This window comes from Labrus mixtus, unplaced genomic scaffold, assembly GCF_963584025.1.
Source record: "Labrus mixtus unplaced genomic scaffold, fLabMix1.1 SCAFFOLD_26, whole genome shotgun sequence".
Lineage (NCBI taxonomy): Eukaryota > Metazoa > Chordata > Actinopteri > Labriformes > Labridae > Labrus > Labrus mixtus.
Window position 1 is genome coordinate 1096 of NW_026870242.1, and position 70444 is coordinate 71539.

Genomic DNA, 70444 nt, shown 5'->3' on the forward strand with positions numbered 1-70444 from the left:
CGATAGCGGCACCGCGGAGCGCGCCGCGCCTCGCCGCTGCTGTGTCTGACCTGGAGCATGGGGTGGTGAGTATGAATGATGTGCACGGTGTGGGTGAAAATAATCAGGGAAGTGAAGGAGAGGTTTTGGGTGATGTGGTGGAAAGTGAGGTGGGTGAAGAAAAGGGGGAAGAAACAGCTGGAGAAAGTGTGAGTGAAGTGCAGATAAATAAAGCAAGTGGCGTCAGTGAAACGCAGGAGGGTATGTCAGAGGAGGAAGATGAAACACAGGCAGAGGACACAGGTGGGGGGAACAGTAAACTTACATGGGGGGAAACAGGTGGAAGAGGCTGAGATGGAGGAAGAGGAAGCAGTGAAGGTTGCTTCTTCTAAACGCAGAAGAAAAACTAGGGGCACAAAGTATGAGGCAAAGAATAGCAAAGTGGAGGAGGAGGAGGACAGACAGACAGTAAGGGGACAGGGGCAGACAGAGGAAAGTGAAAGTGATGACTGTGTCTCTGACAGCAGTGATATATCTGGATTCAAAATAAGTAACAGTCAACAGAAAAAACTTTACTCTGTAGAAATGATTCAGTCGTTTTTAGCAAAAACCAAAAATGCTAAAGGTGTTAAAATTGAAGAGCATTTCCCAGTTTTAAGTTTGTTTTATACCTCGGCCAGACTCCACATGCACCAAAAGGAGGAGTCTGGCCTCACTAACAAGGAGGTTTTTAGATTAAAAAAACTTGTGGGTAAAGCAAAAAAACAACTGAACAATGATGATGGGAAGAGCTCCAATGTGTGTTTTAATTAATTTATTGATTTTTATTTTTGTTCTTAATTTCTCACTTATGGATAATTTTAGAGTGGGAAGTTTGAATATAAATGGAGCCAGAGAGTCAAAAAAAAGAGCAGCTATATATGAAACGGCCAAAATGAAACATATCGACGTTTTTTATTTACAGGAGACACATAGTGATAGCACCAATGAGGCAGACTGGAGGAGAGAGTGGGAGGGGGAAGTCATTTTAAGTCACAACACTTCTCTTAGTGGAGGAGTTGGCTTTCTCCTCTCCAAGTCTTTCACTCCGGTTTCACTGGAGGTCGAGCATTTTATCGAGGGGAGGTTGCTTTTAATTAAAGCACGGTTCAACCTTTTTACTGCTGTTTTTATCAATGTGTATGCTCCAACAATCGGTGCAGAGAGGAAGCTGTTTTTACAAAAAGTTAACGATGTTTTAAATGGCTGCGCCTCGGAGGATTTTTTATTCTTGGGTGGGGATTTTAACTGTACAGAAAATGCATCTTTAGATCGCAACCATGCAGAGCCGCATCCAGTTTCCCAACATGTTCTGAGGCAGCTGGTCTATTCTCATGGCCTGGTGGACGTGTGGAGAAGGATGCATGCAGACTGCCGACAGTACACATGGTCCCACCTCAGAGAGAGTAGGATCTCCTCAGCTAGACTAGACCGTATTTATTGTTTTAAGCATCATTTTAATATTTTTAAAATGTGCAGTATTGTTCCTGCTGGTTTTACTGACCATTCGTTACTTTTGTGTAACGTTTTTATTCAAAATATTTTACCTAAAAGTGCTTATTGGCATTTTAATTCAGTCTTAACATTTGATAAACATTTTAAAGAGGTTCTTATTTATTTCTGGGATGTTTTTAGACAGAGGAAGGGTGCTTTTAACAGTCTTAGGCAGTGGTGGGACCATGGTAAGACTGAGATTAAACTGCTATGTCAACAGCACACCCTCAATGTCACCAGAGACATCACCAGATCTATGAAAGACCTGGAGACTGATATAGTGGAACTAGAAAGATTGAGCGAGTCCACAGCAAATCGAGGATATATTGAAATCCTCAAAGTCAAAAAGCTAGCTTTAGCCGACCTGTTGGATGTTAAAGTACAGGGTGCACTGGTCAGGTCCCGGTTTCAAGCCATCGCGGAGATGGATGCTCCCTCTAGTTTCTTCTTCGGCCTGGAGAAGAGGAGTGGGCAGAGGAGGGTAATCCACTCACTTTTAGCAGACACAGGGCAAACATTGACTGAACCAAGCCAGATAAGAAGGCGAGCTGTGAGTTTCTACTCAGCACTCTACTCAAGTGAGTATGAGGAGGAGGAAGCTCTGATGGAGGGGTTCTGTAATGGACTGCCTCAGGTCTCTGAGGAGACCAACACACAGCTCAACGGGCCGTTACAGATGCAGGAACTGAAGGCCGCTCTGCAGGGCATGCAAGGGCGGCGGGCTCCCGGCATAGACGGCCTGAGTGGAATTTTACAAAGCCTTCTGGGACATCTTTGCAAAGGATCTTTTAGATGTTTTTAATGAAAGTCTGGCCTCTGGTTCAATGCCCATGTCCTGCAGGAGAGCCGTAATCACGTTGCTCCCAAAGAAAGGCAACCTGCAGGACATTAAAAACTGGCGCCCTGTGTCTTTGCTGTGTGTGGATTACAAGCTTCTGTCCAAACTCTTTGCCTCCAGGCTGGGGAAGGCTATGGAGCAGGTCATCCACCGGGACCAGACCTACTGTGTGCCCGGCAGGTCCATGGTGGACAATGTCCACCTCATTCGTGATGTTTTGGACGTCTCCAGCTCATCGGGTTGTAACACTGGTCTGATTTCTCTAGACCAGGAAAAGGCTTTTGACCGCGTTGAACACAACTTCCTCTGGAAAGTTATGGAGAAGTTTGGGTTCAGCGCTGGTTTCATAGCCAAGATCAAAGTGTTGTACAGTGGGGTTGAGAGTGTGCTGAAGTTTAACGGCGGTCTGTGTGCTCCTTTCAGGGTGTGTAGAGGCGTCAGGCAGGGCTGTGCTCTGTCCGGCATGCTTTACACACTCTCCCTGGAACCCCTCCTTCACAACATACGCTACAACTTACAGGGCTTGGTTTTACCTGGTTTTAATACAAACATTGTTTTAAGTGCTTATGCCGATGACATTGTTGTTTTTATTAAAAACCAGAGGGATGCAGATATTTTAACCAACATTATAAAACTTTTTAGCGTAACATCGGCAGCGAGGGTGAATTGGAAAAAAAGCGAAGCCCTCGCTGTCGGTGAGTGGCGTGACGGTCTCCCAGTTCTTCCCCAGAACTTGGCCTGGAAAACGGATGGTTTTAGGTACCTGGGGGTGTTCCTTGGGAAGGAACACATAGTCCAGAAGAACTGGGAGGGCGTCACAGAGAAAGTTGAGGGGAAACTTTCCAAGTGGAAATGGCTGCTCCCTCAAATGTCTTTTAAAGGTAGAGTATTGGTTTTAAACAACCTTGTAGCATCCCAACTGTGGCACCGTTTAACCTGTGTAGACCCCCCTTCAGGCTTGCTAGCCCAGTTACAAAGAAAAATGGTAGATTTTTATTGGGATGGTCTACACTGGGTGCCACAAGGGGTGCTGTTTTTAACCAGAGAGGAGGGGGGACAGGGCCTCGTCCACCTGGCCAGCCGGACAGCCACCTTCCGATTACAATTTTTACAAAAATATCTGACAGGTCCGGCTGATCTAGTGTGGAGAGATGTGGCCAGCTGCATTCTAAGACGTGCAGATTTCCTGGGGCTGGATGCTGCTCTGTTTTTAATTGATTCTAAACTTTTAAAATTAAGTGGGCTGCCTCCGTTTTATCAGGGTGTTTTTAAGTCTTGGGCCCTTTTTAACTGTAAAAGGTGCCCACAGTCTGACTCTCTGTACTGGTTGTTGAGAGAGCCATTGATTCACAGGGCCAAGCTGGATATCAGCAGCAGCGTCACCCCCGGCCTGACGGTGGCGCTGCTCAAAACAAAGACCCTGTGCCTGCAGCAGCTGGTGGATGCAGTGGGGCCGGCGCTGGGTGATGCCCGGGCCCTGGGCTCTCTTCTGGGCCTGCACTCTGTCCGGGTGGCGGGGAGGCTCCTGGAGCTGTGGCGCCAGAAGCTTTCTGGGAAAGAGAGGAGCCTCCTCATGGATTATAGGAAAAGAAAGGCCAGACCGGACCCTGCAGACCCCTTCCCTGACGTCTTCCTGAGCCCAGGCCTGGGGGAACTCACCGGCCCCCTGCTGTCTATAACACACCCAGAAAAGCTGACAATACACAAAGCTAACAAAATAACTTGGTACATGAACTGTGTGAAGACGATCCACAAGGCCAGACTGTGCAACCGCCCCCCCACTGTGTGGTCAAACAGGCTGGGAGCGAATGGAGCCGGCCCACAGTGGAGGATTTTATATAAACCTCCCCTCAAAAAACAGACTGCCGACCTCCAGTGGAGGATTTTACATGGTGCTATTGCCTCCAATGATTTTATTTCTGTTCTTAATCCCGCTGTTCTTAACACCTGTCCTTTTTGTTGCCTCCGAGAGACTGTTTACCATGTTTTTACAGAGTGTAAGAGGCTCACAAGCTTCTTCTCTCTTTTAACATTGGTTTTTAGTTTTTTTGAGGTGGTTTTTACTGAGAGGGTTTTTATCATGGGAGCTGCCTACAAAAAGGAACAAAAAGATAAGTGGCAGCTCCTTAACTACCTTTCAGGTGAGGCAAAAATGGCCATTTACATTAGCAGGAAAAACAGAATAGAGAACAGAGAAGGGCAGGAGGCCAAGGCAGTGTGGCTGGTAAACATTAGAGCCAGACTCCGGCTAGATTTTAGATTTTATAAACACATTGGAGACTTGGACGCTTTTAAACAGCGCTGGTGTTTTAATGACATAGTTTGTTCAGTTGTTGATGAAGAGTTGTTTTTTTCACAAGTTTTTATTAGATAAACTATTTTTTTTAAACATACTGGGATTTTAATGCATTTGCACTTTATTGAATAGTTGAATTGTAAAAACTATATTTCTGTAAATAAAGTGTTTTGCAAAAATCAAAAAAGAAATCTCTCTCTGTCTCCCTTTCTCCCTCTCTCTCTGTCTCTCTGTTTTTCAGCCGACCAGTGAAGAAGACCTCTGCCCAAACTGTAGAAACTATCCTGATGTGCAGGGCTACTCAGTTTTGGTTTACACATTTTTCTTGACCCTGAACTGTCTTCCTTTATCCAAACCATGTCTTCACTGCAAAATGTCTGTAAAGAACTCTTAGCACCAATTCCTGGAAAGTGATGACAGTGCAGGAAAAGGTCCACATTTTTATTTTACATTCACTGAATGGAACTGCACCAGAAACCTTAAAATGTAGAGCATTTAAATGAGAGAGATTTTGTGTTCAACATCTCTGTTGACCTGATTATGTTTTGTTTTTTTTAAATGATGGTTTCTGAATCATGGTGATGCATTAAATTGAAGATTCTGTGCCAAGACCCTCCGCAATTTATGACGAGAAACGACACTGGATTAGATTTGGTTTGCTTGAAAATATGTTGAAAGTAAAATTGCAAAAATAAGCGATAACTGACTGAAATAAAAGAACCGAGCTGAAACATGGCTGGAATGATTCTTACATTAACCAGAATGCTTTCTGAAGTCTTAGGCCTCGTGTCTACTTGGGTTTTTTCCGGGCAGAAAAGCGCTGGCTGTGCATGAAACGTTTTTGCACTGAGAAGAAATGCACTGCACGTCCGTCCTGTCTCTATGACAACAGTCTGTTGACAACGGCCGCTTTATGACTGACACGGCTCCGTTTCTTTTAACAGCATGTTTTAAATTTGAGATCGGACACGGAGCAAAGAGGATGTGGGTACAAGACACGATCTGTAGGCGGCAAAACTACAGGGAATATCATACATTTGGAAAAGAGCGCCGGAGGTGTCAACAGCGCCTGCTGCGTCGAACTCACTGAAAACAATTGAAAATAAACTGCTGCAGCTCAGAAAAAAACCACTAGGTGGACACGGGGCCTTACAAAGCGACTGTGTTCAAGTTTAAACATCACCTTTTCTTGAAGGGTAATTTCCCCCTTTGATTAGAGGCATGCAATAACTGCAAGTCATCACAGGATTAGTGGCATTAACACTTAGCTTTAAGGATTCCAAACACACCTTGACTGAACAGATTCAGTGTTGACCAAGTCCCTCTATAATATAAATGTACATCATTAACATGCTTCATCATCGTCTGATAATTAAACAATCATTTTAAGAGTCGAACTGCACATGAATGAGGAAAACCATGCAGAGAGAATTAATTAGAGCCAAAAAATTAAATTACCACAAATTCTGAATATGTGTTGGCAACAGAGGTTATGCTGAAGTTAGGCTGTGGACTAGCGGAGTTCAGCAACACACCACTCAGAGGGGTCCCCTTCCACCGGACCTCGTTCTCCTTGTTACAGCCCTGCAGTCGTGGGATGGGGGGGTCTACTGCTACCGGTCGTCCGCACCGCTGGAACCTGGAGGGCGCACAGAAGGAGAGAATAACATCAGACAAGTGGAGCAAACAATCACTTCTCTAACATCAGAAAACAGCAGTCAGTCAATGATTTAGAAAATGAATGGAGGAGATCACGAGTCAACTTTCATTTTGTCCATCAAATACATCTGCACTATTGGTTGTTGTTTAGTTTTTGCTGTACCAGTGTTACATGATGTAATGCTGTGTGAGTTTTGTTTCTCTCTCTCTCTCTCTCTCTCTCTCTCTCCTGTGGCGCTGCAGGTTGGTACCGTCTTGAGTCCCTACTGCAGCTGGTGATTGAGCTCAGCTGATACCAACTATTAATCAAAACGTCCTCAGCATAAAAAGCAGGAGAGGTGAGAGCAGTCACTAGTGGGTCGTGCAGTGATTGTGTGGAAGTTACTTGTCTGATGTCGTCATAGTTCCTCCTGTTAATCTGAGTTTTGTGTTGGTGTTTAAATTGAGTCAATGTTTGGCTTCTCTTGAGTTGTGTTTGATAGATTTAAAAAGTTTGGCATCTTTTTTCTTCATTCATGATTTTCAATCGTGATTGTCACTCCTCTCATCCCCTAGACATCTCAGGGAACGTAAAGTAACAATCAGTGTTCACAGATCAACGCAGGAGCAACAACACGGCAGATACAAACTTCACAGAGCCCCCTTTACTGACCCTTCAGTGTTTTTTTTAAGGTTTTCACCAGGAGTCCATACCTCTAAAACAAACAGAAGAACTTAGAACTTAAACATTGCATCAGAAACCGTGTGAGATCGGTCTCCCTGGTGTGATTTCAGGCAGGAGCTTCACACTCGCACACACACTGCTGATCCACAGACGGCTCTGATGTTACACATTACCACCGTCTCCCCCTCTGATGATGCTCTGTCACTACTTCAGACGGAGGATCAGGGACAGAGCCACTTTACCCCACCATGCCTCCTCTGTGTTATACATTGCAAAACGAGGTGCAACGGGTGTTAATACCACGCATACAAATGGTTATATTCCAGCGCCAAATTAGAAGGAAAAACCCTGTTAAATAAATACTTCTCCATTATGTTTGTAGTTCTTTGACCAACCTTGTTTGCCGAGAGCCGTGGGCGGGGCACAGGCGAGCGACAGACAGTTCCACCAAAAGCAGAGCGCATGGTGCTGTTAGAGGTGGCGCTAGAGATGCTGGCAGTTGCATTAAACTGATAAAAGAGGCAGAGGGAGGGAGGGAGGGGGTTAGTGCCCACAGAGCCAGGCGACCTAACAGAATTCAATTAGTCTTAAAGAATTGATAGTACCAGTAGTATAAACGTGAGCCACAAACTTGGTTTACCTTGCGTATTTTGTTTGGAGTGGTGGTGCCGAGGAATCTGCGTTTGGTGGGGGTGCGTACAGCTGTTCCATAGAGCATGTCCAGCTTAGTCTGTTTGCTCTACTTCAGATGCTGTCAGGAGTTTGTCAAAGAGACGTGTCAACACATTTTCCACTAAACATACAGGCCCACTACGCAATAAGGGGGATTTGTTTACCCTTTCTTGTTTGTCCTTCTCTTTCTCGATTCGGTGCAGCTCCCACTGCTCCTCCACGTACTGCAGGAACTTCTGCCCGCTGACCAGGAACTCCTGACCCTGTTCACTTTCCCACGCGTCGATCTCGGCTTTTAGTTTTTTCCTCAAGCTTAAAACAACAACAACAACAACAAAGACACACAGTAATGAGTTACTGTGACGTAAAAGATATTTCATGCTTAGGCAAAAAAATAATCTACGTCCACATTTTTACCTTGGGCAGACTTTTGTGCAGCTCAGACCTCTGCTTCTCCTCTTTGAGAAGATTCCCTCCTCTGTTTGCGAATCTTGTCGGATCTGTGGCTTTTTTCTGAGAATGAGAAAAACACAAAAAAATAAAGATTACATTCCCTTTTTGTATGAAAGTTCTGAGAGCTTCCAGAACCCCTAAATTACATGTGGTCCCCAATGGGCCTCCTGCGACTTACTGGAGTCTTCTTTAGGTTCAGACTTTACTCATTTATATCACCCACAATTCATTACATTCAAGACAGAACACCTTGGCTGATCAGAGGTTCATATCTGTTGCGGCTGTATGTTTCCCTGTGCTGTTTGCCCAGGTGAAGCCACTAATGCACACCTGGCCTCAGAGCTTAAAATCGCAGTTCCGGCTTCAGGAAGAGAGACTTTTGGAGTTGGGACTGCTGTGCCTCTCAGTCAGGGATTGTCTGTTGGGTTTGTCATGTTAGTAATAAATCCCTTGATTTTGACTTGGTTAAGGTGTTTTAAGTATTTTACTGGGTCTATTTGTGTATTGTTGTTAGCCCCATAGGGGCGTAACAATGTCCATGCAGAGTCCTTCATAAATCAAGTCCAAAGTCGGTGTGCTCACCTCCAGCTCCAGGAAGAGTCTCCAGCTGTCCTCCCATTGGTGAACCCCCTCAAAAAGCTCTCTGTGGTCCTCGTAATGCTTCTTCAAGCGCTGGATCTCAGCATCGTGCACGCTCAGCAGCTCTTCAGTGAAGTCCTCTGAAACAGTCAGAGTCTTAGCACTTTGATAAAGTCCAATATTCTTTTGAATGAAACCGTTTAAATGTAAAGCAAGAGAACCCACCGCTAAAATATGGTGCAAAATCCTGCCGCTGGTCGATACTGAGGAAGCACCTGTCCCAGAACACAGCGATCTCAGAGCGAATGGCTTCTGTGACATTTCGGATGTTTAGGAGCTCCTCTAGACGCTGGACCTCTGCTCGCAACTGAGGAGGAAGAGTAAAGTGTAAACTGAAGAACCAGAAGCCACAGAATGGACTGTCATAAAAATAAATGTAGCGTCGAGTCGGTGGCTCAGGACACTTGTAACTTCTCACCGCTTCCAAGTTGCTGTTCCTGGATGTGACCATGTGTTCGTTGAAGGCCTCCATCTCCTCCTGCGGCACCTGCAGTCTGTCCCACAGCTGCTGGATCTTCTCCCTGTGACTCTCACACATCGCCTCGTTCTCTGCTTTACGCTCCTCCAGCTGCGAGAGGGACAGAGACACATCAGTCACCAACAACTCCTGCATTAACTGTGACCATGCAACTGTTAGTTAGACTGTAATTAAAGAGGTACCAGTGAGGGATCCCTCAGTTCACATATTTCACTCGACTTTATTAAAGAGGTTAAACATCAGCCAGTCAACATGAAAGCCTGATTATAAATCCAGCACTGTTTTAAAACTCTCACCTGGCAGAGAAGCAGTTTGAGGGATGTGATATTGTCTCTGGAGAGGCAAAAAGAGTCCTCGTCCTCACAGACCACGTCCTTCTCAAAGCTGGTCTCAGGGATGTGGTCCAGCTGCTCCATGTGCAGGATGATCTGCCTTTTGATGTCTGTGAACTCAGCATACCGCCTCGCCTGAAACACACACAAGTATGGATTAGAGGTTTACGAGAGAGAAGAAAAGTTATGTGATGCTGCTATTCATAGTTAAATGCCAGATAAACATATTTTCTTGTGTTTTACTTTTGGTAAAATATCTGAAAAACAAAGAGATGTCAAAACAAATTTTCAGTTCATGATTTGGGGGTAGTCTTGCCAATACTTTTATCCAGTGACCTTCAGGCTTTTCCTTTACACTTTCTCAATTTCTTGAAGTGATATGATACATCCCAAGTGTCCCTAATATTATGATTTAGGAGAGGAGAGTATGTTAACAGCTCAGGGACATGTGGCAAACACTTTGCTTTTAATATCTATTCTCAAATGTCATGTTTCAAGTAGAAGCATGTCAACCAGCAAGAGAAACTATGATCTTAAGAGCCATTTAACGAGACTTCTGATATAAAATACCCTGTGTGCATTTTGATCTTTTCTAAGCAGCTTTAAAAGGGGTCCAAAGATGAAACCGCATCAACCAAACAAAGCAGATGACCCCTCTCACCTTCTCTTCGTTCTGGTTGGCGATGTGCTGCCGGAAGCTCTCCAGCTGTTCCGGGGAGGGGACGGAGTCGGGAGCGATGCCACATGGAGCACAGGATGTCGCACAGGTCCTGGTCCTGCTCCAGAAGAAGCTTCAGCTGCTCCATCCGCTGAGTCTTGTCCTTCGTCAGAGCATCCACCTGTGTGCGGATGTTTTTCTCCTGCTGGAGCATGCTGATACCACTCTCCTCCTGAACATACAGAGGAGATAACAACAAGATGTTTATTTTCTCTTCTGTGCGTCCAATATTATTCATGATCAACCAAACAATGACTACTTTATTATTGGATTAGAATAGAAATGTTTTTAGACAAAAATGAAAACATAGTAAGCATGTATATTAAGTGTGAACTTACAAAACGTTTGTATGCAATCAATCGCTGGCAAGCAAATCAAACAGCTGTGTATTTGTAACAGGTAGATGTAAAAGGTTTTGTTACCTCAAACAATGGCAGCTTAAGTTCCAGACAAAGCTTCTCCATTTCTGCCCTGCATGTTTCAATGCTGCTCATCAGCCTGTTTTTCAGAGACTCCTCTTCTTTGACCATCATTTCCAACAAGTTCTAGTGAATAAACAGAAGAAGAAAAAAATAAACATTCTGCAGATGGTTGTGTGTTGATTTAAGAATCAATATCCAGTGTCTCAATCTGCTGACAGTCCCTTCTTCACATATGAAAACATGGAGAAACAGATTTCTTATAAGATAAAAGATAAGATAAGATATACTTTATTCATCCCAGCAGGGAAATTTAGGTGTTCCAGCAGCCAGCATACATACAAACACACAACACAACACATACATACATACATATCCTACCCATACAAAAAAACATGAGCCCACAATTTACAGTTTGATTTATGATATATGCAACTCAGGCTAAAGTTTAAAAGTTTAAATGTCTTCTGTCCTTACTTAAAGGGGAGTCGTTATAAAGTGCAATTGCAGTAGGTAAAAAAGTATTTTTAAATCTGTCCTTTTTGCAGCTTAGCTGCCGTAGCCTCCCACTAAAAACACAACAACCAACAACCTAGCACCTGTCCTAGGTTTTTAATGCACACTACAGCTGTTTGCTAACCCTTCAGAAAGATCATAAGACCATAAAGGGCCTTGTTGCATAACATTTTTGTTTTTGAGTTTTTCTTCCACTTGTTTGCATAGGAAGCTTTCTTGTCAAATATAAACCAATATATTGTTGTTGTTTTTGTCTTGAGGGAAAACACTTTTGTAAATAGCAACGGTATGACTTTTTCTGTCTTTATCCTTCATTCCCTTAAGACCCAGACATCAAGGTTTAAACACAGTTTTTACCCTAGAGCCATCACTGACAAGAAACCTAACCTCGTCTTAACTATCACACACCAGCAATGAAATGGTTGATGTCTCACCTTAATGTGGGTCTTGACTACATTAATCCTCTGCAGTCTCTGGTCTTCTGGGATACCGATCTCCTCCCAAATATCCTTCAGGTGGATCAGCGCTTTCTTTATGCAGGACAACGACTCTGCTGCGAGCACCTCGCTAGAGAAACACAGAGACACCCCCCCATATAAAACCAATAAACTAATTCAACTGTACCGTGTACAACTTAAACAGTAAACCAAATTCACGATTATGTTCGAGCTAACCGCTACTGCGAGGATAAGCTTGCGTTAAGTAAGTACATTTAAAGTATTTTCTGGGGGCAGAAAATACGTTTTAATCTTACCTCCGCCTCATTGTATAGTCCAGACGTGTTTGCAGACTTCGTGAACAGTTTAAAACAACTTAAACTTGTCAAATAAAAAGACAAGCGCCGCGTTGCCCCCTCGCTCTTGAGTCCAGTCCGTTGCTACCAGACAGTTCAAAATACGCGTGCAGCTGCGTTCCGCTCTCTGATTGATTGATTGATCGCCCACCCGAAGCTTTAACAGCCAATCACAAGAGCAGCCCCGCCCCTCGAAAAACAGACGCCAGTTTCATGCAGGGCGTGGTGACGCAACGACAATGACACTTTTGTTAATCGTGATTTTTTTGTGTAAGAATATTTAGATTAAAGGTAAATTCTTTATACACAAATTTAGATTTATTTTAAATTTTGTAGTACTTAAAAATCTTTAGTATTTGAAAAATGTGGAAAAAATAAGTGCCTTGGGACTCTCTGAAAAACTTGAGTTTTACACACGTTTTATTTAAAAATTATGATAATACCACATTTTATTTATAAAGCACTTTACATCAGACAAAACAAGTTGAAGTAAACAAAAATTACACATCATTTTTTTCAAGTTATCATATATTTTTGAATCAGTTTGGTTGTTAGTTTGGTTATTTTTATTATATCATATAAATAAGCAGCTTGAAGTAATTTGTGAAATGTCCGACAGTTTAAATGTTTGATGCTGAATAAAGAACAGAAATAAAATCATTATAGACTGAACACTGAATCACAGGTGACTAAGATAAAGAGAAGGAGAATCAGCCAGAGTCGAGTTAAAAACATTTATTCACTTTATACATCTTAAGAGTTCTTTTAATATCAGACACAGGGCGTTAGTGAATACTGTATAAACAGCTGTAATGTCAGCACTGCAGGGAATGCATGACAAGTGTCTGCAGGAATGTCTCAGTATCTGTCCATCTTTAATGGCCGACACGCTTCATACATGGTTGTCCAGCAGAGACTCGATGAGTCTTGAACTGTTTGTGATCGCTGTTGTTACCACGATGAATTTATAACCTGGAAAAAAGGAGCAATAATGTTTATTAAAGTAGTGATGTAATGTTAAAATAGAAAGCATTGGTCAATTTATCTTAAAGTTCAACTAAACGGGTCGATAGTTTTTTTTTTTTTCTGGTGATGTCATGGGAAATAATTTAAAAAATAAAAATAAAACAATAAACATTCTTTACAACACATCGAGTGTAGACGTAAGCAGGGTTATCTTTATCTCCATACCATAAAAAAGGGACACATCTTAATTTCATATGAATGTTTTTTTTTTTGTTGACATTATTTTGGGGAAAACATTTTCCTTCTGTGATCTAAATGGACCATCCTCATGTACTGGAAGCGCAGGAATACAAGGTCATACTCTCCAATCCAATATCTACTACTACACCTGGTAACAAGTCAGGACAGAAGACAGTTCAGACCATGTTGTACCTTTCTCTCTGCCGAGGAAGCGTAGGGCTGAAATCTCTGAGAAGGTGCAGCCGCCGAGGAACATGACGAGGATGATGCGCTGAGCGTCGCTCTTTGCTCTTGAATCGGCTCCGTTGCTGCCTGATGAGAGATAAAAGCTTCAGCATTCAGCAGACGTCTTTTGAAACAGTCAAGAAACAAAAAAGAAAACACAGTGGAACCACTCGAACGACCTGATTTCTGTAAATAAAATAATAAAAATTTGAGTTAACGTAGTTCATTTTGTGATTGTTTCAGAATTAAGCCAGATGGTGAGCTCTCGTAGGTTCCTCTGGATCGTTGGTGGAGGACACCCTGCTGCTATGGATCCCCCCTGTTTGTCCCTATCAAAGCACTGGGTTCAGTCCAAATGAGTTGTCAGATAATTTTAAGAGCAGTGATCCACCCAAAAACCTTATTGATTATGTTAATGGTTTCAGGCACAGGTTGTACATTTCTGGCTCAGCCTTACTTTGGGCACTGTTGTGTGACAGATGATCTGTCCTGATAAACTGATGCGATGCTTTGAGAGGAACTGAATCTTTGGTTAAATATAAAAAAAATGCAGCAGTTTTCAAGAAATGTCCCTGTGTTTTGTGTGGATTCATGCATGTGATGAAGCTGTATTTATGTTGGTACAATAAATATCCTTCATTTAGTTAATTTCATGGTGTCCCTCGGACCCACGTTTTTAAGGGGGGGGGGGGGGGGGGGATTGTGACTACCCTGCTGGTTCCTGGTTCCTTGTGTCGTCTTATACAAATAAAGATTGATGAAATTCATCATTTGAGTAGGAAGATGAATCCCTGGTGTTGGGATCTTTTCTTTCACCCTGCCTGTCTGCTATCACAGCGCTCTCCTGTCTGAAGCCTTTGTTATGTAATTCACACAAGTAAAAAGCCAAAAAGAAAGCCATTAACACATACACATGGCAGAGACACTGCCTTTCTCCACGGCTATTTAAAGCCTGAAGGCTACTAGTTCTTTGCCGTATGCTGGGTGTGTCAGGGCCTTAAGGTTACAGATGTGTTTTTCCCTTTGAGTGTAAGATATTTGTTTTCTACAGAAATAATTCACCCTGATATTCCTAAGCATGTAAACATTCAGTGAAACTCGAGAGCTTCAAATCATGTCTTTACCTGTAACGGCAAATTCATGCCCGTTTAGCAGCCGGGTTACTTCTTCAAGCCCCGTCCAACCGTCTCGCTCCAGCACCTGCCGTTGACCGGAGCAGGACAAATAACTGTATCATGTGGTGTCTTATTTATTCATGATAAAGACAACCAGTCAGATGCTGTGAAATGAACAAAAACAGCTGGTTTTAATCACCTGCTCGATGAGTTTGCAGCTCAGGGGGACGTAGGCACCGCTGAAAATGTAAGCCATGTCTCTGGGGACGCACGCGCAGGTCGTATTCTTCATCAGTCTTTGGCACCTTTACACAATAAATTGTGATATTCTCATTAAAATACTGAACTTTCAGCAAGGCAAGAACACAAAAAAAACACACTGACATGAGGACAAATGCCTTTTGAAGGAAGAACACGAAAGAAGCTAATTTACCAAATTTAGCCTTCGGCTCAGAGCTCTGAAATTGCTCTTCTTAGCGAGAGAAGAGAAGGCGTCAGTCAACTTTCCTGGAAGAATAAATCAAGCAGAAAAGACAAAAGTATTCCGTCTGTAGAATTCCCAAAACAATACATCAGGACATGCAAACAGAAGTGATTCTGATATAGAAAAGGTTTTTTTTTTTTTAACCTGCAGTCTTGTCGTTAACGAGTTCCCCACTTTGCTCTCCATCACGGTCAGCGTCTCTCCCGGCTGCTGCTCCACCAGCAGCCTGAGCTGCCTCAGGTTGGTGAATGTGAGCAGGTGGTCTACTCCATAGCTCTGATGAGGTTAATCCGATCATTCTCATTGAGCAGACGCATTTATTCAAAGCAACACACACACAAATATAAGAAAATTTAACGTGTGACACTAACAATAAACTCGCTAAAATAATTTCCACTGTTATGTTTCCATAAAATGCTAAAAGTTTAAGGTCGGATTCGAAGTGCAGATCCTGACACAAAAAGCTTTTTTCAGTCTCTATGTGGCTTCCATAAATCAATTTGTTTGGGAACTGCACACACCTGTAGATATTGTGCTTTTAATGACCGGTAATCTTTTGGCAGTAGACCTGTGAGAGAGAGGAAACAAACACATCTCACAGTTATTACTTCAGCAGGAGAATCTTCTGCATTTCTGTCTATTGAAAAAGACGACTCACTGTTTTCTGTGATGGACAAAAGACAAAGCAGCCTCAGACTCTCTATCATGGAGACCTTTAAAAAAATTGAAATGAGGGCTGTCAGCATGAACTAGTTAATCACGATTAATTAAAGGCATGGTTGGTCATTTTTGATTTATAATTTCATGATATGTTCCTGCAACCGTGCACACCTGAGAGCGTATACAGATGGTGCACGGGGTACCCTGTTGGCCTTTGTAATATAATGGAATTTATTTCAAACATGCGATTCACAAATGTGTGATTATCTTCTGCAATTTAGCGATTAAGAAATGTAATCGTTCGACAGCCCTGATTGAAATGTTTCCGTCACTGACCTGTCTGTTGATGTGCTCCTCTATGAAAGAAATACATTCACGGATTTCAAATCCTTCAAGTAAAGCTGAAACAGAAAACAACACATCAAGCGTTGGTATAAAAAATATACGATATAAAAACTCACAAACATCTGAATCAGAGGATGAAATAAACGATTCTCACAGTGTTCAGTCTTCAGAAACTCCTGAAAATCCTGCTTGGTTTTCTTCTTCATGATCGACTCACTGGCACTGATGTCTGAAAGAGAACGTGCTCGTCAAAAACGCAGCTTTAACCGGAGATATGTGACGATCACTGTGATTTACAGAATAAAGTCCTGATCTAAAAACTCACGCAGGCTAAGTAATCGATGTTCCTGTTTTAACCCTTTCAGTTCCTCGGACACAAACGTCTTCATCTGCTTTATGTCCATGCCCCGACGCTTCTGCAGGATTAATAATAAAGGAGAAAAGTGTAAACATTTTAGGTAACCATGGTAACAGTGATCGATGAGGGTGAGTAACGTTCACTCACGTCATATGCAGTCTGGAGGTTTTTGGCTTTCTGACTCAGAAAACCAAAGACGTTGGAGAAATGCTCGTTCCTGATTTCGTTGAAGACCTAGGAGACAGCAGAGAGTTTAAACGGGATCGTCCCCGAGAGTCCAGCAGCAGAGGACTTCCCTCTCTAACGTCAGCCACACTCACCCTGTCCTGAGAGTTCAACATGACTTTGATGCTTTTGTCCGAGGACGTGACATCGGGGCCAAACTCCACACATCCTGCATGACAGATGCCGTGATTAGACGACACGTCGACACAAGAATGTGCACAAAGAAATCTACAATCAGAGGAAGTTTAGTTCTACAATAAAACAACCCAGTCTAAGCTGGAGCTGGGAGTATTACCCCAAATGGCTTTAGCAGTGATTCTATGATACATCTGTGATGATGGAAGATGTTGAAATATAAGACTCATGAGTGGACAAGTGATGTCTTCAAATGTTTAAATTAGTCTGAAATAAGCCAAAATTAGACCGACTAACAGAACAATCCAGCATCAAAGTATCTCTAAAATGAGCTAAATATTTTTTCTATATATATGTATATTAAATAAGAATTTGTCTGATGTTATCGATGATAAAACAACGATTTGATTTTGAGGTGCAGGAACAAGGCCTCGTAGTCTATGAGCATGCCTGTAAGAGATTTTTCCATTTCTCTGTTTTTCAGTTCTGTGTCAGTAAGCCCGGTTTAGATATGTACGTCCCTGTGGCATTCAGACTGAGGCACAAATATTGTGAGGGAGCGCAGCACTGACTCTGTGTGTAAGTGTATGTGGAGCTCCCACGAGGCCGTCAATGTGAATACACAGACTGGGACACCAATATATTTTGTTGAATCTATATGAATGTACAAAGACGGTCGAGACTCCTTTGAAAAAAAATAGATCTGATATCTGAACGAGAATCTTTTCCTGGTTAAATGAAATAAAAATGAATGTATTCGGGGTTTGTAAAAGCAGAATATTACACAAGACACAGTTAACCTTCCTCTGCTATGCTTTGACACTCACCACATTTGATTCTAAATATATCGTCCACGAGTCCTTCGTAGACGACTTGCGAGCACAGAGGCGTGACATAGTCCACATCTGCAGAGACCACGACAAAGTTAAAGAGTAAACACGGCACAGTTCAGCATGACGGCCCACGTAAGAGGGGGTCCTGGTCTGCTTCTCACCTCTGTCAATGAGGAAAACTTTTCCTATTTCAGCCTGACGAGCCGTCTGCTCCCCCTCCTCGACCTGCTCCCTCCACGACTCGTACGCCATCTAATGTTTGCACAGTTGCACAAATTTTCATCAAACACAACACGGTGGATCTGAAGGTTAAACTGCGTGTTAGTCTCGGGTCATGCTGCACCTTGGAACATCGGCCGATCCCGTAGACTTTAGAGAAGGGGCCGTACAGAGAGTGAAGGAGGTGCAGGGCACTGCCAGCTGTCCTCACCCACCGCTGGTCCCCTGCCTGAGTGATGAGTGTACAAAATGATTCATCCATCCAACCATTATCCATATGCCTCTCCTGTTAGGAGTGGCTGGGGGGGTGGAGCTAATCCCAGCTGTCATTGAACAAGAGGCGGGGCACACCATGGACTGGTCTCCAGTCAACCACGGGGTTGACATACAGTCACAAACTACCAGACTAATGCTTCAGTGTGTTCAAGTGATTTCAGCTTGGAAAGTCAGAATATTGTAACAACGTATGTAACTGTTATAAGTTATATTTGAGCAAAATGTTGATGTGCAATACGTGAATTAATAAAAAAAATTGTTAACATTAACAAAACATATTTTGCCCCCTATGTGATGATGAAGTCGGGCACCTAATTGAGAAACTGAGTTTCTCAGTTGTTGTTCCGTCTTGAGCAGGTGTTCATGTGCATTTTACAACTCGGAAACTCGTCTTTTTCCGATTTGTACGACACCACATGAATGCAGCAAAACTCACGCTGTGTTTATTACTTACCAGGAAGTTGTCCCTGAAGAACTCCGGCAGCTCCAGACTGATGATGTCATCATCCAGAGGAAGCAGGTAGAAGGACCATTCATCAGTGGTCACATCTGTTGGCATATAAAAACAAGTACAGTACAAAAAAAAAAAAAAAAAACTTTCTTCCAACAAACACTAACCACTCCTGAAGAAAAGTAAAAGACGCTCACCACCAAAGATGCCCTGCTCCTCCAGCACCGCCTCACACGCATAAAACTGGAAGACAAACAAATGAAGGAAGGTCATTGATGACATAAAGAAAACAAAGCAAAGAGCGTGAACACAACAGCAGAGTGAGACGAAACCTTCTGAGGGGTAAAGATCATCTTGTATCTTCTAAGTCTTCCTGCTGCCTTGTCTGCATTGGCCACATCTGAAACAACAAAGAATATAGCATTAGATATAAAGTAGGCTTCTTAAAGAACGCAGGAAATAAAGGATGTATATGACAACAAAGGTCAAACATGAAATCATTCTGGGTTACGAGCAGCTGTAGGGACTTTGGTTGGGAACTGGATGGCTGCCGGTTTAAGTCCCGGTGTGGACCAAGTCTGGAAATTGGTCTAATAGCTGAAGAGGTGCTGATGTGCCCTTATGCAAGGCACTGTTGTTGTTTTATTTTTGGGCTTTTTGGGCCTTTATTAAGAGACAGGACAGTGGAGAGAGAGAGAGCGGGATGTGTCATGTGGGAAAGGATCCACAGGTCAGATGTGAAGCCAGGCTGCCTGCTTAGAGGATTAAAGCCTCCATACATGGAGGGCGAGCACCAAACACTTGGTTCTCTATCGTGAGACGGATATCTTTGTCCTTCTTTCAGTTTAATGACATCCTGCATAGTGGGGATGTAAAGCGCTGTGTGTTGGATTCTTGTTGATTTAAATTTGCTTTCCAAATTACGTCTAATTGATTGAGTGAATATTTGACTGTTAAAACTTTTGTTGAGCCTTTGGGGCGCTGGTGGCGCAGTGGTTAGTGCGTGCGCCCCATGTATGGAGGCTGTCGTCTCAAGTGGGCGGCCCGGGTTCACATCCCACCTGTGGCCTCTCTCCCGCATGTCATTCCCCACTCTCTCTCTCTCTCCCTGATTTCCGACTCTATCCACTGTCCTATGTCTCGATTAAAGGCACAAAAAGCCCAAAATAAATCTTAAAAAAAAAAAAACTTTTATTGAGCCTTCATGAAACAAAAAAATCTGTTCTCACCACATATCCATTTCACAGTTTGTATCCTCTGCCGGATCAGAAAGCACAGCCTGAAAGAGAGCAATGACACATCGTCATACAGTGTCACCAGGTGTGTGTGTGTGTGGGGCTCACTGGTCTGAGGTGCTGACAATAGGTTTGTATTCCACTTTGTAGAGTTTGTCGACTTCATGTTGCTGTAAAGAAAGAAAACAAAGAATTAGTGTAGTTTAATATTTACAGTCTGTTGTAGTTTCTCAGTTTGAGGAGTCAGAAGAGAGAGTGCGGATGAGGTTCACCTTTAGCGTCGACACATTGGCAATATGATCCAGCGGGCTCATCAAGTCGGCCTCGATGAAGAGGTCCTTCTTCCCCGGCAGCTGTGAGACAAGACGAGGAAGACGGAGGAGTGAAGACAAACCCCGTCAAACAGAAAACACACATTATATGTTTCTTTAGTGATCACACCACAAAACAAGATTCTAATTTTTTTAACTTTTGCAAAGTAAAGACGTTTATTCAAAGAGTGAAGCATGGCACATGTTGAATCGAAAAGAGAGAAATACTCTGTTACGCAGGTAGGGATTGGATGATATTTGAGTTTTTTTCACAGTTTTCTCTAAATAATTGTGTTGAATGTCCATCACCTAGGTCAGTGGTTCCCAAAGTGGGGGTCGGGGAACACTGAGAGGAGGGTTGTGACATTTCTTCCAAAAACAAATACAAATTTTAAATGTCTTAAAATTACATATTTTACCCATCAGATACAAAAAGTTGTTCAATTTAACAGTAAAACCATAGTCCTTAAGTGAGATTTGTGCTGAAATACTGAAGTACTGAAACAATGTAAGTATCTGTTGTGCTTTTAGTAAATGAAAATGCAAACACACACACTGAAATAATTATTTTATTAAAAAAAAAAATTCGGCTTCAAAAAAGTTGAAAATTTTCATGAAGTATTTGGGCTTCAAAAAAGTTGAAAATATTCATGAAGTATTTGGGCTTCAAAAAAGTTGAATATATTCATGAAGTATTTGGGCTTCAAAAAAATTGAATATTTTCATGAAGGATTTGGGCATCAAAAAAGTTGAAAATATTCATGAAGAAATTTGGCTTCAAAAAAGTTGAACATTTTCATGAAGGATTTGGGCTTCAAAAAAGTGGAAAATATTCATGAAGAAATTCGGCTTCAAAAAAGTTGAACATTTTCATGAAGGATTTGGGCTTCAAAAAAGTGGAAAATATTCATGAAGAAATTTGGCTTCAAAAAAGTTTTCGCAAGGGGGGGGTGTTTCGTCTTTTTTCAAAATTTTCGTGAGGGGGGTGTTTTCTTTTTCAAAATTTTCGTAAGGGGGGGGTGTTTTGTCTTTTTTCAACTTTTTCGTAAGGGGGGGGTGTTTCGTCTTTTTTCAACTTTTTCGTAAGCGGGGGTGGGTCAATTGAAAATATTCATGAAGAAATTTGGCTTCAAAAAAGTTGAAAATTTTCAGGAAATATTTGGGCTTCAAAAAATTTTTAAATTTACATGAAGAAATTCGGCTTCAAAAAAGTTTAAAATTTTCATGAAGAAATTCGGCTTCAAAAGAGTTTTCGCAAGGGGAAGGTGTTTCGTCTTTTTTCAACTTTTTCGTAAGAGGGGGGTGTTTCGTCTTTTTTCAACTTTTTCGTGAGGGGGGGTGGGTCAATTGAAAATATTCATGAAGAAATTCGGCTTCAAAAAAGTTGAAAATTTTCATCAAGTATTTGGGCTTCAAAAAAGTTTAAAATTTTCATGAAGAAATTCAGCTTCAAAAAAGTTGAAAATTTTCATGAAGTATTTGGCCTTCAAATAAGTTGAACATTTTCATGAAGTATTTGGGCTTGAAAAAAGTTGAAAATTTTCATGAAGAATTTCGGCTTCAACAAAGTTTTCGCAAGGGGGGGGTGTTTCGTCTTTTTTCAAATTTTTCGTGAGGGGGGGTGGGTCAATTGAAAATATTCATGAAGAAATTCGGCTTCAAAAAAGTTGAAAATTTTCATCAAGTATTTGGGCTTCAAAAAAGTTGAAAATTTTCATGTAGAAATTCGGATTAAAAAAAGTTGAAAATTTTCATGAAGTATTTGGGATTCAAAAAAGTTGAAAATTTTCATGAAGAAATTCGGCTTCAAAAAAGTTGAAAATTTTCATGAAGAAATTCAGCTTCAAAAAAGTTGAAAATTTTCATGAAGTATTTGGGCTTCAAAAAAGTTGAACATTTTCATGAAGTATTTGGGCTTGAAAAAAGTTGAAAATTTTCATGAAGAAATTCGGCTTCAAAAAAGATTAAAATTTTCATGAAGTATTTGGGCTTCAAAAAAGTTGAAAATTTTCATGAAGAAATTCGGATTCAAAAAAGTTAAAAATTTTCATGAAGAAATTCGGCTTCAAAAAAGTTAAACATTTTCATGATGTATTTGGGCTTAAAAAAGTTAAAAATTTTCATGAAGAAATTCGGCTTCAAAAATTTTTTCGCAAGGGGGGGTGTTTCGTCTTTTTTCAACTTTTTCGTAAGGGGGGGGGTGTTTCGTCTTTTTTCAACTTTTTCGTAAGAGGGGGGTGTTTCGTCTTTTTTCAACTTTTTCGTGAGGGGGTGGGTCAATTGAAAATATTCATGAAGAAATTCGGCTTCAAAAGTTTAAAATTTTCATGAAGTATTTGGGCTTCAAAAAAGTTGAAAATTTTCATGAAGAAATTCGGCTTCAAAAAAGTTTAAAATTTTCATGAAGAAATTCAGCTTCAAAAAAGTTGAAAATTTTCATGAAGTATTTGGGCTTCAAAAAAGTTGAACATTTTCATGAAGAAATTCGGATTCAAAAAAGTTAAAAATTTTCAGGAAGAAATTCGGCTTCGAAAAAGTTAAAAATTTTCATGAAGAAATTCGGCTTCAAAAAAGTTTAAAATTTTCATGAAGTATTTGGGCTTCAAAAAAGTTGAAAATTTTCATGAAGTATTTGGTCTTCAAAAAAGTTGAAAATTTTCATGAAGAAATTCGGCTTCAAAAAAGTTGAAAATTTTCATGGAGAAATTCGGCTTCAAAAAAGTTGAATATTTTCATGAAGTATTTGGGCTTCAAAAAAGCTGAAAATATTCATGAAGAAATTCGGCTTCAAAAAAGTTGAAAATTATAATGAAGAAATTCTGCTTTAAAAAAGTTGAAAATATTCATGAAGAAATTCGGCTTCAAAAAAGTTAAACATTTTCATGATGTATTTGGGATTAAAAAAGTTAAAAATTTTCATGAAGAAATTCGGCTTCAAAAATTTTTTCGCAAGGGGGGGTGTTTCGTCTTTTTTCAACTTTTTCGTAAGGGGGGGGGTGTTTCGTCTTTTTTCAACTTTTTCGTAAGAGGGGGGTGTTTCGTCTTTTTTCAACTTTTTCGTGAGGGGGTGGGTCAATTGAAAATATTCATGAAGAAATTCGGCTTCAAAAGTTTAAAATTTTCATGAAGTATTTGGGCTTCAAAAAAGTTGAAAATTTTCATGAAGAAATTCGGCTTCAAAAAAGTTTAAAATTTTCATGAAGAAATTCAGCTTCAAAAAAGTTGAAAATTTTCATGAAGTATTTGGGCTTCAAAAAAGTTGAACATTTTCATGAAGAAATTCGGATTCAAAAAAGTTAAAAATTTTCAGGAAGAAATTCGGCTTCGAAAAAGTTAAAAATTTTCATGAAGAAATTCGGCTTCAAAAAAGTTTAAAATTTTCATGAAGTATTTGGGCTTCAAAAAAGTTGAAAATTTTCATGAAGTATTTGGTCTTCAAAAAAGTTGAAAATTTTCATGAAGAAATTCGGCTTCAAAAAAGTTGAAAATTTTCATGGAGAAATTCGGCTTCAAAAAAGTTGAATATTTTCATGAAGTATTTGGGCTTCAAAAAAGCTGAAAATATTCATGAAGAAATTCGGCTTCAAAAAAGTTGAAAATTATAATGAAGAAATTCTGCTTTAAAAAAGTTGAAAATATTCATGAAGAAATTCGGCTTCAAAAAAGTTTTCGCAAGGGGGGGGTGTTTCGTCTTTTTTCAACTTTTTCGTAAGAGGGGGGTGTTTCGTCTTTTTTCAACTTTTTCGTGAGGGGGGTGGGTCAATTGAAAATATTCATGAAGAAATTTGTCTTCAAAAAAGTTGAAAATTTTCATGAAGTATTTGGGCTTCAAAAAAGTTTAAAATTTTCATGAAGAAATTCGGCTTCAAAAAAGTTGAAAATTTTCATGAAGTATTTGGGCTTCAAAAAAGTTGAAAATATTCATGAAGAAATTCGGCTTCAAAAAAGTTTAAAATTATAATGAAGAAATTCTGCTTTAAAAAAGTTGAAAATATTCATGAAGAAATTCTGCTTCAAAAAAGTTGAAAATTTTCATGAAGTATTTGGGCTTCAAAAAAGTTGAAAATATTCATGAAGAAATTCGGCTTCAAAAAAGTTTAAAATTTTCATGAAGAAATTCGGCTTCAAAAAAGTTGAAAATTTTCATGAAGTATTTGGGCTTCAAAAAAGTTGAAAATATTCATGAAGAAATTCGGCTTCAAAAAAGTTTAAAATTATAATGAAGAAATTCTGCTTTAAAAAAGTTGAAAATATTCATGAAGAAATTCTGCTTCAAAAAAGTTGAAAATTTTCATGAAGTATTTGGGCTTCAAAAAAGGTGAAAATATTCATGAAGAAATTCGGCTTCAAAAAAGTTTAAAATTTTCATGAAGAAATTCGGCTTCAAAAAAGTTGAAAATTTTCATGAAGTATTTCGGCTTCAAAAAAGTTTAAAATTTTCATGAAGAAATTCGGCTTCAAAAAAGTTGAAAATTATAATGAAGTATTTGGGCTTCAAAAAAGTTGAAAATTTTCATGAAGTATTTGGGCTTGAAAATTTTTTTAAATTTTCATGAAGAAATTCGGCTTCAAAAAAGTTTAAAATTTTCATGAAGAAATTCGGCTTCAAAAAAGTTGAAAATTTTCATGAAGTATTTGGGCTTCAAAAAAGTTGAAAATATTCATGAAGAAATTCGGCTTCAAAAAAGTTGAAAATTTTCATGAAGAAATTCGGCTTCAAAAAAGTTGAAAATTTTCATGAAGTATTTGGGCTTCAAAAAAGTTGAAAATATTCATGAAGAAATTCGGCTTCAAAAAAGTTTAAAATTATAATGAAGAAATTCTGCTTTAAAAAAGTTGAAAATATTCATGAAGAAATTCTGCTTCAAAAAAGTTGAAAATTTTCATGAAGTATTTGGGCTTCAAAAAAGTTGAAAATATTCATGAAGAAATTCGGCTTCAAAAAAGTTGAAAATTTTCATGAAGTATTTGGGCTTCAAAAAAGTTGAAAATTTTCATGAAGTATTTGGGCTTCAAAAAAGTTGAAAATATTCATGAAGAAATTCGGCTTCAAAAAAGTTTAAAATTTTCATGAAGAAATTCGGCTTCAAAAAAGTTGAAAATATTCATGAAGAAATTCGGCTTCAAAAAAGTTTAAAATTTTCATGGAGAAATTCGGCTTCAAAAAAGTTGAAAATTTTCATGAAGTATTTCGGCTTCAAAAAAGTTGAAAATTTTCATGAAGAAATTCGGCTTCAAAAAAGTTGAAAATTTTCTTGAAGTATTTGGGCTTCAAAAAAGTTGAAAATTTTCATGGAGGATTTGGGCTTCAAAAAAGTTGAAAATTTTCATGAAGTATTTGGGCTTCAAAAAAGTTGAAAATATTCATGAAGAAATTCGGCTTCAAAAAAGTTGAAAATTTTCATGAAGTATTTGGGCTTCAAAAAAGTTGAAAATTTTCATGAAGTATTTGGGCTTCAAAAAAGTTGAAAATATTCATGAAGAAATTCGGCTTCAAAAAAGTTTAAAATTTTCATGAAGAAATTCGGCTTCAAAAAAGTTGAAAATATTCATGACGAAATTCGGCTTCAAAAAAGTTTAAAATTTTCATGAAGAAATTCGGCTTCAAAAAAGTTGAAAATTTTCATGAAGTATTTCGGCTTCAAAAAAGTTGAAAATTTTCATGAAGAAATTCGGCTTCAAAAAAGTTGAAAATTTTCTTGAAGTATTTGGGCTTCAAAAAAGTTGAAAATTTTCATGGAGGATTTGGGCTTCAAAAAAGTTGAAAATTTTCATGAAGTATTTGGTCTTCAAAAAAGTTGAAAATTTTCATGAAGAAATTCGGCTTCAAAAAAGTTGAAAATTTTCATGGAGAAATTCGGCTTCAAAAAAGTTGAATATTTTCATGAAGTATTTGGGCTTCAAAAAAGCTGAAAATATTCATGAAGAAATTCGGCTTCAAAAAAGTTGAAAATTATAATGAAGAAATTCTGCTTTAAAAAAGTTGAAAATATTCATGAAGAAATTCGGCTTCAAAAAAGTTTTCGCAAGGGGGGGGTGTTTCGTCTTTTTTCAACTTTTTCGTAAGAGGGGGGTGTTTCGTCTTTTTTCAACTTTTTCGTGAGGGGGGTGGGTCAATTGAAAATATTCATGAAGAAATTTGTCTTCAAAAAAGTTGAAAATTTTCATGAAGTATTTGGGCTTCAAAAAAGTTTAAAATTTTCATGAAGAAATTCGGCTTCAAAAAAGTTGAAAATTTTCATGAAGTATTTGGGCTTCAAAAAAGTTGAAAATATTCATGAAGAAATTCGGCTTCAAAAAAGTTTAAAATTATAATGAAGAAATTCTGCTTTAAAAAAGTTGAAAATATTCATGAAGAAATTCTGCTTCAAAAGAGTTGAAAATTTTCATGAAGTATTTGGGCTTCAAAAAAGTTGAAAATATTCATGAAGAAATTCGGCTTCAAAAAAGTTTAAAATTTTCATGAAGAAATTCGGCTTCAAAAAAGTTGAAAATTTTCATGAAGTATTTGGGCTTCAAAAAAGTTGAAAATATTCATGAAGAAATTCGGCTTCAAAAAAGTTTAAAATTATAATGAAGAAATTCTGCTTTAAAAAAGTTGAAAATATTCATGAAGAAATTCTGCTTCAAAAAAGTTGAAAATTTTCATGAAGTATTTGGGCTTCAAAAAAGTTGAAAATATTCATGAAGAAATTCGGCTTCAAAAAAGTTGAAAATTTTCATGAAGTATTTGGGCTTCAAAAAAGTTGAAAATTTTCATGAAGTATTTGGGCTTCAAAAAAGTTGAAAATATTCATGAAGAAATTCGGCTTCAAAAAAGTTTAAAATTTTCATGAAGAAATTCGGCTTCAAAAAAGTTGAAAATATTCATGAAGAAATTCGGCTTCAAAAAAGTTTAAAATTTTCATGAAGAAATTCGGCTTCAAAAAAGTTGAAAATTTTCATGAAGTATTTCGGCTTCAAAAAAGTTGAAAATTTTCATGAAGAAATTCGGCTTCAAAAAAGTTGAAAATTTTCATGAAGAAATTCGGCTTCAAAAAAGTTGAAAATTTTCATGAAGTATTTGGGATTCAAAAAAGTTGAAAATTTTCATGAAGAAATTCGGCTTCAAAAAAGTTTTTGCAAGGGGGGGGTGTTTCATCATTTTTCAACCTTTTCGTAAGAGAGGGGTGTTTCGTCTTTTTTCAACTTTTTCGTGAGGGGGGGTGGGTCAATTGAAAATTTTCATGAAGAAATTCGGTTTCAAAAAAGTTGAAAATTTTCATCAAGTATTTGGGCTTCAAAAAAGTTGAAAATATTCATGAAGAAATTCAGCTTCAAAAAAGTTGAAAATTTTCATGAAGAAATTCGGCTTCAAAAAAGTTGAAAATTTTCATGAAGAAATTCGGCTTCAAAAAAGTTGAAAATTTTCATGAAGTATTGCGGCTTCAAAAAAGTTGAATATTTTCATGAAGTATTTGGGCTTCAAAAAAGTTGAAAATATTCATGAAGAAATTCGGCTTCAAAAAAGTTGAAAATTTTCATGAAGAAATTCGGCTTCAAAAAAGTTGAAAATATTCATGAAGAAATTCGGCTTCAAAAAAGTTGAAAATTATAATGAAGAAATTCTGCTTCAAAAAAGTTGAAAATATTCATGAAGAAATTCGGCTTCAAAAAAGTTGAAAATTTTCATGAAGGATTTGGGCTTCAAAAAAGTTGAAAATATTCATGAAAAAATTCGGCTTCAAAAAAGTTGAAAATTTTCATGAAGAAATTCGGCTTCAAAAAAGTTGAAAATTTTCATGAAGTATTTGGGATTAAAAAAGTTGAAAATTTTTATGAAGGATTTTGGCTTCAAAAAAGTTGAAAATATTCATGAAGTATTTGGACTTCAAAAAAGTTGAAAATTTTCACGACAGGATTTCGTCTTTAAAAAAGTCAAACATTTTCATGAAGTATTTGGGCTTCAAAAAAGTTGAAAATTTTCATGAAGTATTTGGGCTTCAAAAAAGTTGAAAATATTCATGAAGAAATTCGGCTTCAAAAAAGTTTAAAATTTTCATGAAGAAATTCGGATTCAAAAAAGTTGAAAATTTTCATGAAGGATTTGGGCTTCAAAAAAGTTGAAAATTTTCATGAAGTATTTGGGCTTCAAAATTTTTTTAAATTTTCATGAAGAAATTCGGCTTCAAAAAAGTTTAAAATTTTCATGAAGAAATTCGGCTTCAAAAAAGTTGAAAATTTTCATGAAGTATTTGGGCTTCAAAAAAGTTTAAAATTTTCATGAAGTATTTGGGCTTCAAAAAAGTTGAAAATATTCATGAAGAAATTCGGCTTCAAAAAAGTTTAAAATTTTCATGAAGAAATTCGGCTTCAAAAAAGTTGAAAATATTCATGAAGAAATTCGGCTTCAAAAAAGTTGAAAATTATAATGAAGAAATTCTGCTTCAAAAAAGTTGAAAATATTCATGAAGAAATTTGGCTTCAAAAAAGTTGAAAATTTTCATGAAGTATTTGGGCTTCAAAAAAGTTGAAAATTTTCATGAAGAAATTCGGCTTCAAAAAAGTTGAAAATTTTCATGAAGAAATTCGGCTTCAAAAAAGTTGAAAATATTCATGAAAAAATTCGGCTTCAAAAAAGTTGAAAATTTTCATGAAGAAATTCGGCTTCAAAAAAGTTGAAAATTTTCATGAAGTATTTGGGATTAAAAAAGTTGAAAATTTTTATGAAGGATTTTGGCTTCAAAAAAGTTGAAAATATTCATGAAGTATTTGGACTTCAAAAAAGTTGAAAATTTTCACGACAGGATTTCGTCTTTAAAAAAGTCAAACATTTTCATGAAGTATTTGGGCTTCAAAAAAGTTGAAAATTTTCATGAAGTATTTGGGCTTCAAAAAAGTTGAAAATATTCATGAAGAAATTCGGCTTCAAAAAAGTTTAAAATTTTCATGAAGAAATTCGGATTCAAAAAAGTTGAAAATTTTCATGAAGGATTTGGGCTTCAAAAAAGTTGAAAATTTTCATGAAGTATTTGGGCTTCAAAATTTTTTTAAATTTTCATGAAGAAATTCGGCTTCAAAAAAGTTTAAAATTTTCATGAAGAAATTCGGCTTCAAAAAAGTTGAAAATTTTCATGAAGTATTTGGGCTTCAAAAAAGTTTAAAATTTTCATGAAGTATTTGGGCTTCAAAAAAGTTGAAAATATTCATGAAGAAATTCGGCTTCAAAAAAGTTTAAAATTTTCATGAAGAAATTCGGCTTCAAAAAAGTTGAAAATATTCATGAAGAAATTCGGCTTCAAAAAAGTTGAAAATTATAATGAAGAAATTCTGCTTCAAAAAAGTTGAAAATATTCATGAAGAAATTTGGCTTCAAAAAAGTTGAAAATTTTCATGAAGTATTTGGGCTTCAAAAAAGTTGAAAATTTTCATGAAGAAATTCGGCTTCAAAAAAGTTGAAAATTTTCATGAAGAAATTCGGCTTCAAAAAAGTTGAAAATTTTCATGAAGAAATTCGGCTTCAAAAAAGTTGAAAATTTTCATGAAGTATTGCGGCTTCAAAAAAGTTGAATATTTTCCTGAAGTATTTGGGCTTCAAAAAAGTTGAAAATATTCATGAAGAAATTCGGCTTCAAAAAAGATGAAAATTTTCATGAAGAAATTCGGCTTCAAAAAAGTTGAAAATTTTCATGAAGAAATTCGGCTTCAAAAAAGTTGAAAATATTCATGAAGAAATTCGGCTTCAAAAAAGTTGAAAATTATAATGAAGAAATTCTGCTTCAAAAAAGTTGAAAATATTCATGAAGAAATTCGGCTTCAAAAAAGTTGAAAATTTTCATGGAGGATTTGGGCTTCAAAAAAGTTGAAAATTTTCATGGAGGATTTGGGCTTCAAAAAAGTTGAAAATTTTCATGTAGAAATTCGGCTTCAAAAAAGTTTAAAATTTTCATGAAGAAATTCAGCTTCAAAAAAGTTGAACATTTTCATGAAGTATTTGGGATTGAAAAAAGTTTAAAATTTTCATGAAGAAATTCGGCTTCAAAAAAGTTTAAAATTTTCATGAAGAAATTCAGCTTCAAAAAAGTTGAAAATTTTCATGAAGTATTGCGGCTTCAAAAAAGTTGAAAATTTTCATGAAGGATTTTGGCTTCAAAAAAGTTGAAAATATTCATGAAGTATTTGGACTTCAAAAAAGTTGAAAATTTTCACGACAGGATTTCGTCTTTAAAAAAGTCGAACATTTTCATGAAGTATTTGGGCTTCAAAAAAGTTGAAAATTTTCATGAAGTATTTGGGCTTCAAAAAAGTTGAAAATATTCATGAAGAAATTCGGCTTCAAAAAAGTTTAAAATTTTCATGAAGAAATTCGGCTTCAAAAAAGTTGAGAATATTCATGAAGAAATTCGGCTTCAAAAAAGTTGAAAATTATAATGAAGAAATTCTGCTTCAAAAAAGTTGAAAATATTCATGAAGAAATTTGGCTTCAAAAAAGTTGAAAATTTTCATGAAGTATTTGGGCTTCAAAAAAGTTGAAAATTTTCATGAAGAAATTCGGCTTCAAAAAAGTTGAAAATTTTCTTGAAGTATTTGGGCTTCAAAAAAGTTGAAAATTTTCATGGAGGATTTGGGCTTCAAAAAAGTTGAAAATTTTCATGAAGTATTTGGGCTTCAAAAAAGTTGAAAATTTTCATGTAGAAATTCGGCTTCAAAAAAGTTGAAAATTTTCATGAAGTATTGCGGCTTCAAAAAAGTTGAATATTTTCCTGAAGTATTTGGGCTTCAAAAAAGTTGAAAATATTCATGAAGAAATTCGGCTTCAAAAAAGATGAAAATTTTCATGAAGAAATTCAGCTTCAAAAAAGTTGAAATTTTTCATGAAGCATTTGTGCTTCAAAAAAGTTGAACATTTTCATGAAGAAATTCGGATTCAAAAAAGTTGAAAATTTTCATGAAGAAATTCGGCTTCAAAAAACTTTTCGCAAGGGGGGGTGTTTCGTCTTTTTTCAACTTTTTCGTAAGAGGGTGGTGTTTTGTCTTTTTTCAACTTTTTCGTGAGGGGGGTGGGTCAATTGAAAATATTCATGAAGAAATTCGGCTTCAAAAAAGTTGAAAATTTTCATCAAGTATTTGGGCTTCAAAAAAGTTTAAAATTTTCATGAAGAAATTCGGCTTCAAAAAAGTTTAAAATTTTCATGAAGAAATTCAGCTTCAAAAAAGTTGAAAATTTTCATGAAGTACTTGGGCTTCAAAAAAGTTGAACATTTTCATGAAGTATTTGGGCTTGAAAAAAGTTGAAAATTTTCTTGAAGAAATTCGGCTTCAAAAAAGTTTTCGCAAGGTGGGGGGTGTTTCGTCTTTTTTCAACTTTTTCGTAAGGGGGGGGTGTTTCGTCTTTTTTCAACTTTTTCGTAAGCGGGGGTGGGTCAATTGAAAATATTCATGAAGAAATTTGGCTTCAAAAAAGTTGAAAATTTTCATGAAGGAATTCGGCTTCAAAAAAGTTTTCGCAAGGTTGGGGGTGTTTCGTCTTTTTTCAACTTTTTCGTAAGCGGGGGTGGGTCAATTGAAAATATTCATGAAGAAATTTGGCTTCAAAAAAGATGAAAATTTTCATGAAGTATTTGGGCTTCAAAAAAGTTGAAAATTTTCATGAAGAAATTCGGCTTCAAAAAAGTTTTCGCAAGGGGGGGGTGTTTCGTCTTTTTTCAACTTTTTCGTAAGGGGGGGTGTTTCGTCTTTTTTCAACTTTTTCGTAAGAGGGGGGTGTTTCGTCTTTTTTCAACTTTTTCGTGAGGGGGGGTGGGTCAATTGAAAATATTCATGAAGAAATTCGACTTCAAAAAAGTTGAAAATTTTCCTGAAGTATTTGGGCTTCAAAAAAGTTTAAAATTTTCATGTAGAAATTCGGCTTCAAAAAGGTTGAAAATTTTCATGAAGTATTTTGGCTTCAAAAAAATTGAAAATATTCATGAAGAAATTCGGATTCAAAAAAGTTGAAAATTTTCATGACGAAATTCAGCTTCAAAAAAGTTGAAAATTTTCATGAAGTATTTGGGCTTCAAAAAAGTTGAAATTTTCATGAAGAAATTCGGCTTCAAAAAAGTTTTCGCAAGGGGGGGTGTTTCGTCTTTTTTCAACTTTTTCGTAAGGGGGGGTGTTTCGTCTTTTTTCAACTTTTTCGTAAGGGGTGGCTGTTTCGTCTTTTTTCAACTTTTTCGTAAGGGGGGGTGGGTCAATCGAAAACATTCATGAAGAAATTCAGCTTCAAAAAAATTGAAAATTTTCATGAAGAAATTCGGCTTCAAAAAAGTTGAAAATTTTCATGAAGTATTTGGGCTTCAAAAAAGTTGAAAATATTCATGAAGAAATTCGGCTTCAAAAAAGTTTTATCGCAAGGGGGGGTGTTTCGTCTTTTTTCAACTTTTTCGTAAGGGGGGGGTGTTTCGTCTTTTTTCAACTTTTTCGTAAGGGGGGGGGGTGTGTTTCGTCTTTTTTCAACTTTTTCGTAAGAGGGAGGTGTTTCGTCTTTTTTCAAATTTTTCGTGAGGGGGGGTGGGTCAATTGAAAATATTCATGAAGAAATTCGGCTTTAAAAAAGTTGAACATTTTCATGAAGTATTTGGGCTTCAAAAAAGTTTTCGCAAGGGGGGGTGTTTCGTCTTTTTTCAACTTTTTCGTAAGGGGGGGGTGTTTCGTCTTTTTTCAACTTTTTCGTAAGAGGGGTGTGTTTCGTCTTTTTTCAACTTTTTCGTGAGGGGGTGGGTCAATTGAAAATATTCATGAAGAAATTTGGCTTCAAAAAAGTTGAAAATTTTCATGAAGTATTTGGGCTTCAAAAAAGTTGAAAATATTCATGAAGAAATTCGACTTCAAAAAAGTTGAAAATTTTCATGAAGTATTTGGGATTCAAAAAAGTTGAAAATTTTCATGAAGGAATTCGGCTTCAAAAAAGTTTTCGCAAGGTTGGGGGTGTTTCGTCTTTTTTCAAGTTTTTCGTAAGGGGGGTGGGTCAATTGAAAATATTCATTAAGAAATTCAGCTTCAAAAAAGTTGAAAATTTTCATGAAGAAATTTGGCTTCAAAAAAGTTGAAAATTTTCATGAAGAAATTTGGCTTCAAAAAAGTTGAAAATTATCATGAAGAAATTCGGCTTCAAAAAAGTTGAAAATTTTCATGAAGAAATTCGGCTTCAAAAAAATTGAAAATTTTCATGAAGTATTTGGGCTTCAAAAAAGTTTAAAATTTTCATGAAGAAATTCGGCTTCAAAAAAGTTTAAAATTTTCATGAAGAAATTCAGCTTGAAAAAAGTTGAAAATTTTCATGAAGTATTTGGGCTTCAAAAAAGTTGAACATTTTCATGAAGTATTTGGGCTTGAAAAAAGTTGAAAATTTTCATGAAGAAATTCGGCTTCAAAAAAGTTTTCGCTAGGGGGGGTGTTTCGTCTTTTTTCAAATTTTTCGTGAGGGGGGGGTGTTTCGTCTTTTTTCAAGTTTTTCGTAACGGTGGGGTGTTTCGTCTTTTTTCAAGTTTTTCGTAAGGGGGGGGTGTTTCGTCTTTTTTCAACTTTTTCGTAAGGGGGGGTGTTTCGTCTTTTTTCAACTTTTTCGAAAGGGGGGGTGGGTCAATTGAAAATATTCATGAAGAAATTCGTCTTCAAAAAAGTTGAAAATATTCATGAAGAAATTCGGGTTAAAAAAAGTTGAAAATATTCATGAAGAAATTCGGCTTCAAAAAAGTTGAAAATTTTCATGAAGTATTTGGGATTCAAAAAAGTTGAAAATTTTCATGAAGAAATTCGGCTTCAAAAAAGTTTTCGCAAGGGGGGGGTGTTTCGTCTTTTTTCAACTTTTTCGTAAGCGGGGGTGGGTCAATTGAAAATATTCATGAAGAAATTCGGCTTCAAAAAAGTTGAAAATTTTCATGAAGTATTTCGGCTTCAAAAAAGTTGAAAATTTTCATGAAGAAATTCGGCTTCAAAAAAGTTGAAAATATTCATGAAGAAATTCGTCTTCAAAAAAGTTGAAAATATTCATGAAGAAATTTGGGTTAAAAAAAGTTGAAAATATTCATGAAGAAATTCGGCTTCAAAAAAGTTTTCCCAAGGGATGGGTGTATCGTCTTTTTTCAACTTTTTCGTAAGGGGGGGGTGTTTCGTCTTTTTTCAACTTTTTCGTAAGGGGGGGGTGTTTCGTCTTTTTTCAACTTTTTCGTAAGAGGTGGGTGTTTCGTCTTTTTTCAACTTTTTCGTAAGGGGGGGTTGGTTCGTCTTTTTTCAACTTTTTCGTAAGGGGGGGGTGTTTCGTCTTTTTTCAACTTTTTCGTAAGAGGTGGGTGTTTCGTCTTTTTTCAACTTTTTCGTAAGGGGGGGTTGGTCATTCTTTTTTCAACTTTTTCGTAAGGGGGGGTTGGTTCGTCTTTTTTCAACTTTTTCGTAAGGGGGGGGTGTTTCGTCTTTTTTCAACTTTTTCGTAAGAGGGGGGTGTTTCGTCTTTTTTCAACTTTTTCGTAAGAGGTGGGTGTTTCGTCTTTTTTCAACTTTTTCGTAAGGGGGGGTTGGTCAATTGAAAATATTCATGAAGAAATTCGGCTTCAAAAAAGTTGAAAATATTCATGAAGAAATTCGGGTTAAAAAAAGTTGAAAATATTCATGAAGAAATTCGGTTTCAAAAAAGTTTTCCCAAGGGGTGGGTGTTTCGTCTTTTTTCAACTTTTTCGTAAGGAGTGGGTGTTTTGTCTTTTTTCAACTTTTTCGTAAGGGGGAGTGGGTCAATTGAAAATATTCATGAAGAAATTCGGCTTCAAAAAAGTTGAACATTTTCAGGAAGTATTTGGGCTTCAAAATTTTTTAAAATTTTTTCATGAAGAAATACGGCTTCAAAAAAGTTGAAAATTTTCATGAAGTATTTGGACTTCAAAAAAGTTGAAAATTTTCATGAAGAAATTCGGCTTCAAAAAAGTTGAAAATTTTCTTGAAGAAATTCGGCTTCAAAAAAGTTGAAAATTTTCATGAAGTATTTGGTCTTCAAAAAAGTTGAAAATATTCATGAAGAAATTCGGCTTCAAAAAAGTTTAAAATTTTCATGAAGAAATTCGGCTTCAAAAAAGTTGAAAATTTTCATGAAGTATTTCGGCTTCAAAAAAGTTGAAAATTTTCATGAAGAAATTCGGCTTCAAAAAAGTTGAAAATTTTCATGCAGTATTTGGGATTCAAAAAAGTTGAAAATTTTCATGAAGAAATTCGGCTTCAAAAAAGTTTTCGCAAGGGGGTGTGTTTTGTCTTTTTTCAACTTTTTCGTAAGCGGGGGTGGGTCAATTGAAAATATTCATGAAGAAATTCGGCTTCAAAAAAGTTGAAAATTTTCATCAAGTATTTGGGCTTCAAAAAAGTTGAAAATTTTCATGAAGAAATTCGGCTTCAAAAAAGTTGAAAATTTTCTTGAAGAAATTCGGCTTCAAAAAAGTTGAAGATTTTCATGAAGTATTTGGGCTTCAAAAAAGTTGAAAATTTTCATGAAGAAATTCGGCTTCAAAAAAGTTGAAAATTTTCACGACAGGATTTCGTCTTTAAAAAAGTCGAACATTTTCATGAAGTATTTGGGCTTCAAAAAAGTTGAAAATTTTCATGAAGTATTTGGGCTTCAAAAAAGTTGACAATATTCATGAAGAAATTCGGCTTCAAAAAAGTTTAAAATTTTCATGAAGAAATTCGGCTTCAAAAAAGTTGAAAATTTTCATGAAGTATTTGGGATTCAAAAAAGTTGAAAATTTTCATGAAGAAATTCGGCTTCAAAAAAGTTTTCGCAAGGGGGGGGTGTTTTGTGTTTTTTCAACTTTTTCGTAAGCGGGGGTGGGTCAATTGAAAATATTCATGAAGAAATTCGGCTTCAAAAAAGTTGAAAATTTTCATCAAGTATTTGGGCTTCAAAAAAGTTGAAAATTTTCATGAAGTATTTCGGCTTCAAAAAAGCTGAAAATTTTCATGAAGAAATTCGGCTTCAAAAAAGTTGAAAATTTTCATGAAGTATTTGGGCTTCAAAAAAGTTGAAAATATTCATGAAGAAATTCGGCTTCTAAAAAGTTTAAAATTTTCATGAAGAAATTCGGCTTCAAAAAAGTTGAAAATTTTCATGAAGTATTTCGGCTTCAAAAAAGTTGAAAATTTTCATGAAGAAATTCGGCTTCAAAAAAGTTGAAAATTTTCATGAAGTATTTGGGATTCAAAAAAGTTGAAAATTTTCATGAAGAAATTCGGCTTCAAAAAAGTTGAAAATTTTCATCAAGTATTTGGGCTTCAAAAAAGTTGAAAATTTTCATGAAGAAATTCGGCTTCAAAAAAGTTGAAAATTTTCTTGAAGAAATTCGGCTTCAAAAAAGTTGAAGATTTTCATGAATTATTTGGGCTTCAAAAAAGTTGAAAATTTTCATGAAGCATTTGGGCTTCAAAAAAGTTGACAATATTCATGAAGAAATTCGGCTTCAAAAAAGTTGAAAATTTTCATGAAGAAATTCGGCTTCAAAAAAGTTGAAAATTTTCATGAAGTATTTGGGATTCAAAAAAGTTGAAAATTTTCATGAAGAAATTCGGCTTCAAAAAAGTTTTCGCAAGGGGGGGGTGTTTTGTGTTTTTTCAACTTTTTCGTAATCGGGGGTGGGTCAATTGAAAATATTCATGAAGAAATTCGGCTTCAAAAGAGTTGAAAATTTTCATCAAGTATTTGGGCTTCAAAAAAGTTGAAAATTTTCACGAAGAAATTCGGCTTCAAAAAAGTTTAAAATTTTCATGAAGAAATTCGGCTTCAAAAAAGTTGAAAATTTTCATGAAGTATTTCGGCTTCAAAAAAGTTGAAAATTTTCATGAAGAAATTCGGCTTCAAAAAAATTGAAAATTTTCATGAAGTATTTGGGATTCAAAAAAGTTGAAAATTTTCATGAAGAAATTCGGCTTCAAAAAAGTTTTCGCAAGGGGGGGGTGTTTTGTCTTTTTTCAACTTTTTCGTAAGCGGGGGTGGGTCAATTGAAAATATTCATGAAGAAATTCGGCTTCAAAAAAGTTGAAAATTTTCATCAAGTATTTGGGCTTCAAAAAAGTTTAAAATTTTCATGAAGAAATTCTGCTTCAAAAAAGTTGAAAATTTTCTTGAAGAAATTCGGCTTCAAAAAAGTTGAAAATTTTCATGAAGTATTTGGGCTTCAAAAAAGTTGAAAATTTTCATGAAGAAATTCGGCTTCAAAAAAGTTTTCCCAAGGGGGGGGTGTTTCGTCTTTTTTCAAATTTTTCGTAAGGGGGGGGGGTGTTTCGTCTTTTTTAAAAATTTTCGTGAGGGGGGGTGGGTCAATTGAAAATTTTCTTGAAGAAATTCGGCTTCAAAAAAGTTGAAAATTTTCATGAAGTATTTGGGCTTCAAAAAAGTTAAAAATTTTCATGAAGAAATTCGGCTTCAAAAAAGTTGAAAATTTTCACGACAGGATTTCATCTTTAAAAAAGTCGAACATTTTCATGAAGTATTTGGGCTTCAAAAAAGTTGAAAATTTTCATGAAGTATTTGGGCTTCAAAAAAGTTGAAAATATTCATGAAGAAATTCGGCTTCAAAAAAGTTTAAAATTTTCATGAAGAAATTCGGCTTCAAAAAAGTTGAAAATTTTCATCAAATATTTGGGCTTCAAAAAAGTTGAAAATTTTCATGAAGAAATTCGGCTTCAAAAAAGTTGAAAATTTTCTTGAAGAAATTTGGCATCAAAAAAGTTGAAAATTTTCATGAAGTATTTGGGCTTCAAAAAAGTTGAAAATTTTCATGAAGAAATTCGGCTTCAAAAAAGTTTTCCCAAAGGGGGGGTGTTTCGTCTTTTTTCAAATTTTTCTTAAGGGGGGGGGTGTTTCGTCTTTTTTAAAAATTTTCGCGAGGGGGGTGGGTCAATTGAAAATTTTCTTGAAGAAATTCGGCTTCAAAAAAGTTGAAAATTTTCATGAAGTATTTGGGCTACAAAAAAGTTGAAAATTTTCATGAAGAAATTCGGCTTCAAAAAAGTTGAAAATTTTCACGACAGGATTTCATCTTTAAAAAAGTCGAACATTTTCATGAAGTATTTGGGCTTCAAAAAAGTTGAAAATTTTCATGAAGTATTTGTGCTTCAAAAAAGTTGAAAATATTCATGAAGAAATTCGGCTTCAAAAAAGTTGAAAATTTTCATGAAGAAATTCGGTTTCAAAAAAGTTGAAAATTTTCATCAAGTATTTGGGCTTCAAAAAAGTTGAAAATATTCATGATGAAATTCGGCTTCAAAAAAGTTGAAAATTTTCATGAAGAAATTCGGCTTCAAAAAAGTTGAAAATATTCATGAAGAAATTCGGCTTCAAAAAAGTTGAAAATTGTAATGAAGAAATTCGGCTTCAAAAAAGTTGAAAATATTCATGAAGAAATTCGGCTTCAAAAAAGATGAAAATTTTCATGAAGAAATTCGGCTTCAAAAAAGTTGAAAATTTTCATGAATTATTGCGGCTTCAAAAAAGTTGAATATTTTCATGAAGTATTTGGGCTTCAAAAAAGCTGAAAATATTCATGAAGAAATTCGGCTTCAAAAAAGTTGAAAATTTTCATGAAGAAATTCTGCTTCAAAAAAGTTGAAAATATTCATGAAGAAATTCGGCTTCAAAAAAGTTTTCGCAAGGGGGGGGTGTTTCGTCTTTTTTCAACTTTTTCGTGAGAGGGGGGTGTTTCGTCTTTTTTCAACTTTTTCGTGAGGGGGGTGGGTCAATTGAAAATATTCATGAAGAAATTCGGCTTCAAAAAAGTTGAAAATTTTCATCAAGTATTTGGGCTTCAAAAAAGTTTAAAATTTTCATGAAGAAATTCGGCTTCAAAAAAGTTAAAAATTTTCATGAAGTATTTGGGCTTCAAAAAAGTTGAAAATTTTCATGAAGAAATTCGGCTTCAAAAAAGTTTTCGCAAGGGGGGGGTGTTTCGTCTTTTTTCAACTTTTTCGTGAGGGGGGGTGGGTCAATTGAAAATATTCATGAAGAAATTCGGCTTCAAAAAAGTTGAAAATTTTCAAAAAGTATTTGGGCTTCAAAAAAGTTGAAAATTTTCATGAAGAAATTCGGCTTCAAAAAAGTTTTCGCAAGGGGGGGGTGTTTCGTCTTTTTTCAACTTTTTTGTAAGGGGGGGGTGTTTCGTCTTTTTTCAACTTTTTCGTAAGAGGGGGGTGTTTAGTCTTTTTTCAACTTTTTCGTGAGGGGGGGTGGGTCAATTGAAAATATTCAAGAAGAAATTCGGCTTCAAAAAGGTTGAAAATTTTCAAAAAGTATTTGGGCTTGAAATTTTTTTTAAATTTTCATGAAGAAATTCGGCTTCAAAAAAGTTTAAAATTTTCATGAAGAAATTCGACTTCAAAAAAAGTTGAAAATTTTCATGAAGAGATTTGCTTTCAAAAAAGTTGAAAATATTCATGAAGTATTTGGGCTTCAAAAAAGTTGAAAATATTCATGAAGTATTTGGGCTTCAAAAAAGTTGAAAATTTTCATGAAGAAATTCGGCTTCAAAAAAGATTTCCCAAGGGGGGGGTGTTTAGTCTTTTTTAAAATTTTTCGTAAGGGGGGGGTGTTTCGTCTTTTTTCAACTTTTTCGTAAGAGGTGGGTGTTTCGTCTTTTTTCAACTTTTTTGTAAGGGGGGGTGGGTCAATTGAAAATTTTCATGAAAAAATTCGGCTTCAAAAAAGTTGAAAATATTCATGAAGAAATTCGGGTTAAAAAAAGTTGAAAATATTCATGAAGAAATTCGGCTTCAAAAAAGTTTTCCCAAGGGGGGGGTGTTTCGTCTTTTTTCAACTTTTTCGTGAGGGGGGTGTGTTTCGTCTTTTTTCAACTTTTTCGTAAGGGGGGGGGTGTTTCGTCTTTTTTCAACTTTTTCGTAAGGGGGGGGTGTTTCGCCTTTTTTAAAAATTTTCGTGAGGGGGGGTGGGTCAATTGAAAATATTCATGAAGAAATTCGGCTTCAAAAAAGTTGAAAATTTTCACGACAGGATTTCATCTTTAAAAAAGTCGAACATTTTCATGAAGTATTTGGGCTTCAAAAAAGTTGAAAATTTTCATGAAGTATTTGTGCTTCAAAAAAATTGAAAATATTCATGAAGAAATTCGGCTTCAAAAAAGTTGAAAATTTTCATGAAGAAATTCGGTTTCAAAAAAGTTGAAAATTTTCATCAAGTATTTGGGCTTCAAAAAAGTTGAAAATATTCATGATGAAATTCGGCTTCAAAAAAGTTGAAAATTTTCATGAAGAAATTCGGCTTCAAAAAAGTTGAAAATATTCATGAAGAAATTCGGCTTCAAAAAAGTTGAAAATTGTAATGAAGAAATTCGGCTTCAAAAAAGTTGAAAATATTCATGAAGAAATTCGGCTTCAAAAAAGATGAAAATTTTCATGAAGAAATTCGGCTTCAAAAAAGTCGAAAATTTTCATGAAGTATTTCGGCTTCAAAAAAGTTGAAAATTTTCATGAAGAAATTCGGCTTCAAAAAAGTTGAAAATTTTCATGAATTATTGCGGCTTCAAAAAAGTTGAATATTTTCATGAAGTATTTGGGCTTCAAAAAAGCTGAAAATATTCATGAAGAAATTCGGCTTCAAAAAAGTTGAAAATTTTCATGAAGAAATTCTGATTCAAAAAAGTTGAAAATATTCATGAAGAAATTCGGCTTCAAAAAAGTTTTCGCAAGGGGGGGGTGTTTCGTCTTTTTTCAACTTTTTCGTGAGAGGGGGGTGTTTCGTCTTTTTTCAACTTTTTCGTGAGGGGGGTGGGTCAATTGAAAATATTCATGAAGAAATTCGGCTTCAAAAAAGTTGAAAATTTTCATCAAGTATTTGGGCTTCAAAAAAGTTTAAAATTTTCATGAAGAAATTCGGCTTCAAAAAAGTTAAAAATTTTCATGAAGAAATTCGGCTTCAAAAAAGTTTTCGCAAGGGGTGGGGTGTTTCTTCTTTTTTCAACTTTTTCGTAAGCGGGGGTGGGTCAATTGGAAATATTCATGAAGAAATTTGGCTTCAAAAAAGATGAAAATTTTCATGAAGTATTTGGGCTTCAAAAAAGATGAAAATTTTCATGAAGTATTTGGGCTTCAAAAAAGTTGAAAATTTTCATGAAGAAATTCGGCTTCAAAAAAGTTTTCGCAAGGGGGGGGTGTTTCGTCTTTTTTCAACTTTTTCGTGAGGGGGGTGGGTCAATTGAAAATATTCATGAAGAAATTCGGCTTCAAAAAAGTTGAAAATTTTCAAAAAGTATTTGGGCTTCAAAAAAGTTTAAAATTTTCATGAAGAAATTCGGCTTCAAAAAAGTTGAAAATTTTCAAAAAGTATTTGGGCTTCAAAAAAGTTGAAAATTTTCATGAAGAAATTCGGCTTCAAAAAAGTTTTCGCAAGGGGGGGGTGTTTCGTCTTTTTTCAACTTTTTCGTAAGGGGGGGGTGTTTCGTCTTTTTTCAACTTTTTCGTAAGAGGGGGGTGTTTCGTCTTTTTTCAACTTTTTCGTGAGGGGGGGTGGGTCAATTGAAAATATTCAAGAAGAAATTCGGCTTCAAAAAGGTTGAAAATTTTCAAAAAGTATTTGGGCTTGAAATTTTTTTTAAATTTTCATGAAGAAATTCGGCTTCAAAAAAGTTTAAAATTTTCATGAAGAAATTCAACTTCAAAAAAAGTTGAAAATTTTCATGAAGAGATTTGCTTTCAAAAAAGTTGAAAATATTCATGAAGTATTTGGGCTTCAAAAAAGTTGAAAATATTCATGAAGTATTTGGGCTTCAAAAAAGTTGAAAATTTTCATGAAGAAATTCGGCTTCAAAAAAGATTTCCCAAGGGGGGGGTGTTTAGTCTTTTTTCAAATTTTTCGTAAGGGGGGGGTGTTTCGTCTTTTTTCAACTTTTTCGTAAGAGGTGGGTGTTTCGTCTTTTTTCAACTTTTTTGTAAGGGGGGGTGGGTCAATTGAAAATATTCATGAAAAAATTCGGCTTCAAAAAAGTTGAAAATATTCATGAAGAAATTCGGGTTAAAAAAAGTTGAAAATATTCATGAAGAAATTCGGCTTCAAAAAAGTTTTCCCAAGGGGGGGGTGTTTCGTCTTTTTTCAACTTTTTCGTGAGGGGGGTGTGTTTCGTCTTTTTTCAACTTTTTCGTAAGGGGGGGGGTGTTTCGTCTTTTTTCAACTTTTTCGTAAGGGGGGGGTGTTTCGCCTTTTTTAAAAATTTTCGTGAGGGGGGGTGGGTCAATTGAAAATATTCATGAAGAAATTCGGCTTCAAAAAAGTTGAAATATTCATCAAGAAATTCGGCTTCAAAAAAGTTTTCCCAAGGGGGGGGTGTTTCGTCTTTTTTCAAATTTTTCGTGAGGGGGGGGTGTTTCGTCTTTTTTCAAGTTTTTCGTAACGGGGGGGTGTTTCGTCTTTTTTCAAGTTTTTCGTAAGGGGGGGTGTTTCGTCTTTTTTCAAGTTTTTCGTAACGGGGGCGTGTTTCGTCTTTTTTCAAGTTTTTCGTAAGGGGGGGTGTTTCGTCTTTTTTCAAGTTTTTCGTAAGGGGGGGTGTTTCGTCTTTTTTCAAGTTTTTCGTGAGGGGGGATGTTTCGTCTTTTTTCAACTTTTTCATAAGAGGTGGGTGTTTCGTCTTTTTTCAACTTTTTGGTAAGGGGGGGTGGGTCAATTGAAAATATTCATGAAGAAATTCGTCTTCAAAAAAGTTGAAAATATTCATGAAGTATTTCGCCTTCAATAAAGTTGAAAATTTTCATGAAGAAATTCGGCTTCAAAAAAGTTGAAAATTTTCATGAAGTATTTGGGCTTCAAAAAAGTTGAAAATTTTGATGAAGGATTTCGGTTTCAAAAAAGTTGTATATTTTCATGAAGTATTTGGGCTTCAAAAAAGTTGAATATTTTCATGAAGAAATTCGGCTTCAAAAAAGTTAAAAATTTTAAGAAAGTATTTGGGCTCCAAAAAAGTTGAATATATTCATGAAGTATTTCGGCTTCAAAAAAGTTGAAAATTTTCATGAAGAAATTCGGCTTCAAAAAAGTTTTCGCAAGGGGGGGGGTGTTTCGTCTTTTTTCAAATTTTTCGTGAGGGGGGGGTGTTTCGTCTTTTTTCAAGTTTTTCGTAAGGGGGGGTGTTTCGTCTTTTTTCAAGTTTTTTGTAACGGGGGGTGTTTCGTCTTTTTTCAAGTTTTTCGTAAGGGGGGGGTGTTTCGTCTTTTTTCAACTTTTTCGTAACGGGGGGGTGTTTCGTCTTTTTTCAACTTTTTCGTAAGGGGGTGGGTCAATTGAAAATATTCATGAAGAAATTCGTCTTCAAAAAAGTTGAAAATATTCATGAAGAAATTCGGGTTAAAAAAAGTTGAAAATATTCATGAAGAAATTCGGCTTCAAAAAAGTTTTCCCAAGGGGGGGGGTGTTTCGTCTTTTTTCAACTTTTTCGTAAGGGGGGGGTGTTTTGTCTTTTTTCAACTGTTTCGTAAGGGGGGGTGTTTCGTCTTTTTTCAACTTTTTCGTAAGGGGGGATGTTTCGTCTTTTTTCAACTTTTTCATAAGAGGTGGGTGTTTCGTCTTTTTTCAACTATTTCGTAAGGGGGGGTGGGTCAATTGAAAATATTCATGAAGAAATTCGGCTTCAAAAAAGTTGAAAATTTTCATGAAGGATTTGGGCTTCAAAAAAGTTGAAAATATTCATGAAGTATTTGGGCTTCAAAAAAGTTGAAAATTTTCATGAAGAAATTCGGCTTCAAAAAAGATTTCCCAAGGGGGGGGTGTTTAGTCTTTTTTCAAATTTTTCGTAAGGGGGGGGTGTTTCGTCTTTTTCAACATTTTCGTAAGGGGGGTGGGTCAATTGAAAATATTCATGAAGAAATTCGGCTTCAAAAAAGTTGAATATATTCATGAAGTATTTCGCCTTCAATAAAGTTGAAAATTTTCATGAAGAAATTCGGCTTCAAAAAAGTTGAAAATTTTCATGAAGTATTTGGGCTTCAAAAAAGTTGAAAATTTTGATGAAGGATTTCGTTTTCAAAAAAGTTGTATATTTTCATGAAGTACTTGGGCTTCAAAAAAGTTGAAAATTTTCATGAAGTATTTCGCCTTCAATAAAGTTGAATATTTTCATGAAGAAATTCGGCTTCAAAAAAGTTAAAAATTTTAAGAAAGTATTTGGGCTTCAAAAAAGTTGAATATATTCATGAAGTATTTCGGCTTCAAAAAAGTTAAATATTTTCATGAAGAAATTCGGCTTCAAAAAAGTTTTCGCAAGGGGGGGGGTGTTTCGTCTTTTTTCAAATTTTTCGTGAGGGGGGGGTGTTTCGTCTTTTTTCAAGTTTTTCGTAAGGGGGGGTGTTTCGTCTTTTTTCAAGTTTTTTGTAACGGGGGGTGTTTCGTCTTTTTTCAAGTTTTTCGTAAGGGGGGGGTGTTTCGTCTTTTTTCAACTTTTTCGTAACGGGGGGGTGTTTCGTCTTTTTTCAACTTTTTCGTAAGGGGGGGTGGGTCAATTGAAAACATTCATGAAGAAATTCGGCTTCAAAAAAGTTTTCGCAAGGGGGGGTGTTTCGTCTTTTTTCAACTTTTTCGTAAGGGGGGGTGTTTCGTCTTTTTTCAACTTTTTCGTAAGGGGTGGCTGTTTCGTCTTTTTTCAACTTTTTCGTAAGGGGGGGGTGTTTCGTCTTTTTTCAACTTTTTCGTAAGGGGGGGTGGGTCAATTGAAAACATTCATGAAGAAATTCGGCTTCAAAAAATTTGAAAATTTTCATGAAGAAATCCGGCTTCAAAAAAGTTGAAAATTTTCTTAAAGTATTTGGGCTTCAAAAAAGTTGAAAATTTTCATGAAGTATTTCGCCTTCAATAAAGTTGAAAATTTTCATGAAGAAATTCGGCTTCAAAAAAGTTGAAAATTTTCATGAAGTATTTGGGCTTCAAAAAAGTTGAAAATTTTCATGAAGGATTTGGGCTTCAAAAAAGTTGAATATATTCATGAAGTATTTGGGCTTCAAAAAAGTTGGAAATTTTCATGAAGTATTTCGGCTTCAAAAAAGTTGAAAATTTTCATGAAGAAATTCGGCTTCAAAAAAGTTGAAAATTTTCATGAAGAATTTCGGCTTCAAAAAAGTTTTCCCAAGTTGGGGATGTTTCGTCTTTTTTCAAATTTTTCGTAAGGGGGGGGTGTTTCGTCTTTTTTCAACTTTTTCGTAAGGGGGGGTGTTTCGTCTTTTTTCAACTTTTTCGTAAGGGGGTGGGTCAATTGAAAATATTCATGAAGAAATTCGTCTTCAAAAAAGTTGAAAATATTCATGAAGAAATTCGGGTTAAAAAAAGTTGAAAATATTCATGAAGAAATTCGGCTTCAAAAAAGTTTTCCCAAGGGGGGGGGTGTTTCGTCTTTTTTCAACTTTTTCGTAAGGGGGGGGTGTTTTGTCTTTTTTCAACTGTTTCGTAAGGGGGGGTGTTTCGTCTTTTTTCAACTATTTCGTAAGGGGGGGTGGGTCAATTGAAAATATTCCTGAAGAAATTCGGCTTCAAAAAAGTTGAAAATTTTCATGAAGGATTTGGGCTTCAAAAAAGTTGAAAATATTCATGAAGTATTTGGGCTTCAAAAAAGTTGAAAATTTTCATGAAGAAATTCGGCTTCAAAAAAGATTTCCCAAGGGGGGGGTGTTTAGTCTTTTTTCAAATTTTTCGTAAGGGGGGTGGGTCAATTGAAAATATTCATGAAGAAATTCGGCTTCAAAAAAGTTGAATATATTCATGAAGTATTTCGCCTTCAATAAAGTTGAAAATTTTCATGAAGAAATTCGGCTTCAAAAAAGTTGAAAATTTTCATGAAGTATTTGGGCTTCAAAAAAGTTGAAAATTGTCATGAAGGATTTGGGCTTCAAAAAAGTTGAATATATTCATGAAGTATTTGGGCTTCAAAAAAGTTGGAAATTTTCATGAAGTATTTCGGCTTCAAAAAAGTTGAAAATTTTCATGAAGAAATTCGGCTTCAAAAAAGTTGAAAATTTTCATGAAGAATTTCGGCTTCAAAAAAGTTTTCCCAAGGTGGGGATGTTTCGTCTTTTTTCAAATTTTTCGTAAGGGGGGGGGTGTTTCGTCTTTTTTCAACTTTTTCGTAAGGGGGGGTGTTTCGTCTTTTTTCAAATTTTTCGTAACGGGGGGGTGTTTCGTCTTTTTTCAACTTTTTTGTAAGGGGGGGGTGTTTCGTCTTTTTTCAAATTTTTCGTAAGGGGGGGGTGTTTCGTCTTTTTTCAACTTTTTCGTAAGGGGGGGTGTTTCGTCTTTTTTCAACTTTTTCGTAAGGGGGTGGGTCAATTGAAAATATTCATGAAGAAATTCGTCTTCAAAAAAGTTGAAAATATTCATGAAGAAATTCGGGTTAAAAAAAGTTGAAAATATTCATGAAGAAATTCGGCTTCAAAAAAGTTTTCCCAAGGGGGGGGGTGTTTCGTCTTTTTTCAACTTTTTCGTAAGGGGGGGGTGTTTTGTCTTTTTTCAACTGTTTCGTAAGGGGGGGTGTTTCGTCTTTTTTCAACTATTTCGTAAGGGGGGGTGGGTCAATTGAAAATATTCATGAAGAAATTCGGCTTCAAAAAAGTTGAAAATTTTCATGAAGGATTTGGGCTTCAAAAAAGTTGAAAATATTCATGAAGTATTTGGGCTTCAAAAAAGTTGAAAATTTTCATGAAGAAATTCGGCTTCAAAAAAGATTTCCCAAGGGGGGGGTGTTTAGTCTTTTTTCAAATTTTTCGTAAGGGGGGTGGGTCAATTGAAAATATTCATGAAGAAATTCGGCTTCAAAAAAGTTGAATATATTCATGAAGTATTTCGCCTTCAATAAAGTTGAAAATTTTCATGAAGAAATTCGGCTTCAAAAAAGTTGAAAATTTTCATGAAGTATTTGGGCTTCAAAAAAGTTGAAAATTGTCATGAAGGATTTGGGCTTCAAAAAAGTTGAATATATTCATGAAGTATTTGGGCTTCAAAAAAGTTGGAAATTTTCATGAAGTATTTCGGCTTCAAAAAAGTTGAAAATTTTCATGAAGAAATTCGGCTTCAAAAAAGTTGAAAATTTTCATGAAGAATTTCGGCTTCAAAAAAGTTTTCCCAAGGTGGGGATGTTTCGTCTTTTTTCAAATTTTTCGTAAGGGGGGGGGTGTTTCGTCTTTTTTCAACTTTTTCGTAAGGGGGGGTGTTTCGTCTTTTTTCAAATTTTTCGTAACGGGGGGGTGTTTCGTCTTTTTTCAACTTTTTTGTAAGGGGGGGGTGTTTCGTCTTTTTTCAACTTTTTCGTAAGGGGGGGTGTTTCGTCATTTTTCAACTTTTTCGTAAGCGGGGGTGGGTCAATTGAAAATATTCATGAAGAAATTCGGCTTCAAAAAAGTTGAAAATTTTCATGAAGTATTTGGGCTTCAAAAAAGTTGAAAATATTCATGAAGAAATTCGGATTCAAAAAAGTTGAAAATTTTCAGGAAGTATTTGAGCTTCAAAAAAGTTGAAAATTTTCATGAAGAAATTCGGCTTCAAAAAAGTTTTCCCAAGGGGGGGGTGTTTAGTCTTTTTTCAAATTTTTCGTAAGGGGGGGGTGTTTCGTCTTTTTTCATCTTTTTCGTAAGGGTGGGGTGTTTCGTCTTTTTTCATCTTTTTCGTAAGAGGGGGGTGTTTCCTCTTTTTCAACATTTTCGTAAGGGGGGTGGGTCAATTGAAAATATTCATGAAGAAATTCGGCTTCAAAAAAGTTGAAAATTTTCATGAAGAAATTCGACTTCAAAAAAGTTGAAAATTTTCATGAAGAAAGAAAATTTTCATGAAGTATCTGGGCTTCAAAAAAGTTGAAAATTTTCATGAAGTATTTGGGCTTCAAAAAAGTTGAAAATTTTCATGATGAAATTCGGCTTCAAAAAAGTTTTCGCAAGTGTTGCGTCTTTTTTCAACTTTTTCGTAAGGGGGGGGTGTTTCGTCTTTTTTCAACTTTTTCGTAAGGGGGGGGTGTTTCGTCTTTTTTCAAATTTTTCGTAAGGTGGAGTGGGTCAATTGAAAATATTCATGAAGGAATTCGGCTTCAAAAAAGTTGAAAATATTCATGAAGAAATTCGGGTTAAGAAAAGTTGAAAATATTCATGAAGAAATTCGGCTTCAAAAAAGTTTTCCCAAGGGGGGGGTGTTTCGTCTTTTTTCAACTTTTTCGTAAGGGGAGGGTGTTTTCTCTTTTTTCAACTTTTTGTAAGGGGGGGTGTTTCGTCTTTTTTCAACTTTTTCGTAAGCGGGGGTGGGTCAATTGAAAATATTCATGAAGAAATTCGGCTTCAAAAAAGTTGAAAATATTCATGAAGAAATTCGACTTCAAAAAAGTTGAAAATTTTCATGAAATATTTGTGCTTCAAAAAAGTTGAAAATTTTCATGAAGTATTTGGGCTTCAAAAAAGTTGAAAATATTCATGAAGAAATTCGTCTTCAAAAAAGTTAAAAATTTTCATGAAGTATTTGGGCTTCAAAAAAGTTGAAAATATTCATGAAGAAATTCTGCTTCAAAAAAGTTTTCCCAAGGGGGGGGGTGTTTCGTCTTTTTTCAACTTTTTCGTAAGGGGGGGGTGTTTAGTCTTTTTTCAACTTTTTCGTAACGGGGGGGTGTTTCGTCTTTTTTTAACTTTTTCGTAAGGGGGGGTGGGTCAATTGAAAATATTCATGAAGAAATTCGGCTTCAAAAAAGTTGAAAATTTTCATGAAGTATTTCGGCTTCAAAAAAGTTGAAAATTTTCATGAAGAAATTCGGGCTAAAAAAAGTTGAAAATATTCATGAAGAAATTCGGCTTCAAAAAAGTTTTCGTAAGGGGGGGGGGTGTTTCGTCTTTTTTCAACTTTTTCGTAAGGGGGGGGTGTTTCGTCTTTTTTCAACTTTTTCGTAAGGGGGGGGTGTTTCGTCTTTTTTCAACTTTTTCGTAACGGGGGGGTGTTTCGTCTTTTTTCAACTTTTTCGTAAGGGGGAGTGGGTCAATTGAAAATATTCATGAAGAAATTCGGCTTCAAAAAAGTTGAAAATTTTCATGAAGTATTTCGGCTTCAAAAAAGTTGAAAATTTTCATGAAGAAATTGGGGATAAAAAAAGTTGAAAATATTCATGAAGAAATTCGGCTTCAAAAAAGTTTTCGTAAGGGGGGGGTGTTTCGTCTTTTTTCAACTTTTTCGTAAGGGGGGGGTGTTTCGTCTTTTTTCAACTTTTTCGTAACGGGGGGGTGTTTCGTCTTTTTTCAACTTTTTCGTAAGGGGGGGTGGGTCAATTGGAAATATTCATGAAGAAATTCGGCTTCAAATAAGTTGAAAATTTTCATGAAGTATTTCGGCTTCAAAAAAGTTGAAAATATTCATGAAGAAATTCGGCTTCAAAAAAGTTTTCCCAAGGGGGGGGTGTTTCGTCTTTTTTCAACTTTTTTGTAAGGGGGGGTGGGTCAATTGAAAATATTCATGAGAAAATTCGGCTTCAAAAAAGTTGAAAATATTCATGAAGAAATTCGGGTTCAAAAAAGTTGAAAATTTTCATGAAGTACTTGGGCTTCAAAAAAGTTGAACATTTTCATGAAGTATTTGGGCTTGAAAAAAAGTTGCAAATTTTCATGAAGAAATTCGGCTTCAAAAAAGTTTTCGCAAGGTGAGGGGTGTTTCGTCTTTTTTCAACTTTTTCGTAAGGGGGGGTGGGTCAATTGAAAACATTCATGAAGAAATTCGGCTTCAAAAAAGTTTTCGCAAGGGGGGGTGTTTCGTCTTTTTTCAACTTTTTCGTAAGGGGGGGTGTTTCGTCTTTTTTCAACTTTTTCGTAAGGGGTGGCTGTTTCGTCTTTTTTCAACTTTTTCGTAAGGGGGGGGTGTTTCTTCTTTTTTCAACTTTTTCGTAAGGGGGGGTGGGTCAATTGAAAACATTCATGAAGAAATTCGGCTTCAAAAAATTTGAAAATTTTCATGAAGAAATCCGGCTTCAAAAAAGTTGAAAATTTTCTTAAAGTATTTGGGCTTCAAAAAAGTTGAAAATTTTCATGAAGTATTTCGCCTTCAATAAAGTTGAAAATTTTCATGAAGAAATTCGGCTTCAAAAAAGTTGAAAATTTTCATGAAGTATTTGGGCTTCAAAAAAGTTGAAAATTTTCATGAAGGATTTGGGCTTCAAAAAAGTTGAATATATTCATGAAGTATTTGGGCTTCAAAAAAGTTGGAAATTTTCATGAAGTATTTCGGCTTCAAAAAAGTTGAAAATTTTCATGAAGAAATTCGGCTTCAAAAAAGTTGAAAATTTTCATGAAGAATTTCGGCTTCAAAAAAGTTTTCCCAAGGTGGGGATGTTTCGTCTTTTTTCAAATTTTTCGTAAGGGGGGGGGTGTTTCGTCTTTTTTCAACTTTTTCGTAAGGGGGGGTGTTTCGTCTTTTTTCAAATTTTTCGTAACGGGGGGGTGTTTCGTCTTTTTTCAACTTTTTTGTAAGGGGGGGGTGTTTCGTCTTTTTTCAACTTTTTCGTAAGGGGGGGTGTTTCGTCATTTTTCAACTTTTTCGTAAGCGGGGGTGGGTCAATTGAAAATATTCATGAAGAAATTCGGCTTCAAAAAAGTTGAAAATTTTCATGAAGTATTTGGGCTTCAAAAAAGTTGAAAATATTCATGAAGAAATTCGGATTCAAAAAAGTTGAAAATTTTCAGGAAGTATTTGAGCTTCAAAAAAGTTGAAAATTTTCATGAAGAAATTCGGCTTCAAAAAAGTTTTCCCAAGGGGGGGGTGTTTAGTCTTTTTTCAAATTTTTCGTAAGGGGGGGGTGTTTCGTCTTTTTTCATCTTTTTCGTAAGGGTGGGGTGTTTCGTCTTTTTTCATCTTTTTCGTAAGAGGGGGGTGTTTCCTCTTTTTCAACATTTTCGTAAGGGGGGTAGGTCAATTGAAAATATTCATGAAGAAATTCGGCTTCAAAAAAGTTGAAAATTTTCATGAAGAAATTCGACTTCAAAAAAGTTGAAAATTTTCATGAAGAAAGAAAATTTTCATGAAGTATTGGGGCTTCAAAAAAGTTGAAAATTTTCATGAAGTATTTGGGCTTCAAAAAAGTTGAAAATTTTCATGATGAAATTCGGCTTCAAAAAAGTTTTCACAAGTGTTGCGTCTTTGTTCAACTTTTTCGTAAGGGGGGGGGGGTGTTTCGTCTTCAACATTTTCGTAAGGGGGGTGGGTCAATTGAAAATATTCATGAAGAAATTCGGCTTCAAAAAAGTTGAAAATTTTCATGAAGAAATTCGACTTCAAAAAAGTTGAAAATTTTCATGAAGAAAGAAAATTTTCATGAAGTATCTGGGCTTCAAAAAAGTTGAAAATTTTCATGAAGTATTTGGGCTTCAAAAAAGTTGAAAATTTTCATGATGAAATTCGGCTTCAAAAAAGTTTTCGCAAGTGTTGCGTCTTTTTTCAACTTTTTCGTAAGGGGGGGGTGTTTCGTCTTTTTTCAACTTTTTCGTAAGGGGGGGGTGTTTCGTCTTTTTTCAAATTTTTCGTAAGGTGGAGTGGGTCAATTGAAAATATTCATGAAGGAATTCGGCTTCAAAAAAGTTGAAAATATTCATGAAGAAATTCGGGTTAAGAAAAGTTGAAAATATTCATGAAGAAATTCGGCTTCAAAAAAGTTTTCCCAAGGGGGGGGTGTTTCGTCTTTTTTCAACTTTTTCGTAAGGGGAGGGTGTTTTCTCTTTTTTCAACTTTTTCGTAAGGGGGGGTGTTTCGTCTTTTTTCAACTTTTTCGTAAGCGGGGGTGGGTCAATTGAAAATATTCATGAAGAAATTCGGCTTCAAAAAAGTTGAAAATTTTCATGAAGTATTTGGGCTTCAAAAAAGTTGAAAATATTCATGAAGAAATTCGACTTCAAAAAAGTTGAAAATTTTCATGAAATATTTGGGCTTCAAAAAAGTTGAAAATTTTCATGAAGTATTTGGGCTTCAAAAAAGTTGAAAATATTCATGAAGAAATTCGTCTTCAAAAAAGTTAAAAATTTTCATGAAGTATTTGGGCTTCAAAAAAGTTGAAAACTTTCATGAAGAAATTCTGCTTCAAAAAAGTTTTCGCAAGGGGGGGTTGTTTCGTCTTTTTTCAAATTTTTCGTGAGGGGGGGGTTTTTTCATCTTTTTTCAACTTTTTCGTAAGGGGGGGGTGTTTCGTCTTTTTTCAACTTTTTCGTAAGAGGTGGGTGTTTCGTCTTTTTTCAACTTTTTTGTAAGGGTCAATTGAAAATATTCATGAGAAAATTCGGCTTCAAAAAAGTTGAAAATATTCATGAGAAAATTCGGCTTCAAAAAAGTTGAAAATATTCATGAAGAAATTCGGGTTAAAAAAAGTTGAAAATATTCATGAAGGAATTCGGCTTCAAAAAAGTTGAAAATATTCATGAAGAAATTCGGGTTAAGAAAAGTTGAAAATATTCATGAAGAAATTCGGCTTCAAAAAAGTTTTCCCAAGGGGGGGGTGTTTCGTCTTTTTTCAACTTTTTCGTAAGGGGAGGGTGTTTTCTCTTTTTTCAACTTTTTCGTAAGGGGGGGTGTTTCGTCTTTTTTCAACTTTTTCGTAAGCGGGGGTGGGTCAATTGAAAATATTCATGAAGAAATTCGGCTTCAAAAAAGTTGAAAATTTTCATGAAGTATTTGGGCTTCAAAAAAGTTGAAAATATTCATGAAGAAATTCGACTTCAAAAAAGTTGAAAATTTTCATGAAATATTTGGGCTTCAAAAAAGTTGAAAATTTTCATGAAGTATTTGGGCTTCAAAAAAGTTGAAAATATTCATGAAGAAATTCGTCTTCAAAAAAGTTAAAAATTTTCATGAAGTATTTGGGCTTCAAAAAAGTTGAAAACTTTCATGAAGAAATTCTGCTTCAAAAAAGTTTTCGCAAGGGGGGGTTGTTTCGTCTTTTTTCAAATTTTTCGTGAGGGGGGGGTTTTTTCATCTTTTTTCAACTTTTTCGTAAGGGGGGGGTGTTTCGTCTTTTTTCAACTTTTTCGTAAGAGGTGGGTGTTTCGTCTTTTTTCAACTTTTTTGTAAGGGTCAATTGAAAATATTCATGAGAAAATTCGGCTTCAAAAAAGTTGAAAATATTCATGAAGAAATTCGGGTTAAAAAAAGTTGAAAATATTCATGAAGAAATTCGGCTTCAAAAAAGTTTTCGCAAGGTGGGGGGTGTTTCGTCTTTTTTCAACTTTTTCGTAAGGGGGGGGTGTTTCGTCTTTTTTCAACTTTTTCGTAAGCGGGGGTGGGTCAGTTGAAAATATTCATGAAGAAATTTGGCTTCAAAAAAGATGAAAATTTTCATGAAGTATTTCGGCTTCAAAAAAGTTGAAAATTTTCATGAAGAAATTCGGCTTCAAAAAAGTTTAAAATTTTCATGAAGAAATTCGGCTTCAAAAAAGTTGAAAATTTTCATGAAGTATTTGGGCTTCAAAAAAGTAGAAAATTTTCATGAAGAAATTCGGCTTCAAAAAAGTTTTCGCAAGGGGGGGGTGTTTCGTCTTTTTTCAACTTTTTCGTAAGGGGGTGGTGTATCGTCTTTTTTCAACTTTTTCGTAAGGGGGGGGTTTTTCGTCTTTTTTCAACTTTTTCGTAAGAGGGGGGTGTTTCGTCTTTTTTCAACTTTTTCGTGAGGGGGGGTGGGTCAATTGAATATATTCATGAAGAAATTCGGCTTCAAAAAAGTTTAAAATTTTCATGAAGAAATTCATCTTCAAAAAAGTTGAAAATTTTCATGAAGTACTTGGGCTTCAAAAAAGTTGAACATTTTCATGAAGTATTTGGGCTTGAAAAAAAGTTGCAAATTTTCATGAAGAAATTCGGCTTCAAAAAAGTTTTCGCAAGGTGGGGGGTGTTTCGTCTTTTTTCAACTTTTTCGTAAGGGGGGGGTGTTTCGTCTTTTTTCAACTTTTTCGTAAGGGGGGGTGGGTCAATTGAAAACATTCATGAAGAAATTCGGCTTCAAAAAAGTTGAATATTTTCATCAAGTATTTGGGCTTCAAAAAAGTTGAAAATTTTCATGAAGAAATTCGGCTTCAAAAAAGTTTTCGCAAGGGGGGGTGTTTCGTCTTTTTTCAACTTTTTCGTAAGGGGGGGTGTTTCGTCTTTTTTCAACTTTTTCGTAAGGGGTGGCTGTTTCGTCTTTTTTCAACTTTTTCATAAGGGGGGGTGTTTCGTCTTTTTTCAACTTTTTCGTAAGGGGTGGCTGTTTCGTCTTTTTTCAACTTTTTTGTAAGGGGGGGGTGTTTCGTCATTTTTCAAATTTTTCGTAAGGGAGGGGTGTTTCGTCTTTTTTCAACTTTTTCGTAACTGGGGGGTGTTTCGTCTTTTTTCAACTTTTTCGTGAGGGGGGGTGGGTCAATTGAAAACATTCATGAAGAAATTCGGCTTCAAAAAATTTGAAAATTTTCATGAAGAAATCCGGCTTCAAAAAAGTTGAAAATTTTCATGAAGTATTTGGGCTTCAAAAAAGTTGAAAATATTCATGAAGAAATTCGGCTTCAAAAAAGTTTTCGCAAGGGGGGGTGTTTCGTCTTTTTTCAACTTTTTCGTAAGGGGGGGGGTGTTTCGTCTTTTTTCAACTTTTTCGTAAGGGGGGGGTGTTTCGTCTTTTTTCAACTTTTTCGTAAGGGGGGGTGGGTCAATTGAAAACATTCATGAAGAAATTCGGCTTCAAAAAAGTTGAAAATTTTCATCAAGTATTTGGGTTTCAAAAAAGTTGAAAATTTTCATGAAGAAATTCGGCTTCAAAAAAGTTTTCGCAAGGGGGGGTGTTTCGTCTTTTTTCAACTTTTTCGTAAGGGGGGGTGTTTCGTCTTTTTTCAACTTTTTCGTAAGGGGTGGCTGTTTCGTCTTTTTTCAACTTTTTCGTAAGGGGGGGGTTTTTCGTCTTTTTTCAACTTTTTTGTAAGGGGGGGTGGGTCAATTGAAAACATTCATGAAGAAATTCGGCTTCAAAAAATTTCAAAATTTTCATGAAGAAATCCGGCTTCAAAAAAGTTGAAAATTTTCATGAAGTATTTGGGCTTCAAAAAAGTTGAAAATATTCATGAAGAAATTCGGCTTCAAAAAAGTTTTCGCAAGGGGGGGTGTTTCGTCTTTTTTCAACTTTTTCTTAAGAGGGAGGTGTTTCGTCTTTTTTCAACTTTTTCGTGAGGGGGGGTGGGTCAATTGAAAATATTCATGAAGAAATTCGGCTTCAAAAAAGTTGAAAATTTTCATGAAGAAATTCGGCTTCAAAAAAGTTGAAAATTTTCATGAAGTATTTCGGCTTCAAAAAAGTTGAAAACTTTCATGAAGAAATTCGGGTTAAAAAAAGTTTTCCCAAGGGGGGGGTGTTTCGTCTTTTTTCAACTTTTTCGTAAGGGGGGGGGGTGTTTCGTCTTTTTTCAACTTTTTCGTAACGGGGGGGTGTTTCGTCTTTTTTCAACTTTTTCGTAAGGGGGGGTGGGTCAATTGAAAATATTCATGAAGAAATTCGGCTTCAAAAAAGTTGAAAATTTTCATGAAGAAATTCGGCTTCAAAAAAGTTGAAAATTTTCATGAAGTATTTCGGCTTCAAAAAAGTTGAAAACTTTCATGAAGAAATTCGGCTTCAAAAAAGTTTAAAATTTTCATGAAGAAATTCAGCTTCAAAAAAGTTGAAAATTTTCATGAAGTACTTGGGCTTCAAAAAAGTTGAACATTTTCATGAAGTATTTGGGCTTGAAAAAAAGTTGCAAATTTTCATGAAGAAATTCGGCTTCAAAAAAGTTTTCGCAAGGTGGGGGGTGTTTCGTCTTTTTTCAACTTTTTCGTAAGGGGGGGGTGTTTCGTCTTTTTTCAACTTTTTCGTAAGGGGGGGTGGGTCAATTGAAAACATTCATGAAGAAATTCGGCTTCAAAAAAGTTGAAAATTTTCATCAAGTATTTGGGCTTCAAAAAAGTTGAAAATTTTCATGAAGAAATTCGGCTTCAAAAAAGTTTTCGCAAGGGGGGGTGTTTCGTCTTTTTTCAACTTTTTCGTAAGGGGGGGTGTTTCGTCTTTTTTCAACTTTTTCGTAAGGGGTGGCTGTTTCGTCTTTTTCCAACTTTTTCGTAAGGGGGGGGTGTTTCGTCTTTTTTCAACTTTTTCGTTTGGGGGGGTGGATCAATTGAAAACATTCATGAAGAAATTCGGCTTTAAAAAATTTGAAAATTTTCATGAAGAAATCCGGCTTCAAAAAAGTTGAAAATTTTCTTAAAGTATTTGGGCTTCAAAAAAGTTGAAAATTTTCATGAAGTATTTCGCCTTCAATAAAGTTGAAAATTTTCATGAAGAAATTCGGCTTCAAAAAAGTTGAAAATTTTCATGAAGTATTTGGGCTTCAAAAAAGTTGAATATATTCATGAAGTATTTCGGCTTCAAAAAAGTTGAAAATTTTCATGAAGAAATTCGGCTTCAAAAAAGTTGAAAATTTTCTTGAAGTATTTGGGCTTCAAATAAGTTGAAAATTTTCATGAAGTATTTCGCCTTCAATAAAGTTGAAAATTTTCATGAAGAAATTCGGCTTCAAAAAAGTTGAAAATTTTCATGAAGTATTTCGCCTTCAATAAAGTTGAAAATTTTAATGAAGAAATTCGGCTTCAAAAAAGTTGAAAATTTTCATGAAGTATTTCGGCTTCAAAAAAGTTGAAAATTTTCATGAAGAAATTCGGGTCAAAAAAAGTTGAAAATATTCATGAAGAAATTCGGCTTCAAAAAGGTTTTCCCAAGGGGGGGGTGTTTCGTCTTTTTTCAATTTTTTTGTAAGGGGGGGGTGTTTCGTCTTTTTTCAACTTTTTCGTAAGAGGGGGGTGTTTCGTCTTTTTTCAACTTTTTCGTGAGGGGGGGTGGGTCAATTGAATATATTCATGAAGAAATTCGGCTTCAAAAAAGTTTAAAATTTTCATGAAGAAATTCAGCTTCAAAAAAGTTGAAAATTTTCATGAAGTACTTGGGCTTCAAAAAAGTTGAACATTTTCATGAAGTATTTGGGCTTGAAAAAAAGTTGCAAATTTTCATGAAGAAATTCGGCTTCAAAAAAGTTTTCGCAAGTTGGGGGTGTTTCGTCTTTTTTCAACTTTTTCGTAAGGGGGGGTGTTTCGTCTTTTTTCAACTTTTTCGTAAGGGGGGGTGGGTCAATTGAAAACATTCATGAAGAAATTCGGCTTCAAAAAAGTTGAAAATTTTCATCAAGTATTTGGGCTTCAAAAAAGTTGAAAATTTTCATGAAGAAATTCGGCTTCAAAAAAGTTTTCGCAAGGGGGGGTGTTTCGTCTTTTTTCAACTTTTTCGTAAGGGGGGGTGTTTCGTCTTTTTTCAACTTTTTCGTAAGGGGTGGCTGTTTCGTCTTTTTCCAACTTTTTCGTAAGGGGGGGGTGTTTCGTCTTTTTTCAACTTTTTCGTTTGGGGGGGTGGGTCAATTGAAAACATTCATGAAGAAATTCGGCTTTAAAAAATTTGAAAATTTTCATGAAGAAATCCGGCTTCAAAAAAGTTGAAAATTTTCTTAAAGTATTTGGGCTTCAAAAAAGTTGAAAATTTTCATGAAGTATTTCGCCTTCAATAAAGTTGAAAATTTTCATGAAGAAATTCGGCTTCAAAAAAGTTGAAAATTTTCATGAAGTATTTGGGCTTCAAAAAAGTTGAATATATTCATGAAGTATTTCGGCTTCAAAAAAGTTGAAAATTTTCATGAAGAAATTCGGCTTCAAAAAAGTTGAAAATTTTCTTGAAGTATTTGGGCTTCAAATAAGTTGAAAATTTTCATGAAGTATTTCGCCTTCAATAAAGTTGAAAATTTTCATGTTGAAATTCGGCTTCAAAAAAGTTGAAAATTTTCATGAAGTATTTCGCCTTCAATAAAGTTGAAAATTTTAATGAAGAAATTCGGCTTCAAAAAAGTTGAAAATTTTCATGAAGTATTTGGGCTTCAAAAAAGTTGAAAATTTTCATGAAGGATTTGGGCTTCAAAAAAGTTGAATATATTCATGAAGTATTTGGGCTTCAAAAAAGTTGAAAATTTTCATGAAGTATTTCGGCTTCAAAAAAGTTGAAAATTTTCATGAAGAAATTCTGCTTCAAAAAAGTTGAAAATTTTCATGAAGTATTTCGGCTTCAAAAAAGTTGAAAATTTTCATGAAGAAATTCGGGTTAAAAAAAGTTGAAAATATTAATGAAGAAATTCGGCTTCAAAAAAGTTTTCCCAAGGGGGGGGTGTTTCGTCTTTTTTCAACTTTTTTGTAAGGGGGGGGTGTTTCGTCTTTTTTCAACTTTTTCGTAAGGGGGGGTGTTTCGTCATTTTTCAACTTTTTCGTAAGCGGGGGTGGGTCAATTGAAAATATTCATGAAGAAATTCGGCTTCAAAAAAGTTGAAAATTTTCATGAAGTATTTGGGCTTCAAAAAAGTTGAAAATATTCATGAAGAAATTCGGATTCAAAAAAGTTGAAAATTTTCAGGAAGTATTTGAGCTTCAAAAAAGTTGAAAATTTTCATGAAGAAATTCGGCTTCAAAAAAGTTTTCCCAAGGGGGGGGTGTTTAGTCTTTTTTCAAATTTTTCGTAAGGGGGGGGTGTTTCGTCTTTTTTCATCTTTTTCGTAAGGGTGGGGTGTCTCGTCTTTTTTCATCTTTTTCGTAAGAGGGGGATGTTTCCTCTTTTTCAACATTTTCGTAAGGGGGGTGGGTCAATTGAAAATATTCATGAAGAAATTCGGCTTCAAAAAAGTTGAAAATATTCATGAAGAAATTCGACTTCAAAAAAGTTGAAAATTTTCATGAAGAAAGAAAATTTTCATGAAGTATTTGGGCTTCAAAAAAGTTGAAAATTTTCATGATGAAATTCGGCTTCAAAAAAGTTTTCGCAAGTGTTGCGTCTTTTTTCAACTTTTTCGTAAGGGGGGGTGTTTCGTCTTTTTTCAACTTTTTCGTAAGGGGGGGGGTGTTTCGTCTTTTTTCAACTTTTTCGTAAGCGGGGGTGGGTCAATTGAAAATGTTCATGAAGAAATTCGGCTTCAAAAAAGTTGAAAATTTCCATGAAGTATTTGGGCTTCAAAAAAGTTGAAAATATTCATGAAGAAATTCGGATTCAAAAAAGCTGAAAATTTTCAGGAAGTATTTGTGCTTCAAAAAAGTTGAAAATTTTCATGAAGAAATTCGGCTTCAAAAAAGTTTTCCCAAGGGGGGGGTGTTTAGTCTTTTTTCAACTTTTTCGTAAGCGAAAATAGTGAAAATATTCATGAAGAAATTCGGCTTCAAAAAAGTTGAAAATTTTCATGAAGAAATTCGGATTCAAAAAAGCTGAAAATTTTCAGGAAGTATTTGGGCTTCAAAAAAGTTGAAAATTTTCATGAAGAAATTCGGCTTCAAAAAAGTTTTCCCAAGGGGGGGGTGTTTAGTCTTTTTTCAACTTTTTCGTAAGGGGGGGTGTTTCGTCTTTTTTCAACTTTTTCGTAAGGGGTGGGTGTTTCGTCTTTTTTCAACTTTTTCGTAAGCGGGGGGTGTTTCCTCTTTTTCAACATTTTCGTAAGGGGGGTGGGTCAATTGAAAATTTTCATGAAGAAATTCGGCTTCAAAAAAGTTGAAAATTTTCATGAAGAAATTCGACTTCAAAAAAGTTGAAAATTTTCATGAAGAAAGAAAATTTTCACGAAGTATCTGGGCTTCAAAAAAGTTGAAAATTTTCATGAAGTATTTGGGCTTCAAAAAAGTTGAAAATTTTCATGATGAAATTCGGCTTCAAAAAAGTTTTCGCATGTGTTGCGTCTTTTTTCAACTTTTTCGTAAGGGGGGGGTGTTTCGTCTTTTTTCAAATTTTTCGTAAGGTGGAGTGGGTCAATTGAAAATATTCATGAAGGAATTCGGCTTCAAAAAAGTTGAAAATATTCATGAAGAAATTCGGGTTAAGAAAAGTTGAAAATATTCATGAAGAAATTCGGCTTCAAAAAAGTTTTCCCAAGGGGGGGGTGTTTCGTCTTTTTTCAACTTCTTCGTAAGGGGGCGTGTTTCGTCTTTTTTCAACTTTTTCGTAAGCGGGGGTGGGTCAATTGAAAATATTCATGAAGAAATTCGGCTTCAAAAAAGTTGAAAATTTTCATGAAGTATTTGGGCTTCAAAAAAGTTGAAAATATTCATGAAGAAATTCGACTTCAAAAAAGTTGAAAATTTTCATGAAATATTTGGGATTCAAAAAAGTTGAAAATTTTCATGAAGTATTTGGGCTTCAAAAAAGTTGAAAATATTCATGAAGAAATTCGTCTTCAAAAAAGTTAAAAATTTTCATGAAGTATTTGGGCTTCAAAAAAGTTGAAAATTTTCATGAAGAAATTCTGCTTCAAAAAAGTTTTCGCAAGGGGGGGTTGTTTCGTCTTTTTTCTAATTTTTCGTGAGGGGGGGGTTTTTTCATCTTTTTTCAACTTTTTCGTAAGGGGGTGGTGTTTCGTCTTTTTTCAACTTTTTCGTAAGAGGTGGGTGTTTCGTCTTTTTTCAACTTTTTTGTAAGGGGGGGTGGGTCAATTGAAAATATTCATGAGAAAATTCGGCTTCAAAAAAGTTGAAAATATTCATGAAGAAATTCGGGTTAAAAAAAGTAGAAAATATTCATGAAGAAATTCGGCTTCAAAAAAGTTTTCGCAAGGTGGGGGGTGTTTCGTCTTTTTTCAACTTTTTCGTAAGGGGGGGGTGTTTCGTCTTTTTTCAACTTTTTCGTAAGCGGGGGTGGGTCAGTTGAAAATATTCATGAAGAAATTTGGCTTCAAAAAAGTTTAAAATTTTCATGAAGAAATTCAGCTTCAAAAAAGTTGAAAATTTTCATGAAGTACTTGGGCTTCAAAAAAGTTGAACATTTTCATGAAGTATTTGGGCTTGAAAAAAAGTTGCAAATTTTCATGAAGAAATTCGGCTTCAAAAAAGTTTTCGCAAGGTGGGGGGTGTTTCGTCTTTTTTCAACTTTTTCGTAAGGGGGGGGTGTTTCGTCTTTTTTCAACTTTTTCGTAAGGGGGGGTGGGTCAATTGAAAACATTCATGAAGAAATTCGGCTTCAAAAAAGTTGAATATTTTCATCAAGTATTTGGGCTTCAAAAAAGTTGAAAATTTTCATGAAGAAATTCAGCTTCAAAAAAGTTTTCGCAAGGGGGGGTGTTTCGTCTTTTTTCAACTTTTTCGTAAGGGGGGGTGTTTCGTCTTTTTTCAACTTTTTCGTAAGGGGTGGCTGTTTCGTCTTTTTTCAACTTTTTCATAAGGGGGGGTGTTTCGTCTTTTTTCAACTTTTTCGTAAGGGGTGGCTGTTTCGTCTTTTTTCAACTTTTTCGTAAGGGGGGGGTGTTTCGTCATTTTTCAAATTTTTCGTAAGGGAGGGGTGTTTCGTCTTTTTTCAACTTTTTCGTAACTGGGGGGTGTTTCGTCTTTTTTCAACTTTTTCGTAAGGGGGGGTGGGTCAATTGAAAACATTCATGAAGAAATTCGGCTTCAAAAAATTTGAAAATTTTCATGAAGAAATCCGGCTTCAAAAAAGTTGAAAATTTTCATGAAGTATTTGGGCTTCAAAAAAGTTGAAAATATTCATGAAGAAATTCGGCTTCAAAAAAGTTTTCGCAAGGGGGGGTGTTTCGTCTTTTTTCAACTTTTTCGTAAGGGGGGGGTGTTTCGTCTTTTTTCAACTTTTTCGTAAGGGGGGGTGGGTCAATTGAAAACATTCATGAAGAAATTCGGCTTCAAAAAAGTTGAAAATTTTCATCAAGTATTTGGGTTTCAAAAAAGTTGAAAATTTTCATGAAGAAATTCGGCTTCAAAAAAGTTTTCGCAAGGGGGGGTGTTTCGTCTTTTTTCAACTTTTTCGTAAGGGGGGGTGTTTCGTCTTTTTTCAACTTTTTCGTAAGGGGGGGGTGTTTCGTCTTTTTTCAACTTTTTCTTAAGAGGGAGGTGTTTCGTCTTTTTTCAACTTTTTCGTGAGGGGGGGTGGGTCAATTGAAAATATTCATGAAGAAATTCGGCTTCAAAAAAGTTGAAAATTTTCATGAAGAAATTCGGCTTCAAAAAAGTTGAAAATTTTCATGAAGTATTTCGGCTTCAAAAAAGTTGAAAACTTTCATGAAGAAATTCGGGTTAAAAAAAGTTTTCCCAAGGGGGGGGTGTTTCGTCTTTTTTCAACTTTTTCGTAAGGGGGGGGGTGTTTCGTCTTTTTTCAACTTTTTCGTAACGGGGGGGTGTTTCGTCTTTTTTCAACTTTTTCGTAAGGGGGGGTGGGTCAATTGAAAATATTCATGAAGAAATTCGGCTTCAAAAAAGTTGAAAATTTTCATGAAGAAATTCGGCTTCAAAAAAGTTGAAAATTTTCATGAAGTATTTCGGCTTCAAAAAAGTTGAAAACTTTCATGAAGAAATTCGGGTTAAAAAAAGTTTTCCCAAGGGGGGGGGGTGTTTCGTCTTTTTTCAACTTTTTCGTAAGGGGGGGGTGTTTCGTCTTTTTTCAACTTTTTCGTAACGGGGGGTTTTTCGTCTTTTTTCAACTTTTTCGTAAGGGGGGGTGGGTCAATTGAAAATATTCATGAAGAAATTCGGCTTCAAAAAAGTTGAACATTTTCATGAAGTATTTGGGCTTCAAAAAAGTTGAAAATTTTCATGAAGTATTTGGGCTTCAAAAAAGTTGAAAATTTTCATGAAGAAATTCTGCTTCAAAAAAGTTTTCGCAAGGGGGGGTTGTTTCGTCTTTTTTCAAATTTTTCGTGAGGGGGGGGTTTTTTCATCTTTTTTCAACTTTTTCGTAAGGGGGTGGTGTTTCGTCTTTTTTCAACTTTTTCGTAAGAGGTGGGTGTTTCGTCTTTTTTCAACTTTTTTGTAAGGGGGGGTGGGTCAATTGAAAATATTCATGAGAAAATTCGGCTTCAAAAAAGTTGAAAATATTCATGAAGAAATTCGGGTTAAAAAAAGTAGAAAATATTCATGAAGAAATTCGGCTTCAAAAAAGTTTTCGCAAGGTGGGGGGTGTTTCGTCTTTTTTCAACTTTTTCGTAAGGGGGGGGTGTTTCGTCGTTTTTCAACTTTTTCGTAAGCGGGGGTGGGTCAGTTGAAAATATTCATGAAGAAATTTGGCTTCAAAAAAGATGAAAATTTTCATGAAGTATTTCGGCTTCAAAAAAGTTGAAAATTTCCATGAAGAAATTCGGCTTCAAAAAAGTTTAAAATTTTCATGAAGAAATTCGGCTTCAAAAAAGTTGAAAATTTTCATGAAGTATTTGGGCTTCAAAAAAGTAGAAAATTTTCATGAAGAAATTCGGCTTCAAAAAAGTTTTTGCAAGGGGGGGGTGTTTCGTCTTTTTTCAACTTTTTCGTAAGGGGGTGGTGTATCGTCTTTTTTCAACTTTTTCGTAAGGGGGGGGTTTTCGTCTTTTTTCAACTTTTTCGTAAGAGGGGGGTGTTTCGTCTTTTTTCAACTTTTTCGTGAGGGGGGGTGGGTCAATTGAATATATTCATGAAGAAATTCGGCTTCAAAAAAGTTTAAAATTTTCATGAAGAAATTCAGCTTCAAAAAAGTTGAAAATTTTCATGAAGTACTTGGGCTTCAAAAAAGTTGAACATTTTCATGAAGTATTTGGGCTTGAAAAAAAGTTGCAAATTTTCATGAAGAAATTCGGCTTCAAAAAAGTTTTCGCAAGGTGGGGGGTGTTTCGTCTTTTTTCAACTTTTTCGTAAGGGGGGGGTGTTTCGTCTTTTTTCAACTTTTTCGTAAGGGGGGGTGGGTCAATTGAAAACATTCATGAAGAAATTCGGCTTCAAAAAAGTTGAATATTTTCATCAAGTATTTGGGCTTCAAAAAAGTTGAAAATTTTCATGAAGAAATTCGGCTTCAAAAAAGTTTTCGCAAGGGGGGGTGTTTCGTCTTTTTTCAACTTTTTCGTAAGGGGGGGTGTTTCGTCTTTTTTCAACTTTTTCGTAAGGGGTGGCTGTTTCGTCTTTTTTCAACTTTTTCATAAGGGGGGGTGTTTCGTCTTTTTTCAACTTTTTCGTAAGGGGTGGCTGTTTCGTCTTTTTTCAACTTTTTCGTAAGGGGGGGGTGTTTCGTCATTTTTCAAATTTTTCGTAAGGGAGGGGTGTTTCGTCTTTTTTCAACTTTTTCGTAACTGGGGGGTGTTTCGTCTTTTTTCAACTTTTTCGTAAGGGGGGGTGGGTCAATTGAAAACATTCATGAAGAAATTCGGCTTCAAAAAATTTGAAAATTTTCATGAAGAAATCCGGCTTCAAAAAAGTTGAAAATTTTCATGAAGTATTTGGGCTTCAAAAAAGTTGAAAATATTCATGAAGAAATTCGGCTTCAAAAAAGTTTTCGCAAGGGGGGGTGTTTCGTCTTTTTTCAACTTTTTCGTAAGGGGGGGGGTGTTTCGTCTTTTTTCAACTTTTTCGTAAGGGGGGGGTGTGTCGTCTTTTTTCAACTTTTTTGTAAGGGGGGGTGGGTCAATTGAAAACATTCATGAAGAAATTCGGCTTCAAAAAATTTCAAAATTTTCATGAAGAAATCCGGCTTCAAAAAAGTTGAAAATTTTCATGAAGTATTTGGGCTTCAAAAAAGTTGAAAATATTCATGAAGAAATTCGGCTTCAAAAAAGTTTTCGCAAGGGGGGGTGTTTCGTCTTTTTTCAACTTTTTCGTAAGGGGGGGGGGTGTTTCGTCTTTTTTCAACTTTTTCGTAAGGGGGGGGTGTTTCGTCTTTTTTCAACTTTTTCTTAAGAGGGAGGTGTTTCGTCTTTTTTCATCTTTTTCGTGAGGGGGGGTGGGTCAATTGAAAATATTCATGAAGAAATTCGGCTTCAAAAAAGTTGAAAATTTTCATGAAGAAATTCGGCTTCAAAAAAGTTGAAAATTTTCATGAAGTATTTCGGCTTCAAAAAAGTTGAAAACTTTCATGAAGAAATTCGGGTTAAAAAAAGTTTTCCCAAGGGGGGGGTGTTTCGTCTTTTTTCAACTTTTTCGTAAGGGGGGGGGTGTTTCGTCTTTTTTCAACTTTTTCGTAACGGGGGGGTGTTTCGTCTTTTTTCAACTTTTTCGTAAGGGGGGGTGGGTCAATTGAAAATATTCATGAAGAAATTCGGCTTCAAAAAAGTTGAAAATTTTCATGAAGAAATTCGGCTTCAAAAAAGTTGAAAATTTTCATGAAGTATTTCGGCTTCAAAAAAGTTGAAAACTTTCATGAAGAAATTCGGGTTAAAAAAAGTTTTCCCAAGGGGGGGGTGTTTCGTCTTTTTTCAACTTTTTCGTAAGGGGGGGGTGTTTCGTCTTTTTTCAACTTTTTCGTAACGGGGGGGTTTTTCGTCTTTTTTCAACTTTTTCGTAAGGGGGGGTGGGTCAATTGAAAATATTCATGAAGAAATTCGGCTTCAAAAAAGTTGAACATTTTCATGAAGTATTTGGGCTTCAAAAAAGTTGAAAATTTTCATGAAGTATTTGGGCTTCAAAAAAGTTGAAAATTTTCATGAATAAATTCAGCTTCAAAAAAGTTAAAAATTTTCATGAAGAAAATCGGCTTCAAAAAAGTTGAAAATTTTCGTGAAGTATTTGGGCTTCAAAACAGTTGAAAATATTCATGAAGAAATTCGGTTTCAAAAAAGTTTAAAATATTCATGAAAAATTTCGGCTTCAAAAAAGTTTTCCCAAGGGGGGGTGTTTAGTCTTTTTTCAAATTTTTCGTAAGGGGGGGGGTGTTTCGTCTTTTTTCAACTTTTTCGTAACGGGGGGGTGTTTCGTCTTTTTTCAACTTTTTCGTAAGGGGGGGTGGGTCAATTGAAAATATTCATGAAGAAATTCGGCTTCAAAAAAGTTGAAAATTTTCGTGAAGAAATTCGGCTTCAAAAAAGTTGAAAATATTCATGAAGAAATTCGGCTTCAAAAAAGTTGAAAATATTCATGAAGTATTTGGTCTTCAAAAAAGTTGAAAATTTTCATGAAATTCGGCTTCAAAAAAGTTGAAAATTTTCATGAAGTATTTGGGCTTCAAAAAAGTTGTAAATATTCATGAAGAAATTCGGCTTCAAAAAAGTTTAAAATTTTCATGAAGAAATTCGGCTTCAAAAAAGTTGAAAATTTTCAGGAAGTATTTGGGCTTCAAAAAAGTTGAAAATTTTCATGAAGAAATTCGACTTCAAAAAAGTTTTCCCAAGGGGGGGGAGTTTAGTCTTTTTTCAAATTTTTCGTAAGGGGGGGTGTTTCGTCTTTTTTCATCTTTTTCGTAAGGGTGGGGTGTTTCGTCTTTTTTCATCTTTTTCGTAAGGGGGGGGTGTTTCCTCTTTTTCACCATTTTCGTAAGGGGGGTGGGTCAATTGAAAATATTCATGAAGAAATTCGGCTTCAAAAAAGTTTAAAATTTTCATGAAGAAATTCGACTTCAAAAAAGTTTAAAATATTCATGAAGAAATTCGGCTTCAAAAAAGTTGAAAATCTTCATGAAGTATTTGGGCTTCAAAAAAGTTGAAAATTTTCATGATGAAATTCGGCTTCAAAAAAGTTTTCGCAAGGGGGGGGTGTTTCGTCTTTTTCGTAAGTGGGGGGTGTTTCGTCTTTTTTCAAATTTTTCGTAAGGGGGGGGTGTTTCGTCTTTTTTCAACTTTTTCGCAACGGGGGGGTGTTTCGTCTTTTTTCAACTTTTTCGTAAGGGTGGGTGGGTCAATTGAAAATATTCATGAAGAAATTCGGCTTCAAAAAATTTGAAAATATTCATGAAGAAATTCGGGTTAAGAAAAGTTGAAAATATTCATGAAGAAATTCGGCTTCAAAAAAGTTTTCCCAAGGGGGGTGTTTCGTCTTTTTTCATCTTTTTCGTAAGGGTGGGGTGTTTCGTCTTTTTTCATCTTTTTCGTAAGGGGGGGGTGTTTCCTCTTTTTCGCCATTTTCGTAAGGGGGGTGGGTCAATTGAAAATATTCATGAAGAAATTCGGCTTCAAAAAAGTTGAAAATTTTCATGAAGAAATTCGACTTCAAAAAAGTTGAAAACATTCATGAAGAAATTCAGCTTCAAAAAAGTTGAAAATTTTCATGAAGAACTTCGGCTTCAAAAAAGTTGAAATTTTTCATGAAGTATTTGGGCTTCAAAAAAGTTGAAAATTTTCATGAAGTATTTGGGCTTCAAAAAAGTTGAAAATTTTCATGATGAAATTCGGCTTCAAAAAAGTTTTCGCAAGGGGGGGGTGTTTCGTCTTTTTTCAACTTTTTCGTAAGTGGGGGGTGTTTCGTCTTTTTTCAAATTTTTCGTAAGGGGGGGGTGTTTCGTCTTTTTTCAACTTTTTCGTAAGGGGGGGTGGGTCAATTGAAATTATTCATGAAGAAATTCGGCTCCAAAAAAGTTGAAAATATTCATGAAGAAATTCGGGTTAAGAAAAGTTGAAAATATTCATGAAGAAATTCGGCTTCAAAAAAGTTTTCCCAAGGGGGGGTGTTTCGTCTTTTTTCAACTTTTTCGCAAGGGGGGGTGGGTCAATTGAAAATATTCATGAAGAAATTCGGCTTCAAGAAAGTTGAAAATTTTCATGAAGAAATTCGGCTTCAAAAAAGTTGAAAATATTCATGAAGAAATTCGGCTTCAAAAAAGTTGAAAATTTTCATGAAGTATTTGGTCTTCAAAAAAGTTGAAAATTTTCATGAAATTCAGCTTCAAAAAAGTTGAAAATTTTCATGAAGTATTTGGGCTTCAAAAAAGTTGAAAATTTTCATGAAGTATTTGGGCTTCAAAAAAGTTGAAAATTTTCATGATGAAATTCGGCTTCAAAAAAGTTTTCGCAAGGGGGGGGTGTTTCGTCTTTTTTCAACTTTTTCGTAAGTGGGGGGTGTTTCGTCTTTTTTCAAATTTTTCGTAAGGGGGGTGTGTTTCGTCTTTTTTCAACTTTTTCGTAACGGGGGGGTGTTTCGTCTTTTTTCAACTTTTTCGTAAGGGGGGGTGGGTCAATTGAAAATATTCATGAAGAAATTCGGCTTCAAAAAAGTTGAAAATATTCATGAAGAAATTCGGGTTAAGAAAAGTTGAAAATATTCATGAAGAAATTCGGCTTCAAAAAAGTTTTCCCAAGGGGGGGTGTTTCGTCTTTTTTCAACTTTTTCGTAAGGGGGGCTGGGTCAATTGAAAATATTCATGAAGAAATTCGGCTTCAAAAAAGTTGAAAATTTTCATGATGTATTTGGGCTTCAAAAAAGTTGAAAATTTTCATGAAGAAATTCGGCTTCAAAAAAGTTGAAAATTTTCATGAAGAAATTCGGCTTCAAAAAAGTTGAAAATTTTCAGGAAGTATTTGGGCTTCAAAAAAGTTGAAAATTTTCATGAAGAAATTCGGCTTCATAAAAGTTTTCCCAAGGGGGGGGAGTTTAGTCTTTTTTCAAATTTTTCGTAAGGGGGGGGTGTTTCGTCTTTTTTCATCTTTTTCGTAAGGGTGGGGTGTTTCGTCTTTTTTCATCTTTTTCGTAAGGGGGGGGTGTTTCCTCTTTTTCACCATTTTCGTAAGGGGGGTGGGTCAATTGAAAATATTCATGAAGAAATTCGGCTTCAAAAAAGTTGAAAATTTTCATGAAGAAATTCGACTTCAAAAAAGTTGAAAATTTCATGAAGAAATTCGGCTTCAAAAAAGTTTTCGCAAGGGGGTGTGTTTCGTCTTTTTTCAACTTTTTCGTGGGGGGGGGTGTTTCGTCTTTTTTCAACTTTTTCGTAAAGGGGGGGTGTTTGGTCTTTTTTCAACTTTTTTGTAAGGGGGGGTGGGTCAATTGAAAATATTCATGAAGAAATTCGGCTTCAAAAAAGTTGAAAATATTCATGAAGAAATTCGGGTTAAGAAAAGTTGAAAATATTCATGAAGAAATTCGGCTTCAAAAAAGTTTTCCCAAGGGGGGGTGTTTCGTCTTTTTTCAACTTTTTCGTAAGGGGGGGGTGTTTCGTCTTTTTTCAAATTTTTCATAAGGGGGGGTGTTTCGTCTTTTTTCAACTTTTTCGTAAGCGGGGGTGGGTCAATTGAAAATATTCATGAAGAAATTCGGCTTCAAAAAAGTTGAAAATTTACATGAAGTATTTGGGCTTCAAAAAAGTTTAAAATTTTCATTAAGAAATTCGGCTTCAAAAAAGTTTTCGCAAGGGGGGGTGTTTCGTCTTTTTTCAACTTTTTCGTGAGGGGGGGCTGTTTCGTCTTTTTCAACTTTTTCGTAAGGGGTGGGTGTTTCGTCTTTTTTCAACTTTTTCGTAAGGGGGGGTGGGTCAATTGAAAACATTCATGAAGAAATTCGGCTTCAAAAAATTTGAAAATTTTCATGAAGAAATCCGGCTTCAAAAAAGTTGAAAATTTTCATGAAGTATTTGGGCTTCAAAAAAGTTGAAAATATTCATGAAGAAATTCGGCTTCAAAAAAGTTTAAAATTTTCATCAAGTATTTGGGCTTCAAAAAAGTTTAAAATTTTCATGAAGAAATTCGGATTCAAAAAAGTTAAAAATTTTCATGAAGAAATTCGGCTTCGAAAAAGTTAAAAATTTTCATGAAGAAATTCGGCTTCAAAAAAGTTGAAATTTTTCATGAAGTATTTCGGATTCAAAAAAGTTGAAAATTTTCACGACAGGATTTCGGCGTTAAAAAAGTCGAACATTTTCATGAAGTATTTCAGATTCAAAAAAGATGAAAATTTTCATGAAAAGATTTCGGCTTCAAAAAAGTTGAAAATTTTCACGACAGGATTTCGGCTTTAAAAAAGTCGAACATTTTCATGAAGTATTTCAGCTTCAAAAAAGTTGAAAATTTTCATGAAAAGATTTCGGCTTCAAAAAAGTTGAAAATTTTCATGAAAAGATTTCGGCTTCAAAAAAGTTGAAAATTTTCATGAAGTATTTGGGCTTCAAAAAAGTTGAAAATTTTCATGATGAAATTCGGCTTCAAAAAAGTTTTCGCAAGGGGGGGGTGTTTCGTCTTTTTTCAACTTTTTCGTAAGTGGGGGGTGTTTCGTCTTTTTTCAAATTTTTCGTAAGGGGGGTGTGTTTCGTCTTTTTTCAACTTTTTCGTAACGGGGGGGTGTTTCGTCTTTTTTCAACTTTTTCGTAAGGGGGGGTGGGTCAATTGAAAATATTCATGAAGAAATTCGGCTTCAAAAAAGTTGAAAATATTCATGAAGAAATTCGGGTTAAGAAAAGTTGAAAATATTCATGAAGAAATTCGGCTTCAAAAAAGTTTTCCCAAGGGGGGGTGTTTCGTCTTTTTTCAACTTTTTCGTAAGGGGGGCTGGGTCAATTGAAAATATTCATGAAGAAATTCGGCTTCAAAAAAGTTGAAAATTTTCATGATGTATTTGGGCTTCAAAAAAGTTGAAAATTTTCATGAAGAAATTCGGCTTCAAAAAAGTTGAAAATTTTCATGAAGAAATTCGGCTTCA

At 35.4% G+C, this 70444-nt stretch overlaps 2 pseudogenes; both read right to left on the reverse strand.

Annotated features, from left to right (window-relative positions):
* Positions 1-6095: 6095 nt before the first annotated feature.
* Positions 6096-11961, reverse strand: LOC132967147 (protein regulator of cytokinesis 1-like; annotated as a pseudogene).
* A 430-nt stretch (positions 11962-12391) lies between these two features.
* LOC132967146 (vacuolar protein sorting-associated protein 33B-like) lies at positions 12392-20117 on the reverse strand (annotated as a pseudogene).
* Positions 20118-70444: the final 50327 nt, after the last annotated feature.